The sequence below is a fragment of the Chlorocebus sabaeus genome, chromosome 12 (assembly GCF_047675955.1).
Source record: "Chlorocebus sabaeus isolate Y175 chromosome 12, mChlSab1.0.hap1, whole genome shotgun sequence".
Classification (NCBI taxonomy): domain Eukaryota; kingdom Metazoa; phylum Chordata; class Mammalia; order Primates; family Cercopithecidae; genus Chlorocebus; species Chlorocebus sabaeus.
Genome location: NC_132915.1, coordinates 23,197,145 through 23,269,233, shown reverse-complemented (window position 1 = coordinate 23,269,233; position 72,089 = coordinate 23,197,145). Strand labels below are relative to the sequence as shown.

At 36.1% G+C, this 72,089-nt stretch overlaps 1 long non-coding RNA gene across 1 annotated transcript; it reads left to right on the top strand.

Moving 5' to 3' along the window:
• Positions 1 to 45,667: 45,667 nt before the first annotated feature.
• On the top strand, positions 45,668 to 57,750 carry LOC119624238 (uncharacterized). The gene is made up of 3 exons (XR_005240248.2): positions 45,668 to 46,091; positions 46,486 to 46,801; positions 57,630 to 57,750. It is a non-coding gene; the product is annotated as an uncharacterized lncRNA (long non-coding RNA).
• Positions 57,751 to 72,089: the final 14,339 nt, after the last annotated feature.

The window sequence follows — 72,089 nt, the reverse complement described above, 5'->3', positions numbered from 1 at the left end:
TGCCTTTGAAATAAGAAAATGGTCCTTCTAGTGATGTTTCTATTTGTTTGCTTAATTAAGCCAATTATAAACTAATTGTACAATACAAAACACTTATATTTTAATTAGTTTCTCAGACAAGGAGGAGTCAATATTGCCCAATTTCACCAACAAAAAAAGTCTAAAAATGTAGTCCAAGTTTCTATTTAAACATCTTCTAGGCCGGGCGTGATGGCTCACGCCTGTAATCCCAGCACTTTGTGAGGCCGAGGCAGGCGGATCACGAGGTCAAGAGATTAAGACCATTCTGGCCAACATGGTGAAACCCCATCTCTACTAAAAATACAAAAATTAGCTAGGTGTAGTGACGTGCACCTGTAGTCCCAGCTACTCGGGAGCTGAAGAAGCAGAATCACTTGAACCTGGGAAGCAGAGGTTGTGATGAGCCAAGATTGAGCCACTGCATTCCAGCCTGGCAAAAGAGCAAGACTCCATAAAAAAAAAATAATAATAATTTAAAAAGTCTCCTGGTAAAATAGGAGAGAATTACCTTTTCTTTCTAGTACTAGTTCATAATCTTTCTGAGATATGACATACTTCCCCAGGTATTCTACATTTTTGTTGTTGAATCAATGTAAAGTATTCTTTCTTTCCACTTTTCTTGTTCCTTCATGTATTTACCAATATTCAATCATACTTTAGCTTGAGGTAGTCAAACTTTTTTACTGAAGGATTATATAAGATTTAGCATACAAAATTCACTGCTGGGTGTATTGTAGAGAAGGTATTGCAGGTATATATCTCTCTATTATAGAATGTCTTCTTTGCGTAAAAACCCATATCAGACACTACTCCAGGTCCCAAAGACAGTTATACTTCCTTGAAGCAACTCCAATAAATACCAATAAATGGTATTAAATATTGGTATTATTTAATACCAATAATATCATTGCCCTGAATGCTAGGAACTTAGAACTAAATTTTGGCTACATGAGTACAGAATCATATAGTCTGCATTTAGTATTGACCCTAACTTTGTCTTCCACACAGTATTGTGGAGAAAAGGAGAGTCAAAATTAGTGACTGGAATGAAAAATGCTGTTGAAAACCAGATAGTCCTCTAATCATTCCTAGTTGGCTATAATTTACTAATTATAAAAGTCTCACCAACTAGAGCAAAATACAATGATCCTCAACTCCTGGTGTTCATAATAAACCTTAATTAGGACAACAGAAATATATGAAAAAATGAGAACTAGATAAAATGTATTCTGATCATTTGAAAAACAGGACTAACGATTGTCCAGTTTTCTTATTGCCATTATCTCCTATTTCCTATGAATTGGTACCTTTTAGAATCTTCAGGCTCTCATTTTGCAGAAGCTCTCAAGAGAAAACACAAAAGCTATGATGTTCAATAGCTTCGGTTTGGTTTAATGAACCAAAGAGAAGGTTCAATAAATAATAGAGCTCAATGGGCCGACGTGTGTCTATACCTCCAGAGTCACTTCTCCATCAATTCTCTGCTCATTCTTTCTTCCTGTAACAGCACTGAGTTTTCCAAAATTTGACCCTTTTTCATCATCCAAACTGCCATTGGATTGGAAGACCGGTTTTCACCACCCTAAAACTTACTACAAAGTATGAATCAGTCTTCCAAATATTTCACCCTTTCCTCACAGCCACCAAAAGCAAGCACGCAGGCAAGCCCTTTTGGTTAAGCAATATAGTGTAGATACACAGACCCAGATAAGGTTACACAAATTATAATCACGGAGAGATCTTGTATAAGTTTTGTTTTTCATCTTTTATTTTCTATTTCTTTCCTTTTAAAATAGTACTGTGAAAACTGCACCATTAAAAAATAAAACTTGGGCAAAATACAAAAATTAAATCTTCTTAAATTGGTAGCCAACTCTACCTACAAGCTCTTGACTGTAAATAGCAAAAGTGTGCCAGGGAGAGTTGACTCTCTATGGTTGTCTGTGAATGGCCTTACTGCTCTTATTCCCATGAGATTAAATAAGGAGTTTTAATCAACTAAGGCAAGGGGAAGTTTTCACAAAGTCCTTCTCTCCTCATGTAAACAGAAGAACAGTACCCAACTTCTGCCCACCCGTAAAAGTTGTCAGGCCAAAGAAAATAATATACTTTTTTACTTTTCAGGGATCCTTTCTTCTATTCAATTTCTACTGCATGACAAAGAGAAGACAATTCGAAATGGAATTTATCTTGGTTTTTTCCCAAGGCTTTCAACAATATCAAAAGTTCTAGCCTGCTGTTACACAATAAAGTGATGCAAAGCCCAGAATCCTGTGTTACTGAATAAACCACAGGCAAAACCAAGGCATTTTAAAAGAAACTAGTAATCCTGGTAGACATCTGCCAACAGCTTAATGATGGTGTTCTCTTGGGAGCTATCTTAATCCACTTCTTGCTGCTAATAAAAGAATACTTGAGATCAGATAATTTATAAAGAAAAGAAATCTTTTTGGCTCATGGGTTTGGAAGTTAGGAAGTCCAAGATCAAGAGGCTTCATCTAGTGAGGGTGTCTTTGCTCTGTCATCTCATGGAAGAAATTAAGAGGTCAATAGAACATGAAAGAGCAAGAGATTGAAGTCCATTCATGAGGGTGGAGCCTTTGTAACCTAACACTTCCCATTAGGTTTCACCTTCCAATACCATTGCACTGGGGATTAGGTTTCCAACACAGGCTTTCTTGGGAGACACATTCAAACCATAGCAGGAGTTTTGATCTGTAGTTATTTTCAGAGCCTCTTCAGTATTTGGCTGACAAAGAGTTTCTTCTATGAGGACAGACTCGATATTAGTCACAGATGTTTAATGTCCAAATTAAAGTGGAAAATTCTTACTTCCCTGTATTTAATCCTTCAAACCAAACAATTCTCTATCTAGGCTTCTTGTTAGAGCCCAAGAGATGAGATTCAAACAATCACACTTCTCTGTGGAGTTCTTCCTACAATTCCATTTAGATATTATTCTTCATGCTTTCATTCCTTCAGCAAATACTATGGAGTATCTACTATGCATCAGGCAATGGACCTATTACTAAATGAAATCAACAAAGTTCCTGTCTTATAGAGCTTATATCTCAGAAAGGAATCCAAACAATCAATTCATAAATCCAAAATCATATACAGGTAATCATACATTGAAATCAGTGCTAGGATGAAAGTAAAATAAATGCTGTAAGAGGAAAATGAGAGGACCTAAGTAAGACAATAAAGGTAAACATTTTTTGATCAGTTATGAAGGATGAGAAAATGACAGAATTTCCTGGAGGGAGGGAGCTCCCAAAAGAGAAGACAGGGTGAGAAAAGATCCTAAAGCAAAGAACAAGTTGATGTATTTGGAAAACCAAAAGGAGTCCAAGGGTGCTTGAAGAGTAAATGAGGAGATGAATAAGACTGGAGATGAAGTTAAAGTTGTAGACCAAGGTCAGGGTCATGCACTGCATTGAAAACATTGGCCAGAGGATGGCTTTTTAGCGTAACCGGAAGAAGATGGAGCCTTGCACAAGTTGGGCAGCAGTGAAGATGAAGAGACATAATTTCCTATTAAATCCACAGGTCATACTGTTTAAATGAATGAGGAAGATTCATTGCATAGAGGACAAAAGAAAGAATAAATGAGGATGATTCTCAAATAATCTGGTTTTGTTAAGTGGATAGGACAATTTTCTAAGATGAGGAATGCACTCAAAAAAATAGATTTGAAAAAGAAAACTACAGGCTAAATTTTAGAGATTTGGGGTTTGAGGTGCCTGAGAGATATTTAAGTTATGTTGTGATGAATTTAGTCATGTATTCAAGACTGAAGCTCAGAGGCATTCTCTTAGCTGGAGATGGGGATTTTAGAGTCATCAAGAATTCTGGCAATTAATGAAAACTTTTAGGAAGACTATACAGAAAGAGAACATCCCCCTAAAATATGGTCCTGAAGATTGTCAACAAGTAGAAGTACTTTTTCCAAAAGGAGCTATATTAAGAAACAACAAGAAAATAAGAGTAAATTTTCAGAAGAAAGTATCAGCTGTGCCAAGGAAAATGAGCAGGGAAGTGTCTGTCCATATCGCTTCTCGGCCTTTTGGCTAAGATCAAGTGTGGAAGTGTCTGTCCATTTGATTTCCTTAAATGGAGTTTATTGGTTACTTGACATAAGCAGTCTCAGTGGCGAGTTGGTGGAAGAAGCCAAACTGGGGCACAGGAAAGAATAAGTGGGAAATGAGGAAGCAGAGGCAACCTCTGAAATGGACCAGAGAAATAAAGTGGCTAAAAGATAATGACAAAACATCGAGAGTTGTTTTGCTTTTTTTGTTATTTAAAATTTGTGATCATGTTCATCTGGTGACAGGAGTAGTGCAGAGGCAGAGATTGTCAGTGATGGTGTGAATTTTTTCTTGAAACAAAAGCAGAAATCTTGAGGAAGTGAGAGACATTGCACTCCAGTGTAAGTGTATTACTAGTAATAGAAACTTTATTTGAAGGAACAAGTGTAATACACCAGAAGGCATTGGCCTTTAAGAGAATGAAGAACAGCAGCACAAGGATAGAAGGGAGGTCAGGTGCAGATGTGGATTCGTATAAGACTCTCTTGGGAAGATGGTAGATCTCAGAGCTGTTGGTTTCTTTTTTCCCAGTACTATTGAATGAATGTGAGGAAGCAAGCAGGGGTTTTGAAATAACCATTGAACAGAGTAGAGGACAAACTTAGTAGAGAAGAGCTGGGTAATACAGAATGCTCACTTGAGGCTAGTAATTTTAACTTATTCTGATACAAGTCTGCTGGTTTACATAGTTTTCCCCAGTAACACTTACCTGCAAAGGGACCAGATATAGAAGAAATTAGCTGATTGAGGTTAATCTGGGACTGAGGTTTGTCAGGGAAAATAGAGAAAGACTAGGAAGTGGAGAAAATTTGTAAGGCAATGACTCTAACTACGAACCTTAGGATATAAGCTACGTAAAGAAGTGCAGGTCAGCAGAGGCTTTTACACAGAGGATCCATACAGTGGACAGTTTTATAAAGTCAATAAATTTTACCAATGGTTTAATCACCTGTCTCTATTTATAAAAAGTGATAGTACACCTTGTTAAGGAGAGATCCATGCCTCTTATTCTTCTATCAAAGCTTAAGTATGAATACAAAGGTGCTTATGGATGCCGAGTACCTTAAAAAGTGGACTGCATTCAAGGGTGTCTGCTGCTTTAATCTCTATACTTGCCTTTCTATAATCTCCTGTGTACACCAGGGCTGGAGACTTGCATGCCACATTTGTAAAACCCCCTTGCCAATTGACCTCCTAATGAGTTCTTTCAATGGGAGACAATAGCAGAAGGTTTGAAATAAGGGAGAAGGGAAATGACATTTATCTTTCCTTTTGGCCAACTCATTGACAGTACCAGCCACAGGCAACTAAAGGCAACCACGGGTAACTGAGCTCTAGCTGTGTGGGTGGTCATTTCAGCAGCATCAGTGAGATTCCAACCTCCTGGATGAGTCCAACTCAGTGGCATCAGTGTGGTTCCAATTACAGCAGAGGCAGCAGCAGCACCTCCAGCAACTCAGTATGAAGAGCAAGGTGGCTCTAGCCTAGAAGCTTTAAGAACATGAATTTAGAAAACACAACCAAAAATGTCCTTTGGTTTGTTCCAGTCCCTCTCTACCTTCTCCTATTTGCTTTCCGACTTTCCAATACCTTTTACACAATTCCATGAATCAAATCTCTGCTTAAAATATCTTGAGATGTTTCCGATTGCCTAATTGAACACTGCCTGAAAAAAGGAAGGAAACCAAGAGGATGAGTGGGAAATATTACTGCTGTGGCCAGAAGCCAGATGTCAAATAACATCCAGAAAAATTAGAAACACATGTAGATCAGACCTCAGGACAAGCAGAGATCTCAGATATACACCATACCCACAGAAACCTATGAATTCACAAAGTGTGGCCCAATCAGGACTGCACAATTCAATTACCATTTAATAATCCAGCAATTTCCTATGGTCTTATAAGACCAACAGTCCGTGGGGATGCTTTACAAATTAGAAGTTTTCTAGAAAATAAATTGGAGAAATGATCAAATTGATTTCTGTTTCTTATTCCTTTTCAAAGTATGTTGGTGAATTAAAGGTTCTGAAAGATGATCTTGAAGGAATAAATCTGTTTACCTTCATTTAATTCAAATGTTTCTCATATATGTATATGATATGAGTATGTAAATCTCATGCTCTGCTTTTATCTCTATCTCTGTTTCTTTTCTCATAACACCTAGTAACATCCCATTTAACACCCCTCGAAACAAGTATTCTGCTGAATGCACTTTGGGAAACTCTACTGTGAGGGAAGCTGCCCATCTGGTCCGTCTATTCTGGACTCTCAAATCTCAACTGCAGTTGGCAGTGCAGCACACTTTGACCAGATATCTATATATAAAAATGTTCCAAAAACTTTGAAGGCAACAAAAAGATTAGTGGAAATGATTAAACCGACATTGTAAAACAAATAATTTTCCGTTTAATAGCTGTTCTCATTCTATATATACATGTGCAGATTTACATGCACGCATACATACACAAACGACAAACTCCGCAGGGCAAGCAATCACTTCCGGTGTTATCAACCTCTTCTGTGAAATCATTAATGAAAATGTTGCCTAATGAATGACCGAATAAATAAATGACCTAGAAATCAAGGAAGTTCTTGACCTAACCAGATAGACTGTTTGTTAATTCATACTTTACTGAACTTTTTTACTCAGTTCATCGTTTTGACTCAATAAACACCTAACTGTGTCCTTCCTATGTACGAGATCCAGCAACATTTTAGGAATATAAATATAAATAGGACAGAGCCCCTGTCCTCAAGGAGGACAGGCTCAGGAAGTAGGAAAGACAAACACATAAAGAAATGACTCTGAAAGTAGTGTGCTTAGGGAACAACATTTTGTACAGTGGCAGGTAATAATGGTAACAGCAAAACCAGATGCCTAACACATCTTTACGTGTAAGTTTGTGTGTGTGCGTGTGTATAGAAGTGTGAAAGAAGAGAGAGAGAGAGGCGGAGGGTGTAAGTGCAAGTAGGAGCATGGGAGTAAGGGAAGGCTCTCTTGCAATGTTTTTTGTGGTGGCAAAAGGAAAACCAGGTAGGAGCAGGAAAATCATCTCAGGGAGCTGCTGTGTTCACTTACCATATTGAAATAGAAACTAGGAAGTTACAATAAGAATAAAGCCTGAGGGTTATACAAAGGTGAGTCAGAGTTATGAAAAAGGGCACACTTCCTGTGCAATCCTCACCTTTAATAAAGGACACAGTTTAATTCAAAGATATGAATACTTTATGAAAGAATTTCAGATCCCTACTACCTGCCTCCACCCCACTCAAGACACACCAGGTAAGCCCTGACTTACATCTTGTGCTTCTGGCTGAACACGAGTGTCACACTCAGGACTCCCAGATAAGAACAGAGCACTAAAAGGATGAGGATCCCATGAGAAGGAAAGAAGAGCAGCACATAAATTATTCTCTGAGAGCCATAGCCTTCCTTTGCATTTTTCTTGTAAAGCTTCCCCCTTTCTTTACCCCTAGACCCCAGCCAGGTAGTTCAGATATTTCTGGCGTCATCTGACAATTCCCTCGCATTTCTTGCTCATGCAGCAGGAGGCATTTCCTATTCTACTTAATGAATCCAAAAGGAAAGTGAGATGTTCATAAAAATTCATTTTAACAGACAATTTAATATGAATATGAATATTAAATAGCACAGTAAGTAAATACTGGCAAAAGTTCTCATCAATGGATAAAGGTTTCTTAAATCCTTTTCACTAGAAACTAGCAATCCTGATCTGTAGAATCATGTCTCCAGAAACTGATTTGTCTGCAGGCGAGCAGAGGCAGGTGCTCAAAAGTTTCGCTTGTATGTCTATTACCAGTGTAACGTCTCAGATATCAAACCTCTTGCAGACAAAGATCACAGGCATATGATGAATAAATAAACAGATTTCATAAAAGTAACCCAACAAGACTTTTGTTGACCATGGCGACCTTCACTAATAGCAACTGAACGAGTCTGTCAAGTGAAGAATTGCTCAAAAAGGAAACAATTATGTATAATATGGCACCTATAAAAATGTCAGTAATTAACCATAAGCAGCCAGGAGTATGGGTTGTGATTTGTAGTATGTAAAATATAAATGTAAATTCTATGTAAATTTGGGAAGAGGTTTTAGGGATTACCTAATTCAACTTCTTTTTTATTTGACATATGTACTGCTGAAGGCCAGAGAGTTGAGTCCTCTGCTGAAGGTCATTGGCAGTATACAAATTAGAACTCATGTTTGAGTCTCTTTATGGATTAGATTGGGCTGCCTTATATATTCTTCAGAGGTGTCTTACTGTTGATATGACATATCACTTCTCAGTACAAAGCAACAATCAGACACTCTAATCCCACTTCTCTTTTACACAGATATTACCATTTCAATGTGTGGCTTCTCATTTTGCTGAGAGGTTTTTCTTCCTCACCCACCCCCTCCTTAAATCAGGCAAAGAGACAAGTAACTGACTTCGGTTTCAAAAATGTAACCCGCAAGTGCATAATTCTTCCTGTCAGATTTCCTTTTCTGTAAGTTGGTGAGTTTATTGTGGTAGCACTCAAAAGGCTGAGCCTGAAAAGTTCTATAACATATGGCATACATTTAACATGGCTTGTGAATTAAAAATAACAGCCTGCCATCTGCCTCTGCAAGTTGATTTTATCAAAGTCTAAATGAGAAGCTCAGAGACGTGAATGTTGTCAATTAAAATAAGAAATACTCAAGTTCAATACAGAGTGACCAGTCCATGCTTTTTTTTTCTTCCGCACTGGACTAAAGTTACCCATCCCCTTCACTCCTGCCAATTGAAAGAGCTGCCTAATTTTCAATCTACAGAACTATTTGTAACCATACATCTAATTTCTTTCCTATCTTCCCCAAAAAAAACTTTGTCACAAATTTAGCTTCCAAAGTTACCTTCCTCTAGGAATATGTTATGTGTATTTCTTTTTGAGGTTAGTAGACTCCTAAACAATTGATTACAGTTTATAAAATCTTTTCTCTGTATAATATTAAAGTTATTTTCTTCTAAACTTGACAGCCAATTAAATAATAGATGTCAGAGGGAGGGGTTTGATGATTTTTTCATCATCATACATTCTCACATCCTGTAGAAATTTCTGGAAATGATCTAAAATGCTGAAGTGTGACTCGGAAGCCCACACATCAATTTAGTCGGATTAGCATTTATCAAGCAACTATATCAGAGACATCCCTGGAGAGGCGATGGTCATGTGAAGGGTTTAAGGCAATTGTTGCTTTCAGAAAGCTGGTGCCAATAGTTGAGGAGATAAGATTTATGCCTAAGAAATGATTTGAGATGAAGCCTATCTTTGTATAGCCAAGTGCTTACCTGAGTATACTGACAATAAATACAATAATAGTTCTGAGAAAGGAGAGTTCCCTTTCTGAGTCCCTGTCATTTTTAGTCTAAGAGCAGGAGGCTTAACCTGTTTATTTTCCAATTTTATTACTGCATAAATATTTTGTGTGCAGAACAATAAAAAAATATGATCATATAAAGTGCTAAATTTGTAAGCATTTTACAAAAGCCAGAGGGATAACCATAGAGAATATAAAGCATGCTTATTAAGTAATCTACGTAAAGTGTCCAAGTCCACAAGAGTATCTTGATTGAAATTTGCCTAGGAAAGCTTAATAGGAACACAGAATTTCTTGACTAAGATTAAAAAACAAGTAATTCAAAGTACAGTACAGAAATTTCATGAATATCAACAGTGGGGAGTAAATTTTGCAAAGGACAACTGGATGTGTTCTAAACATGAAGATCTGGGCTATCTGATCATGCAGGTGTCATGTGGCACAAATCTAGGGGGGGCACTTCATGTGGACGACAGTATGTACATTGTATTAATTTCCCAAGGCTGCTACAACAAATTACCAAAAATGTGGTGGCTTATCACGCAGAAATTTATTCTCTCTCAGTTACGGAAGTCAGAAGTCCAAATTCAAGGTATAAGTAGAGTAATGCTTCCTGGGAAGGCTCTAGGGAAAAATTCTTCCTTGCCTCTTCCAGCTTCTGGTAGCGGGCATTTTGGCTCCTCACTCCAAGCCTCCTGGCTGTGGCAGTGTAACTCAATCTCTGCCTCCATCTACACATTGCCTTTGTCCCGGTGTGTGTCAAATCTCTGTCTCCTCTCTTATAAGGAAAACAACCATTGGATTCAGGTCCATTCCTAAATCCAGAATGAAATCAACTCTGGATCCTTAATTTAATTATATCTGCAACAGCCCTGTGTCCCAAATAAAGTCATAGTCACAGGTACTTAAATAAGACATGGACATATCTTTTGAGGGATACAATACAAGCTACTGTAAGTGTGTAAGTGTCATTTGTTTCCAAATTACGGATTCTAGAAATTTGTACTAGGCAGTGGGAATCTTATTTACCAAAACTTTTTCTCTAGAACTTTCAGTAAGTGTATCTGGTTGACTATATTCCTCTCTCTCTCTCTGTACCAAATCACCCACATTATATATGTAATATATTATATATACAAATTTATAAATTTATATATAAATATATACATATATTTTATATATAATATATACATATTATTTATATACAAAATATACTTATATACATACACAAAATATATACTTATATACAAAATATATACATATACAAACTATATTATATACATATATGTATATATTTTATATAAAATATATGTATATATTTAAACTATATTTTAATATAAAACATATGTAGTATATAACCTGTATATATTCATATGTGTGGATGCATACTTGTTTCCTGAGTCAGATTTTCTAATAAGCAGCAATGCACTCAGTACAGTGTCTCCACAGAATCATAGTTCAAAAGGAGTTTTAAAATGTAATCCAGCACTTAGGAAGAACTAGTGTGAGTTGTTTCTACTCCTTTTAGTGTTTAAAGTTGAATATCCCTTTGATTATAAATCTGCTTCCAACTCTCGTTATAGGGGTCTGAAGAAACTGGCAATCACTGATATCAAGTAGAAGAAACATCTAAATGTTAAGAATAGTAATGTTCATTAAGTACCCCCACAAAATCCGGAAAAACATTCGATGATTCCTATCTTATTCCTTCAAGGATAATAAATGTTTACCTAATCAAGGGAACGATTTTGGAAGAATGCATGTTTAAAATCCCATTAATGGCAATCCAAGAGAAGAGTCCAAATGATGAACTGTGTACATTTTAAAGTGAAAATTCACACCACAGGAATGCCTACATATCAAATAAATCAATGTAAGCAATCAATCATCTTAATGAAAGCCTATGGTTAGCAGGTATAAATGCCACTGTGATCTCTCACACTTACAAGAAGAAAACTCTGATTGTGGATATAAATAATTCACTGTGGTTACATATAAATCAACCTCAATAGCAAGAACTAAAAGGAAACATAATTGAACTTCGTTAAACATCTACAGTCTCCTCATTTATCTTTCAAAAATAGAGCACCCATTGTTGTGCCTCATGCCTGTAATCCCAGCACTTCGGGAGGGAGGCCAAGGTGAGCAGGTTACCTGAGGTCAGGAGTTCGAGACCAGCCTGGCCAACATTGCAAAACCTGATCTCTACTAAAAGTACAAAAATTAGCCAGACATGGTGGTGCACACCTGTAATCCTAGCTACTCGGGAGGCTGAAGCAGGAAAATTGCTTGAATCCGGAAGGTAGAGACTGCAGTGAGCCAAGACTGTGGCACTGAGCTCTAACTTGGGCAACAGAGCAAGACTGTCTCAAAAAAAAAAAAAATAGAGGAGAGCTAGAAGGATTTTATGGCCAGTAATTAGATACTTTTCTTCTAAAAACCCATCGATGGCTGTTTCAAGCAAAACACTGCACTCCATTTGAATCACTGAAGTTGAAGGGAAAGGGAAATTAGAATGTAAGTGTGGCAAAATGGTTCTTGAGATAGCCAAGAGTCCAAGTTTGAGCCCAATTTCTAAATCTTTCACATCTAATAGGACAATAATGTATTGAGTGGTTAAGAAGGAATTATCAGTTGCATGAATTGCATGACTTCTACTAACTCTGATGGGTCGTATCTAATACTTCTATTGATGTAGACATTGGGTTGTGGCTTGGGCTACACTGGACTAACAGTGTGATCTTCATTACGTAAGTGTTCAGCTCTTTACTTGGGATAGGTGTGAAATATCATTATCAAATTTAGTTGGGATAAATTGTGATCATCAATAAACTCTTTCAGTTACCCTAAATCTGCCGTTTTGGAAAACTTACTACAAATACCAGGGCAATATCATCAATTAAAATTTCAGCTGGTGAATGATACCTGAGGTTTTCTAGTTTTTCAGCAATGCTACCTGATGAGTTCACCCACACACAAAAAAAAATCAGGAGATTTACCCATAACCCCCTATATATGTGGAAGATTCACATGGAATTGACAAAATCATTTTAGCAGCACATTATAATTTAAGCAATCAACCTGGCTAAAGAGTGGGGGAATCTATCACACTCTAGTTTGATGCTATGCTAATGAAACAAATCATAGACAAATAACTTTTATTTTTATCCAGTTACCTCAGATGTGTTATCTCACTCACCCGACAAGAACTTCTACTTTAAAAATGAATTTTTTACCTTTGGTTTCTAGTGCTCCACCCATTCATATATTTTTATGTCATTTGAATAACTTTAAGTAAGGTAAAAAACACGGATTGAAACATGAAAGCAATTTGTGCTGCATCTATTTAAGTGTGGCATTAACACTTAAATACAGAAATATATTCTATAAATCTACCCTCTGCATTTCCAAGACTATTTTTTGCCTCTTCAATCTCAGTCCACAGACTTTCCATTTATTCCAAGAATAATGAAACTGTCAACCAATTATCTTCTGTTAATGGATATTCAATTACTTACATAAAGAGCCAAAATAAGCACCAGTTACTACAAAACACTTGTGTGTAATTCAAATCAGAGACAGAGGGACTCTCTTAATACGGCAGGGGCAGGAAGTGCTACACAGACTGAAGGCGCCCCATAAAAATCAGAGGGGAGGCAAAGAAGATGCAACCAGAAAGGAAAGAGTAAGATTTCAAAACGCAGTCTTCATTGAGAAAGCTAAGCTGACAAATACATGAAGATTACAGTTGGCTGCTTTGAGCCCTCCCTTTCTCTTGGGAATACTTCACTTGGCCCAATACTCCCTAAGGGTTGGTCCTTGAGAAGTAAAATGCCTCAAGGGATGTCTCGAGGCATGAAAGTGATTGTTCTTCCCCATTGAGCCTTCTGGCTCCAAAATTGGCAACAGTTCAAAATGCTTTTTTACGCAGTCATAATCTCAGCTAGATAAATTTTGTCCAGATAAGAAAAGACACAACAAATGACACAAAAACTTTGCATAGGAGTTAGAAGGCCATGTCAGTTGCAAACAAAAAATTAAGGTTGTAGGTTCAGCTTAAGCAAGAGTAACTGAAGATGGCAATCACAGAAATGAAGTCATCAGACCTGAACCTGTTAGCAGTGGAAGAGATCCGAGTTACCCTGAGTTATAGGCAGCGAATCTGTACATGACTGCAGCATCTTCAGCCCTTGCCTACTCAGAAGAAAGAATTTGACTGAGGGGCGTAAGGCGGAAAAAGAGACCCAGGCAAGTTCCAGAGCAGGAATGGGAAGTTCATAATAAAGGCCTTAGAACAGGAAAGAAAGGAAAGATCTCTTGGAAGAGACCCAAGTGGGCATCTGAATGTCAAAGAGAGAAAAAGACGTCTTCTTACCTTGGACTTTATAGGCTCACCTCTTTCCCATGATTCTTTCCTTAGGGTGGGATTTCCTCAAGCACGGTGCCCTCCTTACCTTGGGAAACTGAGCACAGGCAGTGTGTTTGCGGAGTTATACATACGCCCATCTGAGGTGCTTTTCTTTTCTGGAAGATCATGCTTCACCATTTTTGTCTCTTAACGTGCATGCCCAGGAAGTTGCTTCTGCCTGGGGCCTACATTCAATTAACATTTTGATGTGGACCATCAGGAAACGGCCTCTCCCTGGCAACAGCTGCCAATTTATCACTTTTAGAGAGGCAAATGTGATCATTGCCAAACCATCACTGAACATTTCTAGTGAGTAGGGGGAAGACCCCTCTCCTGCCCCACTCATGCCTAACTACCTATAACAACCCCAGCGAGGACAAACAGTTGTTAAAGAGCCACAAAAGTAAGAAGTGGTTTCAGTCTTATGGATCTTTTGAAATTAACCATCAACCAAAAAAATAAAATAAAATAAAATGATGGCCCAAAACAATGCTAAAACTAGAAAAGGTGTTTGCAAGTAATTCCTGATCTCAATACTTCAATAAATACAAATTTGGCTTTGCAGGCCATACAATCTCTGTTGCAACAACTTTGTTTTTATAGCAATATATACAGGAATAATTATGGTCATGTTCCAGTAAAAAAAAAAAAAAAAAAAAAAAAAAAAAAAAAAACTTTATTCACCAAAATAGAATGTGGACCAGATTTACCACATTTTCGTTTACCACACTTAGAGTTTTACCACAGTTATAGTTTACCAACTCTTGAACTAGAATGTAAACTTACTTTTTTGTGTATATCTGTTCTCTAATAATTAAGTACATTGGGTTTTTGTTTTCTTAAAATTATAAGCTTTATCAAATAAAAGACTATATTTTGCCTTTTATTATCAGTATTATAAGTAATTATTATAATTACTGTATCTAAAGCATAGTTCAACTCTTTATTCATTAAAAGCACTCTATAAATATTTTATTTTACTTTAATTTCCCATCAGTAAAATATTACCATTTTTAACTTCTAGTGACTTTCTTCATTAATTGAGTCTTGCAGCCAAAGATTTAATATGATATTAATTTTGAAGTGGGGAGAGGGACTTTATCCCCAGATGAAATACAGTAGCTTTTGGCAAACCAATATGTACATTAAAAATATTTTCTAAATCTATATAAAAATAAAAACAAAACCTGTTTTTAAGCATCAGATAGCTGTCCAGGATGCCAGTACTGAAGGGGCAGACATTTCAAAGAGAAGGAAATAACAGAGAGGTGAGCTGATATGTCCTATGAGCTACTTTTCTGCTCAAGGCATTTTTGTATTTTTGGTGCAGATGAGAGGCTGAAAATCTGGGAAGGAAGACATTGCTAAGAGGCAGAAAAACCAGAAGAGCTTTTGAAATTCTCATGGTCTGAGGAGATAAAGTTCAGGTCTTTCAGGCAGCTAGATGTAAGGAGCAAAAATTTTTTTAAAAGAGGGTGGTGCAGTGAATTGAGCCTAGCATTCAATAGTGTTTCACTTGAGTATTTCTTGAACTTTTCAACTGCGTAAGGAAAGAAGCTAAGAAGCCAAATGGAAACGCTCTGAAAAGCAGATACTTTTCAGCAGTCTCATCGTGATGAGAAAAAGAAAACTAGAGTTGAAAATAGAAACAATATTAAACATGCCAGTCCCAAAGTTTAGAATTCAAGAATAAGAGACAATGCAGAAGGAGAGACAATGCAGAGGTAGATCAAAGCGTATAAGGACTATAGCTTGGTCTCTACTCAGCTCAGTTTCTGAATGAAATAAGTTGATGTGGCCTCATTCAAGCTCTCTATGATAGGACAGGGTGAATGCTCTGCAGTAGAAAAATCATCATCTAGAACTTCTATAATTTTATTTAAGATATCTAGTAATAAATTAAAAGCTACTAGACATGTCACAACAAAGGCCCAAGAGAAAAACTAGACAATAGAAACAGACCCATATACAATTCAAATATTAGAGTTAACAAACATGGACCTTAAATGTGATTAATATGTCTAAGAACCTAAACAACAAAATGCAAAAATTAGAAACAACTATAAACTATACAAAGCAATCAAAGATAAACCCAGTGACTGAATTTAACAAATAAACAGTGGGATTAATACAGAAGGGATACATCAGGAAACAATGTTTTTAATACAGAAGATGGAATAATAGAAAATAATCTGGGTAAAGCATAGAGAACAAAAGATATAGAAAATATGTAAAAAGAATATAAATTACATATGGAATAGGATGAAATGGTCTAAGATACGTTTAATTGCAAATACAGAATATGAGGAGAGAAAATAAGAAGCAGAAGCAATACTTGAAGAAATAATGAACAAGAATAATCCAGATTTATAGGAGAATCAGAGCACAGATTTGAAAAACAAAATTCTAAGCAGGATAAAGGAAAAGAAAATCACAACTCTGAATGACATAATAAAACTCCTAAAGATAAGAAAAAATGTTGCCAAAGTAAAAAGACACATTACGTCAAAGAAAAAATAGTAATAAAAGTGACAGCTGACCTCTCAACAAAAACAGTGGAAACAGAACATAAGTGAATGGTACACTTCAAATGTTGAGAGAAAATAACTGCAAGCCTAGAGTACTACACTCTGCAAAAATACCATTTGGATGTGAAGTGAGTTTAAAAAATTGTGTGATGTATAACAAGGAAGCAAATAGTAAGATATTTGATATAATCATATCTAAATTGTATTTGTATAATTATTCTTATAAATTAGACACTCCAATTAGAAGATTTAGGTTGTAAGACAGAGGTAGAAAGCAAAACTTAATTATTTGCAGTTTGAAATAGACAACCCTAAAATATATGACCACAGAAAAATTGAAACACTGGAAAAATATGCCATGTAAACACTTCACAAGAGAAAGTTGGTATAACTGTACTAACACAGGTTAAAGTTGACTTTAATGCAACAATCATTACTAGAGAAAAAGAATTTTTTTTCATAATACAAAGGTCAACTTTGAAGAAGATTTAAAAATGCTAAATTTCTTGAGGAATATAATTAATAATAATGTACACTGAAAATTTGATAAGAGAAATTTTAGATGCTCTTAACACACACGCACACACACACATAAAAGTCAACCAAAGAAAGTGTTGAATTTATAAATTTGTTTGACTATAGTAATTGTTTTACTGTGTATATGTGTATAGCAAAACATCATGTTCTACAGTGTAAATATATACAATGAAATAAATTTTAAAATGCTAAATTTATATGCATGAAAAATATAGCTACAAACATAAAGCAAAAAACTGACAGAACTAAAAGGAGAAATAGACAAACAGAGTCAGAGTAAAAAGCTTCAATTCATCTTTCTTGATAACCGATAAACCAAGCTGACATGAAATCAGTCAGTATATAAACTCAGCTAATTGACATCTGTGGACACATATGAAGCACTTCACACAACTGCAGATTTCTTTTCATGAAGCAAATTGAACAACATGTTGGGCCATAAAACTAGTCTAATCAAATTACAAAAGATTCAAATCATGTATATTATATTCTCTGACCACATTGAAATTAAGCTTGAAATGAAAAAAAAGATGACAAGAAAACCCACATATTTAAAAATAAAGCAATACACTTCTAAATAATCTATAGGTCAAAGAAAAACTTGCAACAAAAGTTAGAAAACATTTTTAACTGAATGAAAATGAAAAGTATAACATATGAAAACCTGTTGAATACAGCAAAAGAAAGTCCCAGAAGGGAGTTTATAGTGTTAAATTCATATATAGAAAAGCTAAAAATAAATTATATAAATAGCAGTCTCCAAAACTAGGAAAATAACTAAATTAAATCCAAATAAAGTTGAAGGAATACATTAATGATAAGAGTAAAAATTAATGAAATAGAAAACGAAGTTATAATTAAGAAAAATGAATGAAGCCAAAAATTAGCTCTCTAAAAAGACTAACAAAATTGATAAATCTCTAGCAGACTGGTAAGAAAAAAAGGCAAAAGTTACCGATATCATAAATGAATGAACCTACAGATGTTTGCAGCAATAAATTCTTCTAAATAGAGAAAATAGAAAAAACTTTCAATCTTATAGAATTCTTCTAGCAAAGAAAAAAATAATGGTCACTTCCCAGCTCAGTCTACTCATTCTATGAAGCTAATCTTTAAATAAATAAATAAAATAAAACCTGATAAGGACATAGTAACAATAGATAATTATAGGCACCTTTTAAGAATAAATACAAGTGGCTGGGCCCAGTGGCTCACACCTGTAATTCCAGCACTTTGGGAGGCTGAGGCGGGTGGATCACCTGAAGTCAGGAGTACCAGACCAGCCTGACCAATATGGTGAAACCCATCTCTACTAAAAATAGAAAAATTAGCCGAAAGTGGTGGCGGGCACCTGTAATCCCAGCACCTGGGGAGGCTAAGACAGGAGAATCGCTTGAACCCCGTAGGTGGAGGTTGCAGTGAGTCAAGATAGCACCATTGCACTCCAGCCTAGGCAACAAGTGTGAAACTCTGTCACAAAAAAAAGAAGAAGAAGAAGAAGAAGAAGAAGAAGAAGAAGAAGAAGAAGAAGAAGAAGAAGCAGAAGAAGAAGAAGAAGAAGAAGAAGAAGAAGAAGAAGAAGAAGAAGAAGAAGAAGAAGAAGAAGAAGAAGAAGAAGAAGAAGAAGAAACCAATGTATTTCATAAATCAATATGCAAAATGAATTTTGGATATCACAATAAATGCAAAAAACAATATGTGACAAAATCAATACCCATTCATAATTTAAAACTTAGTGGAGTAAAAATAAAAAGGAGATTTGTATTTATTTTAAAAGTTTTATGTCTAATGTAAACGTTATACATAAAGGAATATTAAAATATTCTCCAAGATTAGGAAAGAGGCAAGGACAGCCTCCATTACTGCTTTCATCAACATTTTACTGCAGAAGGTCCTTAACCTGCATTCTACTATCTGAGATCCAGATGGCTGGAGCTCTGGAAGCTATTTTAGGCAAAGGCCACACTGTAACAATAGCAGAGCCAACACACTGAGGCCACTGAGCTGCACAACTCAAGGGACTTGTTTTCCATAAGAAACATTAAATGTCTATCTCATTTAAGCCATTGGTACTTGGGGTTTCCTATTATTTGTGGCAACTCATTTTCCTAGCTGATGCATCACCTGTTTGTGAAAATACAGTTCTGAACTTCTAGGGCCAAAGCTTTAAAAGAATGTTCTCTAACCAAGGTTCGTTGGCAGCACAAGTTGCTTATTACATGTTTGTTTGTTTGTTTGTTTATAATACTAAACCCCACAGAAGAGATAGGAAATTTGTCCCATAGATTTTTTCCTAAATATTAAGCCACCAGGTTAAGATAATCAAGAGTAGAACTAAAATTATTTCACTTACATGAATGTATCTATCTTTAAAAGTTTTCCCTCAGAAGCAATCCTCTTTTTTTTTTTTTTTTTTTTTTTTTCAGAGGCTCCAGATGGGACCCTTCCCTGGCATTCAAGTCCCATGAGAGATTAGCTCTGCCACAGGGTATGTAAAATAAATAAAGGTTAAAAGATCATAAAAATGAGACCATATGTCCAAACATACTGCATACGTGTTGGCAGGAAGAATATAAGTGTTAAGACAGATCATTTTCTGCTTGCCAGGAAATTATATAAAAATCAGAATAAAATAACTCTTATCATTTTAGTTGGGCAGCTTGACAGCAGTTCCCCCTAAAACTTAAAAAGCAAGTTTGGCCAATACATGAAAATACCTTCTTATTCCTACATGTAACCTTTTACACCCCAATGGCCAGAAACAGAAAGTCCAAAACCTTGAAAACAAAAAACTTATATTTGTTTACAAGCATAGATTCTAAAATCCCTAAAAATATGTAAAATAACTTTTTTTCTTTGATCCTGATGAGCCATTTTTCTAAAATAATACTTGGTCACTGTGGAGCGTGATCTAAGGATTCTATCAGATTTAAAAATCTGCTTCCATGGCTCTTACTGCCTCATGACTTGGGGCTGTTCTTTCCCATTGTGTGGTGTACCCCAATATTCCAGGTCAAATGGGCCAAAATAGAACTTAACCAACAAGTTCGTCCTAATAGAAAATGAGTTTACCTAAACTTCTTAAGCCTTCCTAAACCAAGGCATTAGCAGTGGAACTATAAGTGAGAAAAGGTGTAATTCTCAAGGATTTTTAGTAAAAGAAAGAGGAGTCAACAAATGACTAGATCAAGATTTGGGAGATAATGTCACTTTGTGGTCTTATGTTTCAATGAGTAAAGGGCCAAAGAATAAATTACTTTTTAAAATAGGTGTGTGTACAGCCAGACTTCTCAATCGGGCAACAGTGTTTCTAAGGAAGTAATTTATTTTCAGTAATAACTGATAGAGGATCAAACAAGAGGAAATTGGCATAATATCAAGAGAATTATCAACGTGGCCTTGAAGCTCAACAACTCACCCTTCTGACACTCTAGTCATCCTAAGAGTGGCACATAGATGACAGACAAAAGACACTAATGGATCAATCTTGACATTCCCATGATGTCTTTCTTGGGAGACATAAGACTGATTTGAAAGGAGAACCACCTCTTTAATAAAAACCCAGTCTTCTAAGAAAGCCGAATATTCTAAGCAAAAAATAAAACAATTTAAAATTAAGACTAGCCCCTTTAAAAACCAAAAGTTATTAGATAAATCTCTTCTTGAACCTCTAGTTCATTCTCTAGAGATAATTACTATTAACAAATTCTATTTCTAAACATTCTGATAGTTACCAGTGTAACTATATCTTGACATAGCCACTTTGAATAGTATGAATTGACAGTCCTTTATTTTTATTTTTTTTTTTTATTTCCTTAGGTTTTTGGGGAACATGTGCTATTTGGTTACATGAGTAAGTTCTTTAGTGGCGATTTCTGAGATCTTGGTGCACCCTCACCTGAGCAGTATACACCGAACTCAATTTGTAGCCTTTTATCCCTCACCCCCCTCCCAGTCTTCCCCTCCAGTCCCCAAAGACCACTGTATCATTCTTACGCCTTTGCATCCTCATTGCCTAGCTACCACTTATGAGTGAGAACATACAATGTTTGGTTTTCCATTCCTGAGTTACTTCACTTAGAATAATAGTCTCCAGTTCCATTCAGGTTACTGTGTATGCCATTAATCCATTTCTTTTTATGGCTGAGTAGTATTCCATCATATGTACACACACACATATATATGTTCCATCATATATATACACACATATATATCTTCCATCATATATAGACACATATATATGTTCCATCGTATATATACACATATATATGTACCATCATATATATATATTCCATGATATATATATACACATATATCACAATTTATTCATCCACTTGTTGATTGATGGGCATTTGGGCTGCCTCCATATATCTGCAATTGCGAATTGTACTGCTATAAATATGCGTGTGCAAGTTGACAGTCCTTTAAAAGATAAAACACTTAGTATATATACATCACTCCTCCACTTCTTCCTCTAATCCTCCATTGTTTGTTTATAATTGTAATTGTTTGTTTATATCTTAAAGTAATACATTTAGACTTCCATTACTTGATTAAATAAGTTTAGGAAAAATCTACTGGCCCCTTACTTAGAAAAATAAGTATTGTGTAACACCATTAAACTTCTTCCACCAGTCTTCCTTTTCTCCAAAACTGTTACTTATAATATTATTTTTAAGTTGTCAAGATTCATGTTTATACTCTCTCCTACAACAATAATTATCTTTCTATTCTGTGTATTATAAATCTTAAAATTAAAAACTGACAATTTATAATATTATGACTATATGAGTTTTTCAAATGTATATGTACACTTAAACATAAATATAATAAATCTATGATAATTATATAAAAGCTAAAATAATTGAAATAATGTGGCAATGTAATGGAACTCAAGATATAGATCAATGGAACAGAAGTGAAAGTCAAGAAACATGCCTAATATTTTAAACATATTTGAAATATAATTAAACATATATATATATGCTTAAGTATAGTAAAATATAAAATGGCACAACTTCAAAACTATAAGAAAAATGAAGATTGTATTATACACATGATTTTTGAACAACCAGCTAACCATTTTAAACAGTACAGTAAATTACATTCCTACATCATACTGTATAGTAAACTAAAATCCAGATAGGTTAGAGACATAAACATGAAAAATAACAGTGTAAAATTACTTACAAATACACAAACATAGATACATTTCAACCATATTATTATAGTCACTAAGAATTGCTTGTTGTATAACAATGCATATGGTGTTCTATTTACATAAATTTAAAATACTTAAAATATATAGTACCACTTTACTACATGGACAAGAAAAATACACATAAATTTCTGTGAGGTGATGTTAGGTTGGGGAGCATCAACCTATGTATAATAAAAGACAAGCATCAAAAAGTGCCAAGAGGGATTCAATTCTAACCATAGTTCTTAAAGTTAAGACATTCTAAACAAATTTGGTAGAACATTAAATTAAGATTTGACCAAATGGAGTAGTGGCTACACAGGTCTCATTATAATTTCTAGACTTCTCTTAACATGTGTAACAATTCAAATAAAAAATACTCTAAGAAAATATGATAATAAAAAATTTTGTGTTAAGTTTTCCAATGTATCCATTAGTACTCTAATTACTTTGCCTGCATTTTGTCACATTCTGTCATTAAGGTAGAAGCTGTAATCATGCACAGATTTATACACGAAGAAATTACAGAAGAGATAGATTAAGTAACGTGCTCAAGTGTAAACAATCTCTTGATGGCCTCTGATGCCAGAAGATGCATATTATAAAACACTCCCTTAAATGGCCTTTGTATGCAACGTGCAGGGAAAGCTTTTCTAGATATGACACAAAACTCGAAAGCTGTGAATGAAAGATTGATATATTTTGACTGTGTAGAAATTTGAATTTCTGTATGTCAAAATTACTGCAAACAAATGATTAAAGGAAAAGATTATCCTTTTTTTAAAAAAAAAAAAATCAGCTTTAGTGAGGTATAAGCTACACACTTTCAAATGCTCCAATTTTAAGTGTGTGTAGTCCAGTGGGTTTTGTCAAGCTATGAATATTGCAACCACAATTATATTCTAGACTTAGTTCTATCCTCCAAATTGTTCCCTTATGCCCATTACCAGTTAATCATCTCCCCATCCTGGTGTCATTCCTCGACCCTGGTCCCAAGCAACTACTAATCTGCTTTTTGATACCGTAAATCAGATGAATCTTTTTTAGATGTTCATATATGGAATCACATAGTATATACTCTCTTATGCCTGGTTTCTAAAATTTTGAGATTCATCCATGTTGCATTTATCAGTAGTTAATTTCTTTTTACTGCAGATAATATTTTACCACTATATCATATTTTGTTTACCCACTTACCTAATGATGGACATTAGGGTTGTTTGAAGTTTTCAGAAATTGTAAGTAAAACTTAGAAACATTCCCGTATAAGTCTTTGTGTGGACATATATTTTTATTTATTTCAGGTAAACATCTGGGGAGAAGAATGGCTAGGTCATATATTAGGAATATGATCAATTTTATGAGAAATAGCTAAACGATTTAAGTTATTATACAACTGGACATTTTCATCATCAATATATGAGAGTTCTAGTTATTATACAAACTAGCCAAAACTTGGTATTGCTAGTCTTTCTAATTTTAGTCAGGTTAATGTATAGGTACTAATATCTCATCGTCTTGTCATTTTATTTTGCACCATTTTGGTAGCTAATAATGTTGAACATTCATGTACTTATTGTCCATTAGTATATTTCTTTTGTGAAGTGCCTGTTTTAAGATGTTTGATAATTTTTCTACTGAGTGATTTCTCTTCTTGTTATTGAGTGGCAAGAGTTCTCTATACGTCTGGATATAACACCTTTGTCAGTACATGTATAGTGAATATACTCTCACGGTCTAGGGCTTGCGTTTTCATTTTCTTAACGATGTCTGTCAAAGGACAGAAGGTTTTTTTTTTTTTTTTTTTTTTTGAGATGAAGTCTTGCTCTGCCATCCAGGCTAGAGTACAGTGGTGTGATCTGGCCTCACTGCAACCTCCACCTCCCAGGTTCAAGCAATTACCCTGTCTTAGACTCCCAAGTAGCTGCAATTACAGGCACCTGCCACCATGCCCGGCTAATTTTTGTATTTTTAGTAGAAACGGGGTTTCACTATGTTGGCCAGGCTGGTCTCAAACTCCTGACCTCAGGTGATCCGCCTGCCTCAGGCTCCCAAAGTTCCGCGATTACAGGCGTGAGCCACTGCACCCGGCCCAGAAGTTTTTAATTGTGATGAATTTCAATCAACTTTTGTTTTAAATTTTAGAGTTCTCATAAGATATTTGTGTACCATAAAAGTGTACCTACCACTGAGTTGCAACGTGTTCTCTCCTATGTTATTCTCTAAAATTTTTATAGTTTGGGCTTTTAAATTTAGATCTATTTTGAGTTCGTGTTTGTGGGTGACATAAGGTAAAGTCTCCATTCTTTTTTCCCCCCACATGGATAACCAGTTTTTCCAGCACAAATTTTGAAAGACTCTTCATTCCCCCATTGAACTATCTTGGCATTTTGTTGAATATCACTTAACCGTATATGTATGGGTCTGTTTGCGGACTATATTCTGTTCCATTGATATATATGACTATTTGTATGCCATTACCACGCTGTATTGATACTGCAGCTTTACGGTAAGTCTTGAAAGCCAAATTTGCTATTTTTCAAAATTCAGTGGTCTCGTCTGGATCCTTTGCTTTTACACATAAATTTTACAATTCATTTTACGTTTGTTTTAAAAGCCGGTTGAGATTTTATTTAAGACTGATTGAATCTATAGATCAATTACGGCATATCAGCATTTAACAGTATGGAGCTTTCTGATCCATTAGCAAAACGTATCACTCTATTTACTTAAGCCTTCTTTAATTTTACTCAGTAATAATTTGTAGTTTTCACTGTATAGATGTTGAACATACTCTGTTAAATTTATTCTCAGGAATTTTATGTTTTACATCGTAAATTACATTTTTTGAATTTGATTTTCCACTTGTTTGTTGATATTATGCAACTTATTTTATTTTATTTTATTTTATTTATTTTTTTGAGACGGAGTTTCCCTCTTGCTGCCCCGGCTGGAGAGCAATGGCGCGATCTCAGCTCTTCACAACCTCCGCCTCCGGGTTCAAGCAATTCTCCTGCCGCAGCCTCCCGAGTAGCTGGGATTACAGGCATACGTCACCACGCCCTGCTAATTTCGCATTTTTAGTAGAAACGGGGTTTCCCCATGTTATTCAGGCTGGTCTCCAACTCCCGACCTCAGGTGATCCACCCACCTCGGCCTCCCAAAAGTCCTGGGATTACAGGCGTGAGCCACCGCGCCCGGCCCACATTGATCCTGTGTCTATGAACCTGCCCATTCACTTATTCGTTTCAGTAACTTTTGGAAGATTTCTTAGAATCATTGGGCTCTTCTAGATCCTTTGCCTTTACACATAAATTTAAGAATTTAGAAATAGGTTAGAATTCGGTTTCTGGTAGAAAGTTTTGGAAAATAGTGGGTGTTCTCGTCTTGTTCCCAGTCTTGGGGAGAAAGTATTCAATATCTCACCCTTAAGTACAATGTTAACTGTTTTTATAGATGCCTTTAATAAAATTGAGGACGCTTACTTCTAATATTGGTTTGCAGAGAGTTTTTATCATTATTGGGTGTTAAGTTTTGCCAGATGCTTTTCTTTCATCTCTTGGAGTAAATACATGGTTTTTATCCCTTCTTAATTATTATAATATGATAAATTAAATTTATTCTTGAATGTTAAAACAATCCTACATTCCTGGGACAAACCCTACCTAGTCATAATGTGTTAAGCAGTAAATAACCTTAAAAATATTTTAAAATGAGAATAAAAATCTTTGTTTTATGTTTGCCCATTTATTTCCATGTATGATATTCTTCATTCCGTTATACAGACTCCAATTTCAATCTGGTGTCATTTAACATTTAATCCAGCTTGGCTACTAGCAATAAATCTGCCCAGCTCTCATTTTTCTGAAAAGTCTTTTTATTGCTATCATTTTAAATAATAATTTCCCTGGATATAGAATTCTAGATTGACAAGTTTTTCTTTAACAACTTTAAAATTGTCATTTTATATTCTGGAATTCAGAGTTTCTGAAAAAAAAAAATTGCAGTCAATCTTTTGTTTCTTTCTCTGTACACAATGTTTTCATTTTTGTTTTTTCCTGGATGATTTTCTTTTCATCATTGGCTCTTGGCAATTTGATTTTGATGTGCCTTAGTATGTGTCTTCTTTTTATTTATCATGCCTGGGATTTGTCGGGTTCTTAGATTTATTGTTTGTATCAAATTTGAAATGTTTTTAAGCCATTATTTATTCAGGCATTGTTTTCTGCCTTTCTCTCTCTCTTTTCCCTAGGTCTACATTTGCAACTGTGTGTTCCACATATTGTCCAGCAGGTTACTGAATATTTGCCAATACTCATTAGCTGTCAAGTATTTTTAATCATTTTCTGTATGTACTTTAGTTAGCATAGAGTCTATTGCTATTTTCTCAAATATGTTGATATTTGTTCTGTAGTTTCTAACCTGTTGTTATTCTCATATGGTAAAATTGTCACTTCAATTTTTTTTTGTAATTTCTACAGGTTTCATTGAGTTCTTTTTGATGTATCCATTATATTCATGTTTTCCTTTAAATGCTTAAACATATAAGCATATTTTTAATAAGTGTTTTAGGTCTTTACTAATTCCATCATTTTTGTCATTTATAGGCCTTTTTCTATTGACTGATTTTTCTACTATCTAATAGACATATGTTTGTATAGCTCATATTTCTGCTCAGATGCTGAAATTTGCAGTCATATGCTGTTGTGGGTTTGGATTTTGTTGTCTTTCTGTAAATGTTGTTGAAATTCATTTTGGAAGGCAGATAAACCACTTACAGTTCAGTTCGCTCTTTTCAAGCCTTATTTTTAAGCTTTGTTAGCATGCTCTGAAGTAGCCTTTATTCTAGGGATAACTCAGCCTTACTACTAATGTGTCACTCTACCAGGGTCACTACTTAATTCTCTTGGTATAGAATGAGGATTCTCTACTCTGGGTGACTGGAGATTAATCATTTAGCCACTCTGTGTGAGTTCTGGGAATTGCACAGCTTATAGTTCCTCAGTCATCCTTTGCTCAGCTTCACAAAGCTTACTACTAAGCAAAGACTGAAAAAGAAATCCCTATCCAAATTATGAAAGCTTTTTCTCGGTAGCTTTTTCCTTCCTTCCAAAACAACTTCGAATGTCCCAGTCATCCTTAGTTACAAACTCTGCTTCTAAACTTCAGCAAGCCTGCCATGCTCTGTTGAGTGACTCTTCTTTAGGAGAAAAGATACAGAATGTGTCACTGGACTGAAAGAAGGGGTGATCATAGGCTTACCTCACTTGTTTCTCTTCTCCTAATGATCACAACTATTTGATATCTGAAAATAGTTGTTTCATATACTTTGTCCAATTTTCTGATTGTTTATAGGGGGAGTATATCGATACCCTGTTATTCTACCATGGCCAGAAACTGATGTCTTTTTTCTACCAATCAACAATAAAAAGATGACTGTCTCAAAAAGACAAGAAGTCAAGTAGATGAATAAGCAACAGACTTATTATTTTTCAAAAAAAAAGCAAATAGTCAATAGATGTATTTCATTAGTAATTTAGGAAATTAAATAATATGCAACATAATCTGTCTGCTTATAAGGTTACCAAAGATTTTAAATGTAATACCTACTGTTGTGCAAGCATCAAAAAACTAAGTATTTAAAGTCTTCTTAGCTTGCAATAAGGAAAGCTTTTCTCTTCTCTTTGAAAGTCATTTTGCCACTAGACACAAATCTTTCAAATTCCGATTCTCTGCTACTTGCAAAGATTAAAATTTGATTCCAGTGAAAATAAAATATTGCAAGATATTTTATGGTTGTCTATTTCTTTTAATTTAGGAATCCCATCATTATTGAAAGTTAGCAAGTATGAAGAATTACCATTCAAACTAGGATAGCCATACTAATCTGGATTTTGTCTTTATTCATGAAAACCACAAGTACAAACACAGTTAAGGACTGAAGGGGTAAGAAAGAATGTCTCCTTCAGCATTTAACCTCTGAAGGACGTTTTATGTTCTGCTGAACATACAGAGACCAGATTTCAAGTGTTACTTCTTTCTTTTCTTCTCCTCTATCCTTCAGACAACAAATAGGTTGAAATCACTTATATCACTGAAATATAATTTACCATGGTTTGTCCACTGGCTTACTCTCTTGAACAAGTCTATGAAGAAAAAGTGCCATAATGGAATTAAGACTGGGACTGTAGAGCAATACAATCCATAATGCAATTGTTCCAACCTGGAGCTTTGACAATAAACAGGTCTCTTTGTTCTTATCTGAGCCTTCTTTTTCTTCCCTACATCATCTGCAAGCATTTCTATTTCCCCTGTAAAGAAACTCTAAGTTTCTTTAAGTCTGGAAACGGTATCTTAGGGATTTTCATACTCCTAAGGTATATAACCTCCTCTAAAAGGATATATGAGAAATAGGAATCTGTGAACAAGCTTATCCTGCCAATGATGTTTAAACAAAGTTCATAACATTTACAGGAAGTCAAGATTATTTTTAATCTATAAATAATACATGCTGGAAAATCCAGATGCAATTTTACTTGTAAAATTTCAAGTCACAATAAGATTTGCAAAACTAACCAACAATATTTCAGATTAAAATAAATATAAATTTCCAAATACAAAGAGTAAGAAAGGATAGTTTAATTTGAATATCCCATAAAAGTCATGTATTCACAGATATAAAATATATTCATGTCAAGTGTTTTTTTAACTACATCTAGTTTTATAGATGCTAAAGTTAATCAAATTTTGCTTCTAATTTAGTTTGTGAAAATAATTTACAAATAACAATAATTCCATTTTTCTTTAAGTCTTATGTAGTATCACTTGATTGGATAATATATCATAACTGTTTTTGGACCAGGGATACTTGCTGAAGTGTTAGATCAGTCTAAATACCATATTCCTATGTTCATATCAATTATAGCCAAAGCATAATATTTTTCTCACAATCAACACCCTACAAACTCGAGGTGATTATAACAGATTCCTGTATGATGAATACCAGATTGTTTCTATGTCTTCACATTCTCTCATTCCTCACAGGAGTTCCAGTGATATTGAGAATCTGAATCTGGCAGAATACACCAAAAATCATTTTCATCTTATCAAAGAGGTATTCAAACACTTACTATATGTTCCCTGATCGCACCCTGTCTTTGGAGGATACTAAGAATAAGAATTACCTACCCTTTATTTTTATAGGAAAGAGCCTGATTAAATGAATCTAAGTCTATTTCTAAGTATTTCAATGAAATCCAACTGTGCATTAAAAAGCTGAGTCAGCTTGGTTAACTGTATTGTCCTAAAATCCCATTAAACCTGTTGATATCCCATTTCAATTGAGAAGTATTCCCAGGACAATGAGCAATCACTGGCTTCAGAGGACAGAGCTTATGTTCTGTATAGCTATATAATGAGCCAGAGAAGGTTTTATGACTCCCATAATATATGGCACCGAGATGTTCTCATAAAGGAGGATGGTGGTAAGACAAGGAAGGTCCATAAAAAGGTCCATAAAAACACTAACTTTATGCAAGTTCTTAGAAATTTTGTTTCTGATTCTGAGACTCTGTTGTATCATTGTAAAGATAATTATGACCTCATTTCTAAAGAGTTTAAAGGATAAACGTTTCTAAAAGAGAAATTATGAGGTTGAAAACAATACATATCAATACAGATCCGAGCTAAGTATAAGAGCAAGAGTAGAATGTGAAGATCAACAAAGGCCTGGGAAAAAAGTCTAAGGCAACAGCTATGATGAAAGCAGAAGGTAGGTCCACAAAGACGTGATATTAATTGAATAACAGAATTACTGAACTCCTGTTTTTATTCTGCCTTCCCCATCAAGAACACCTTCAAACTGAAAAGCATAGTGCACATTTCATTTCTTGACCAGTGCTTCTGCTGAAAATGACGTTTGTTGAATAAGACATGGAAAACACACACACACACACACACACACACACACCTGTGTTAAAAACTAAGAGCAAACAGGAATGCAGAGAGATGAGCAAAGCCCACAGAAGTCCACTTGCTGACTAAAATGAAGGGATTTGCTGAACTCTAATGAACTTTTCACAGTCCCCAAGGAATAGAGAAAAGGTATGTAAAGGTGGAAGTCAAATAGGAAACAGACGTACACTTACATTCGAATTTCCCAAAGCTCAAAGCTCTAGCATAATGGTAAATAAAAAGTACGACTGCTGGCACTGCATTCATAGGGAAATATATAGAAAATTGCATATCTTGATGCTGGGTAACGAGGGGACACAGCTTAAGTGAGAAGCTGTAGAACAAACAGAATAATATCTTCAAGGAAGGAGGAGTTAGTATGGCAGTATTTTTCTAAGGGGCAGGGAAGGAGGTGAAATTGGCAAGGGTACCCAAAGGACTTCATGGTTAATGGAAATGTTCTCATGCTCAACGTGCACTTATATACCTGGATATTTCTATGTGATTGTCTCTATAACTAACACATATTTTATAAGGGTTCCTTTTTATTTACTTCGTATTTAATTTTTTAAAAATTCTGTAAATGTCAGGGCATACATCAATAAAAGGAAATCAAGAATTAGTTTGTAACAGAGCACAAACAACTTTAAATACATTCAGAATTAAGTCCATTACATTTATATGCCAAGCTACTAAGCATTTGCACATATCATCTCCAAAATACTACCATATTTGAGAATTCATGAACAGGTGAGGTCCAGGAAATGTCCTGATTTTCAAAAACATTCAAAAAGAAGAATTATCAATGATTTATGAATTTTTATCAATTCTGGGCAAAATTCTAGACTAAGTTACTAAACAAAAGATTAGTGAGTTCATAGGAAATATTTATTTCCTTTACTAAGGAATTTACTAAGGATATATCATTTCACAATAGTCTCCTTTTCCTTTTCTATGGAGTTACTAGATTTTAAACCATGTCTTAATTCCAGTAAGGCATCTGCAAAAGGGCCTTCATAAAATGTTTTTGGGCAAGGAGGAAAGCATAATATGTGTGAATACACAATCAATTATAAACATGCATGATTCAACAACAGTTCCAACATATCTTGGTTAATTAATTTTCAATCTAAAACGAGATCCAATAGAATGCAGGTTTGTTCTCTGGTTTTTGGCTTCATTTTGGTTTTGGTCCTGTCCTGTTGAATACTTTTAACAATAATCTGAACAAGGACATAGTAAGCATTCTGAGAATTAACAGTTGCATGAGTCAAAAAGCAATAGACAATGTATTGATGAAATGAAAGAATTAGGACTCAAAAATATCCTGAGAAGTTTGTACCCTGGCTAAACTACACAAGATAAATAAGAGAAAATATAATAGAAAATATAAGACCTAGTTTAACTACAGTTTATATAAATAATATAAAACAGCCAAATAGTATGGTTGTTAATAGAGCAAAATGCATTCAATCCCCAGCTCTGGGCTGATCAGATAACCTCTGAAGCATTTTATCTAGTTAATAAGCAATTCAGTCTAGAAAAAAGTGAAAAGTGCATTGTTCTGGGAGAGACGAGACTATTTGTGTGACAAAGAACAGTTTGCATTGCTTCTCTGGACCCCATTTCTATTTTGTAAAATGTGGATGTTCCTTTCATTTCTAAAGTTCTTTGTATCTATCAGCTCTGCTATGTTCTGCTCTCCTTGTAATACACATTAAAATACACATAGATGTCCTAGGTTGTGTGCGCAGAAAGCAAGCCAGGACAGAGAGGGATCTGGAAACCTTATCAAAGAAGAAATCTGTACTTTATAGTCCTGAAAAGGTGACTCGGTGTGGGAAGGATGCGATAGTTAAATGTTTTTTCTTGTTTTGTTTTGTGTTCTCCATGTATCTGAAGAGATGTTCTGTAGAACAGAGATTCACAAAAAAAATAAAAATTACTGTAGAAACTAACTAGAGGCAAATTTTTGCTTTTCACTACTGTCACTACAGAAAAGCTTATACACAATGCCTAGAAATATACAAGCAAGAATGGCGATTTTCTTTCAAGAATGTTATAAAAAGGAGATTAGGATGGACTCGATACTCTAAGGTCCCTTCAAATTCTTTGATTCTACACTAGATTTCGATAACGTAAAATATCCTGAGATATTGGATCAAGAGATATAGTTCCCAAGTTAGCCATGAGTATCAACAGAAAGGTATTTTTACGTTGTTGCTTTACCTTAAATGGCAACAGACTGAGAATAAAGCGAACCACTGTGGATCACAGCAAACAGAATAGCATAAAGTCTCCAACTATATGACATATAAGTCATATTCTATCAGCTCAATGTCCTGAGACAGAGATTTAAAGGTAAGGACCTTTGGCCTGTAAAGGATGGCTATTCCCTGCCCCTATGTCCTTCTTCCCACAGACATTATGGTCAGGGAGCTGGTGTCTACCATCCTATAATCAAAACAAACAGCTGGTACAGTCACAGTAAAGATGGACTTAGTGGAGAGAGGAAAGAGATGATTCCCTCAAATTGACAAATCTAAGCTGAAATAAAGGCATGCCAGAGCATTACTCTTCCAGAGCGGATGCCAAACAAATCAGATCGCCTTCATCTCGCTTGATTGATCTGATCCTCTTCCCTGTTCCGTGTGTTCCTTTTACCTTGTCTTAGCAAACTGCATTTAAAACAAAGAGGTAAAAGATAATTTTGGCATTCAGTCTGTGTGATACTGTTGAAAGGGGCTTCTCGAAGAAAACTCGTGTTGTTCCAACAGCCTGCAGTCATTTTGATGTGAATAGCTCATGATTAAGAGGTCAGTTCTTACCAACAGCAGCAGATGTTGTTGGCGTTATCTGGGTAGACTGTTCAGTGTCTGCAAACAAAGTTCCCATTAAGAGAAAAATTCTAAGTGTATCTTCCTAGAGGATTACACTCATTTAAATTTGTCTCCTGGCTTGTTTCCATGAGATTTGGGGTTGTTGCAAAGATGTGCTATGGAAATTTTCCCCTCCCAGCAGATGCCATCGTTAAGTTGGATAAGAATTTCTAGATTTAAGGAGAGATTGGTTCATGGCACACAATCGAGTCTTGTTACTTGGCTCTGTAAACAATCAGACTTCTTTATTATTTAATCAAGAGAAGTTTTTTCCTTTCGTGTAAATGAAGATGAAACTTAGAATAACACATTGCATCTCTAATAAGATTGAAAATGTTACACTTTTATCCTTTGTAAAATTTAACTAAAATAAACCTTAACACAACCTCTTCAGCATAAACAGCAGGAACCAGAATATTAAAATGTTGTGGTTTTGTAACACATGGGCCTTAATGAAAGTGTGTACTGCATGCTTGATTACTTACTAGTCTCTGTCCCCTGATTATGCTCTCTGACCTCTCCTGGAAATAAATACCTCCCTCTGCTCCTTCAGTTTTCCATATGACATGAATGTCAAGATAGCTAGAAAAATTAAAAACAATTAATGCGATGTGAGGGAAAATGGAATAGTCTCATTAAGGGTCACATATTCGGAAAAACCCTTTTTTTCTCTTTCCCTCGCTCTCTTTCCTAAAACGCACCAAAAGGATAAAGTAAGGATAAAATCAAATTGTCAGGCCTAGAAGTTTAAGGTCTCTCCCTCTCTGATGATTTCTTGGCAATGTTTTACCTCATCTAGAACCAATACAGCAGCAAAGCCATTGCAATGATTGCACTTAGGATGAGAGTGAGGATAGGAAACCAGCCTGGGGTCAAATGGAAAGAACAAAAAAATTCTTAAAGGTATTATTTTGTAATATGATAGTGAGGAAATGAAAGATTACAATTCAGCCAGGGGCAGTGGCTCAATCCTGTAATCCCAGCACTTTGCGAGACTGAGGTGGGCGGATCACCTGAGGTCAGGAGATCGAGACCAGCCTGGCCAACATGGTGAAACCCCGTCTCTACTAAAAATACAAAAATTAGCCGGGTTTGCGGGCAGTAATCCCAGTTATTTGGGAGGCTGAGGCAGGAGAATCACTTGAACTCAGGGGGCAGAGTTTGCAGGGAGCCAAGATCGCACCACTGCACTCCAGCCTAAGTGACGAAGCAAGACTGTCTCAAAAAAGAAAAACAAAACAAAGGCAAACACAATTATCCTTTTGTGACAATTGATTAGGTAAGAACTGCACTCCAGCATGGGTGACAGACCAAGACTCTGTCTCAAAAATAAATAAATAAATAAATAAATAAATAAATAAATAAATAAAACGGAAAAATTACTATTCGGTAAGTAGTTTTGTGACAGGTTCCCTCATGCCCTCTCTTCACCTGTAAGAGATAATGAAAATAAAATCAGGTTTTACAGGAAAAGCAAATGGGTCCATTTTTTAGCCCTTAGTCAAGATGAGTGCTAGAATTTGAATTTGGAAATAAACTGGGACAACGCCTGATTTATACAAGGAAACTGAGACACCTACAAAAGTTAAATGGTTTCCTTGACTCACACAATTGAGATAATCAATAGTCTGGAGCAAGTAATTCAAATATAATTTAAGTTATTTAGCAAGAAGACATGTTCTTAATGATCAAAACACATGTATTGGCAATTACTTACATGTGGCATTGACCAACACAAGTTAAACTGAACCTTGTCTTCCCTATCAAAAGTATTTTCTGCTTTCTCACCCAGAACAGAAAAGACTCACTCTGATAAAGACTTAGATGCTTCAAAGCTGTTTTTTAAAACAAAAATGAAACAGTGAAGTGCCTATCATTTAATTTTAGTAGATCAATATCTTTTTAGCCTGAGTTCACCATTCTGCAGTTCTGAAAGCTTATGCCACTACATTGATGCATTTTACCTTATATTTAGAGCATATGAATTATATATTGTTTTCAAAACAATAAAAATTCTATATTGTTTTCAAAAGTTTTTACATAAGATCTTAATCAGGAAGGATAAGCTTATTCTTAAACATTTATATAATCCAGCTCTTACTGCACTCTCTGCTGAAGCCATTAATATTTTTCACTGCCTTTGCCTAGGTTATAAATTAGGTTGCTGATTTCTTATTTTAAAATTTTTGCTATTAAGGAGCCCAGTTCTGATGGTGAAGAGGCTCCGATCTGATACTAATTAGCTATATGACTTTAAGCAAATTATTTAATGGCTAGGTGCCTTGATTTCCTCATCTTTAAAATGAACCATAGTAATATCTATCTGCTTATCTATGAGAATCAAGGATATCATTAGTATAAAATGGCTTTGTAGAGTTAATAGCGCTTTTTGACTGTAAAATGGTGGTGATGATGATACTGATTACTGTAGCATAGGCAGGTCTTGAAATTATGCCATTTCTCTAGTAAGAGAGTGACTTGCCCTTATCATTACCTGAGTCACATTTGACTCACACCTAGGATTTATATGTTGCTTCCTGATTGTTAAGGGCTAGAACCTTCCTTAACTATTAGATTTCTGTCATCACTGAGCATTAGCTTCCCATGCCCCCTCAAAAACATTTTTAAAACGTGTGAACCCTGTCACCTGCTTTAGCCTAAGCAAAATCTAAGAAAGGTAGTCTAGAAGGTTTCCATGGATACAGTCAAATGTCTTATACTACTCCAGTTATGTTTATCTGTTGGGCAAACAATCACATAAGATTTACTTCTCTTCCTAACTGTTCCTCCACAAAGGATGCTGAGGTAAGAGATGGCATACAGGTGGCTTGTGTTCCACAGGACTCCCAAATATTTCTTTTGCAGAGACTGAGTCACCTATTTATATTTGCGGAAGTAATTAAAATTATAAACAAAAGTATCTGTCACATACAAGCTAGTAATATTTGTAGGAGTAAAAGCTCTGGAAGGCAGGAACGATCTGTAACATGAAACACCTCACAAACAAAAAAGAATTTTAGGTCATGAGTCGGTAGATTAAAGGCAAAAGAAAATTTATCAAACCTTGACCTTAAAAATATGTTTTCCATTTCCCTCATTCTTAACTTTACACCCACATAATGTGGCAATAACCATTTATTCAAATTCTTAATATGGTCATTAAGTATAAGACAATGACACCCTGGATAGGTCAAATGGCATTTGAATAAATATATAAGCTTCTTTCCCAAAATCACTAGTGAGTTCCTGGTTGAATTTGCCTAAATAATTAGCCTCTTTTCCTTCATAAACAAGTTCTCCACTTCAAAGTTCAAAGAGATTTGAAGAGCTGGTCTTTTCTCCAACAATCCGCAGATTAAGAGCATTAGCCTAGAGTGAGCTAGGGGTGCTGTCCAGCACAGATGTCAAATCAGCGTGTCCACAACTTGGTTTCATTTTCACTTTGCCCTGTAAAATCTGATGACTGTGGAAGATAAAACTGCTCTTCCAAGGCTTCTGCTCTATCACTCGGGACTTTGAGAGGCCATATTTTCGTAGATTTTTGATTGACACAATGTACGAAGCTCAGCAACTCTGCCTGGAGGCCACCATTCTCCTTCAGGTAATTTCTAGGATCTCAAGGCCCCTGAGTCATTTGTAAATACTGTCACAACAACTAGCTCCTTACAGATTATGGTACTACCTCTGAAGCAAGACAAGTTTTTCAGTTTGCTACTTTGCTCCTACCCACTGAAAAATATCTTCCTCGTATATTTTCTCCCAAATGCACTGAGCATGGCTTAAATTTACATTATCCTTCTAAATTAATTTAACCAAACACAAATTATCTTCTATTTAAACAATGAGTTCCGCACTGTCATCTATTATTTTCTAATTCTATATCGAGTGTTTATTTTTTCAACTTGCTTCTCCCCATCCCAGCCTTGATTCCCAACCTCTCTGAGAGCAAATTGTTCCCCATCTCCTCTGCTTCCCTCCTGTACTTACTACTTCCTACTATCAAGGATTAAAAACTCATCAACAATTGATCAGGAAAGTAAATCCTACTTGAAGGTCTCCAAGTGGTTTTTCTTCAGAAGTACAATGAATTTCCAACATTAGTCACACTGCAGAGACTAATATAAATATTTATGCAGTGGCTTCACTTATAAATGGAGGGTCATGCTCATATTGGTCCTGAGTTTTCTTACCAATAATTAACTGTATCATTGTCTCATTAACTAAATGTACTGTATCAACTAATACTACCCACTCCAGGAACTAAATAAAATGCTTCGTGGATATGAACTTCGCCATATAAGAAAAGCACGCAATACTGGGTAAATTAAAATTTTGACCAAACAGAGAAAAATTAAAATAAAAAAGAAATGTGTAGAAAGTAAAAGAATACAGCACGCTATTATAGCCCTTGTGGTTAAAAACAGTTCATAAAAGTACTACATAAAATAGATTTAATTTTATATTAGTGAAATAGCTCAAGCCTGTGGGTGGAGAAGTAGGTGGATAATAAAGTTTTTTAAAAATCATTCTTTACATCAACAAAGGGTGAAGTCTGTTCATCATTGTGCGTGACAACTTTTGTGTGTCTATTTAATTAGATATAAATGAATCACCCTCTTGAGTAACTATTTATTATTTGCACTCAATTAAGTGAATTTTGACCAAATGGGTTATAATTACAACAGCCATGTTGAATATAATAGCAAACATTTCCCTTTACTTATTTTCAGAGAAACATAGTGATTTCCTTATGTGAGTATAAATTTTTGTTTCCTCTAGTATACAAACTGTGAAAGATACCAGTGTCACTGATAGCCAGATCCTCACTGATCCTGTAGAATATTTTATAATTCTATCAACCAAGTCACTTGAAAGGGACTAAAAGATCTTCCCGTTTTTGTTTGTTTTTTTTTTTTTTTTTTTGTCTCAATCATAAATGTACCAGGAACAAGATTTCTTAATACATTAATGTTCTCAGTCTTCCTTCATCCTGTAAACCATGTCCACTAAAGACAATGTTACTAACAAAGGGCCCTTCCCTTACTGTCACTCATGTGAATTGCGGTCTTTGCACAATGCTATAAATATACTACTTACCACCCTGGCTTGTCTGTGGAATTATTAGGAATCCTTTTGCCCAACGTTGTCCTTTCAAGCTATCTGACTCCTTCTGTATTAGATGTGTCTTCTTTAAACTGCATAGAGTTGAATTTTTAAAAAAACAATATACAATTGGAGCGCCTCATCTATTTACAGTTTGTTGTATTCTAGACTTAATCAAGTCTAACAGGTAGTTATGTGACCCTCTATGTGGGCAGTGCAAGCACTTCTGTCTTCTTTAATTCCTTTGCAGAATGAAATGTATTTGTGTGTGTGTATTTACATTTTACTTATATATATATGATACAATAAATATGACATTGATATTATTATTTATGTAGGCTATGTTCATTTAGATTAACCCAAGGATGTACATTTTGCCTTGCCCTGTATTTCTACCAACATCACTTTATTTCCTTCTGGAATAATTTTTCTCCTACCTAAAAATACCCTATTGTATTTTTTTCAGTGGAGGACTGCAGGTGATAAATCTACTTCAATCTACTCCAACAAATATAATATTTAAAATGTCCTTATTTCACCTTCATATTTTATTTTAAGTTCCAGGGTATATGTGTAGGATGTGCAGGTTTGTTACATAGGTAAACATGTGCCATGATGGTTTGCTGCACCTATCAACCCATTGCTTACGAATGAGACCAGCATGCATTGGCCATTTTTCCTGATGCTCTCCCTCCCCCTTCCCACCTCCGACAGGCCCCAGTGTGTGTTGTTCTTCTCCCTGTGTCTATGTGTTCAGATGGTTCAGTTCCGACTTATAAGTGAGAAGGTGCAATATTTGGTTTTCTGTTCCTGTGTTAGCTTGCTGAGAAATGACTTTCAGTTCCATCCATGTCTCTGCAAAGAACATGATCTCATTCCTTTTTATGACAGTATAGTATTCCATGCTATATACATACCACATTTCCTTTATCCAGTCTATCACTGATGGGCATTTGGGTTGATTTCATGTCTTGGCTATTGTGAATAGTGCTGTAATGAACATACGTGTGCATGTATCTTTATGGTAGAATGATTTCTATTCCTTTGGACATATACCCAGTAATGGAATTGCTGGATCAAATGGTATTCCTTTTTCAAGGTCTTTGAGGAACTGCCACACTGTCTTCCACAATGGTTATTTCACCTTCATTTTGAAGAATATTTTTAGTGAATGTAGAATTCTCTATTGGAAATCATTTTCTTTCTGTTTTATAAAAGCATCATTTAATTTTCTTCTGTGGAAAAGTCAGCTACTGTCTAAGAATTGCTCCTTTAAAGTCTGTCTCTTGGTTTCTGGTTGCTTTTAAGGTTTTTTTCTTCTTTATCTTTGATTTTTAGCAATTTTATTATTATAACAAGCCTAATCATGAACTTCTGTATCCACCTCAGTTTCATATAGTTTCTGGAATCTGTGTCTAGATATCTGTGATTAGTCCTGAAAAAAAGTCTTGGTCATTAACTCTTCCAAAAATGCATCTGGCTCATTTTTTTCTGTCTTATTCTTTGACTCCAAGTAATAAATGTTATACCTTCTCTTTATATCACCTTTTATTTTGTATCTTAATTCTTGGTGATCTCATTGCTTCCACTGGGATTTTTTTCTCACCTGTTGTTTAGATTACTAATTCTTCTGTTCAACTGTGTCTAATTTGCTATTAAATCTATTCATTGGGGTCTAAATTTTGATCACTTTTTCCATTCAAGAATTTTCATTTGATTCTCTGCCAAAATGTTGAATCTTTACTTTTTAACTTAATAATCCCTGTTATTTTAGTGTTTATGTATAAATAACTCTCAGGAATTGTTTAGACTTTATCTTAATTTGATTTCATGGGTTATTTATTTCATCTGCTGTATATTCTGGCTTTTCTTCACATGAATTTGTCTTCTTAAATGCCTGATTATTTTTATTTTGTACCAAATATTTCATTTATAAATCATTCGTAAAAATAGTTTGAGAGTTGGAACGTTATCTTTCTCCAGAGAGGATTTATCTTTGCTTTTGCCAAGTACTAATGGGCATTAACTCTCTGGGAAAATCTTTGCACAAGTCCTCTGGCAGCATAATAGTTTGTCTTTACTCCTATGATGCAGCCCATTTGGGTTACTAGGCTAAGATGAGTTTTTCTGCCTTTTGGTTCTGGGCTTCAATAATTGCCCATTTAGTGCTGTTCAGCCCCTCGTCCTCTCAACCATACCTTCTAGAATTGACAAGTACCTATTTCAACTTGCTTTTCCAAGAGGAATACAAACCCAAATGCCATGGTTACTTCTTTGGATCTTTACCTTCTCCTGGCTTCTACTTGATAAGTCTTCATAGTTTTGTTAATAGTCTGATTCATTTAAAAATGCCTTTTTTAGCACATGACCAACAAGTGTACGAAAAAAACACTCAATATCACTAATCCTTAGGGAATGCAAATCGAAACCACAATGAGAAACCATCTCATACCAGTCAGAATGGCTATTACTAGCAAGTCAAAAAATAACAGATACTGGCAAGGTTGCAGATAATAGAGAACACTTACACACTGCTGGTAGGAATGTAAATTAGTTCAACCACTGTGAAACGCAGTCAGAAATTTCTCAAAGAACTTAACACAGTAGTACCATTCAACCCAGTAATCCCATTACTGGATATACACCAGAAGAATATAAATTGTTCTACCATAAAGACACATGAACGCATATGTTCATTACAGCACTATTCACAACAGCAACAACATAGAATCAGTCTAGATGCCCATCAATGGTAGATTTGGAAAAAAAAAAAAAAAAAAAAGTGGTACACATATGCTATGGAATACTACACAGCCCTAAAAAAGAATGAGATCATGTCCTTTGCAGCAACATGGATAAAGCTGGAGGGCATTTTTCTAAGCAAATTAATGCAGGAACAGAAAACCAAATACTGCATGTTCACACTTACACGTAGGAGCTAAATGTTGAATACACATGGATACAAGGAAAAGAATAATAGACACCAGGTCTACTTAAGGGTGGAGAGTGTGAGGACACTGAGGATTTAAAAACTACTTATCAAGTATTGTGCTGATTACCCGAGTGACAAACTTATCTGTACACCAAACCCCTGCAACATGCAATTTTCCCATGTAACAAGCCTGCACATGTACTCCTTGACACTAAAATAAAAGTTCGATTAAAAAACACATAAATACACATATACATCACACACATATATAGACACATTTGTTTGAGTATATAAGACAAAATAAGATTTTGCGGTTAGTCAGACTAAAATTTCCTGAGATGAAATAAATATCCTTGGCCATCTCTTAATCTATCTAAATAATTGGGTCTAAATATAAACATAATCACATATAATAAATTAAAAACTATGATTTCTAATAAATATATAAACTACTTTTTAAAGATTTAAGCAGTTTTTAAAGTTGTCCTTATGAGAAAGTTTGGTTCAAATTACTTAGTTCACCATCATTAGATGGAAATCCTAATTCTAACCATCTTCTAAGGTCCAGTTCAAATTTAATCTCCTCCACAAAGCTCCTTCTGCCACTCTGTCTTCCAGGCAGAACTAAATCCTATTTCGTCTCTGTGCCCATACCTGCCATTTTAAGCCAGAGATTAGAGAACTTCTATCTGTCATTATGGTTATCTATGTGTCCCTTTATGAGAAGGGGTGATATATTTTTTGATATCTTTGTCAAGAAACCAAAACAATGAACAATGTACTTAATTTTTTAGCTATTGCCACACTTTTGCACTGACTTTGTACTATTTTAGCACTCTATCAACAAACTGCCCTGAAAATCCAAATAAAATAATTTAAAATAGAAAAATTATTGAGAAAAATGTTGTTATTCTCATTTTTGGTAACAGTTTTCAAAATCAAATTTATACCATATACAAAGTATCATGTAGTATTCTATATTGGATAGAAATAATTATGCTGCTGCAATTTAGCTTCAAGACAATCACCACTGTCTGCTAAATTCTTGGAAGTACAACTTTCATCAACAAAGTGAAAACTCATTCAGTAAATTCTGGGGAATATAAAGGTAAATCTTTCAAGATAAGGAGAAAACACAGCTTCAATTCAAATACATGAGACATAATCTGAAGGTAAACAGATACACATACACATATATATACACACATATACATATACACATATATATACAGAGAGAATATATGATGGAATATATAGATATACATATCTGAGATAGCTATATATCTGAGATATTCTTTGCCTTTTTAACTTGAATCTTTTCTAATCCATTCTATCTTGGGTTCTATTGTTCTTCAATTCTTTTTTTCCCCACATATAGTATTGATGTCTTCCATTCTTGTCATCTAAAATTCAGGATGTACTTTCACAAAAGTTCCTAAATTGTAAATGTTGATGCTTATCACCTATTTGGAAAAAAACAAATCTGATATGGGTAGAAGTGAATGAGTCTTTGTTTGGTTAGTCTAGGTTAGATACAAGACACTTCTAGGATGTTATGGGCAAAATACTAAAAACCAGGAAAACCTTACCATGGACCACAACTGTCCCTTGGACTACATTGCCCATAATGTGCCCAAGAGAGCACATATTGACACAGGTAGGCCTGTGTCTCTGATACTCTGAATTCATGAATGACTTGACAAACTTTAGATATCTCTAGGCATTGCTATGATGGCTTTCCATGTTTCTCTTTTAATTATGTTATTCAACATCAGAAGGCTGCAGCTCCAAGAGTACAAAGCGCCATGTTTTGTGCCCTCTTGTCTGCTCAGTTATGTGTGACTACTGCAAGGTATAAAAAAAAGAAAGCAGGTATATGTGAATGTGTGTGATGGTGTGGTATGCATGGTATATGAGTGTGTGTGTGTGTGTGTGTGTGTGTATGTGTGTGTGTATTCTGGGCTTGTACTATATGTGGAATGTGTATGGGTGGGGGAGGAGCAGGGTACTGAAAGTTATAATGCATAAAACTAGAATATCAGCCTTAAAAGATAGAATTAAGAATTGAGAAATAGGAGAAAAAGTAAATAATCATATATGAATACACTTTAAAATTCCATGAAACAAGACTTTCCATTTAAAATTGCCTTTAATTAGTAATAGTTGACATACTCTCTATCCAAGTTATCATTGGTGTGGGGAAAAGAGAGATCAGCCTGTTACCGTGTCTATATAGAAAGAAGTAGACATAAGAGACTCCATTTTGTTCTGTATTTGAGATGCTGTTAATCTGTGACCCTACCCCCAACCTTGTCCTTGCAAGAGACATGTGCTGTGGTGACTCAAGGTTTAATGGATTTTGGGCTGTGCAGGATGTGTCTTTGTTAAACAAGTGCCTGAAGGCAGCTTGCTGGTTAAAGGTCATCACCATTCTCTTAATCTCAAGTACCCAGGGACACGTACACGACCAAAGGTCGCAGGGACCTTTGCCTAGGAAAGCTAGGTATTGTCAAAGGTTTCTCCCCATGTGATAGTCTGAAATAGGGCCTCGTGGGAAGAGAAGGACCTGATAGTCCCCCAGCCCGACACCCGCGAAGGGTCTGTGCTGAGGAGGACTAGTACAAGAGGAAAGAAGGCCTTTTGGCGGATGTTGGCAGTTGGGATAGACAAAAGCATCTGTCTCCTGCCCGTCCCTGGGCAATGGAACATCTGGGTGTAAAACCCGATTGTATGCTCTGTTTACTGAGATAGGAGAAAACTGCCTTATGGCATAAAGTGGGACTTGCTGGTGGGACTTGCTGGTGCAATGCTGCTAAAAGGTTTATGGAGATGTTTGCATATGCATATCAAGGCACAGCATTTTCCTTTGAACTTATTCATGTCACAGAGATCTTTATCCATATGTCTTACTGCTAATTTTCTCCCTACAATGATCCTATTGTCCTGCCACTCCCTTATCTTTAAGATGGTAAAGATAATTATCAATAAATACTAAGGAAACTCAGAGATCGGTGCCGGCGTGGGTCCTCTGTATGCTGAGCGCTGGTCCCCTGGGCCCACTTTTTCTTTCTCTATACTTTGTCTCTGTGTCTGTCTCATTTCTTTTCCCAAGTCTCTCGTTCCACCTAACGAGAAACCCCCACAGGTGTGGAGGAGCAGGCCACCCCTTCAATTGCGGCACAGATGAAAACAGAGATGAGGGTGAAAGCTAACACCACCACCAGCAGCCCAACGCTAGAATATGAGTGGGATTTTCAGTTACCATGAAGCAAGTGGAGATGGATTATGAAAAAAATGTGTGAAGTCTTCACCTTATGACATTGATAGGCTTTGTCTCATGAAATAAACACAGCCTGAGAAAAAGGTAAACAGATACTTTGTACCTCCCTCATATATGACCTTGAACTCAGAGATCCTGAGTCTGTGCTAAGCAGAAATTCTGGGCAGTTCTCTTTCTTGTTTCCTAATAATTCTAATCCACTTTTAGATTCACAAAATGCAGGCCTCCTCGTTATCCCAGATCTACCACTTACAACTGCATAACTTGGACAAACCCCTTAAGTTTTCTGAGTCACTTAACATTTTGAAGATAGTGTCTATGTCATTGATATCAAGAGATTTAAGTAAGTATGGGGCTTAATAAATATTAACTTATTTTACTCTTAAGAAAAGAGGCAAAACTGGCACAAAAAAGGCAAATATTTTATTATATAAAGACAGCATAGTTTTATTATGTCATACTACTAGTGGCCTGAATCATCAATTCTATTTGCTGATTATTGCCAAAAGGGAGTGCAGAGGAACTATTCTAAAACTAAAGTAGTTATTTCTGGAAGCCATTCTGTTATTTTCAATTGGTATATAAATAACAACAGCATACAATAAATTACCTTGTTTACTTATTTTGGTGCATATTCACTCACAGTTTATTTTGGAGGGTACACCAGAAAATAGCACTCCTGAAAGTTTAGCATTTTACTTTTGTCCAGGCAAGCGTGTGATTTTACTTGCCTTAAATTCTTCAGGTATAATTATTTGTGTGATATAATATGGAGTATATCTTGGGGGCCTTTATTGCCCATTTGTGCAGGCACTGAAGCCAATATGAAGCAATCTTCTGAACAGAATCCTGGCCCCCTGGCATGATTACATCCAAGCAGAGATAGCATGCATTCGTACTAGATTTCTTAGTTATCTCCCCCAAATCAGGCAACTTTATTTCTTACTTATCTCCTAGTAATTGTGGATCTATATAGAAATGACAAAATCAAAGAGTCATACTCAAGCATCACCATGAAGTGTAATCTGGAGCTATGTAACATGTACATTAGCCTTACAAATCTGGATTCAGGGACAGGATTTTAGAACACACAGACCAAATTGTCCCATGTTCTAAAATATGCAAGTTAGGTCAGTTGCCTACACACCCAGACTGCAACCATTTCTACCCTACCTATTCCCACTATGAGGAATTATTTCTACTGCATCATATGGTGGTATAATGTCATCAGCATGTATGGAAAGCACTTATGTACAACTATAGGATATGTCACATATCTACTGTAACATGTTACCTAGGATATTAGTCAGTATATCACTGGTAATTCTCATTATGAGAACTATAAAAAACACACACACACACACAAAAACCCCACTACCAGTTGTGTCTCCATCTGCCTTTTCTCAACCCTCTTCTCCTTGTGAGTTTCTTACACTCAAAAAGGCCAGTGTTTAAACTCCCAGCCTCTCTTACAGGTTTGAATGGCCATGATGACCCAGTTCTGGCCAATGTGACATAAACAGAAGTTGAAGTAGGGGAATTCCGGGAAAGGCCTTCCCCCATCCCATGAAAGACATTAGAGCAAAAATTCTCTCCTGCCCTGTACTTCCTTCCCCATTTCCTACCTTTGATAGTTGGAACACCGGCAGACATCTCACCACCAAGAGAAGACAAACTAAAGGATCAAAAATAATGTATTGAAGATGGGAGAGCAAAAGATGAAAATCACATGGATCCTCAGTGATCCTAAAGGGAAATAAACCTTTGGATGCTTACCTCTACACTTCCTATTGAGTGAGATAATCAAATGTCTTCATTATGAAGTCACTGTTGGTCGTACATTGTGTTATTTATTTCTGGTAGTATTCATAAGTGATATGGGATTCAGAAAGAAAATTTAATTGAAATTTATACAAAGAATTTGGATTTTTCCTAAAGATTTGGGTTTCTGGGTTTTTTTTTCTACTCGTTGTATCTTGAACACAAAAATAAACAATATTTTCTTTTTTGTGGTGGCTTCTCTAAAAGTTAAATTGAGTTTTTTATCTACTTGGTGTAAATAATTATGTTACACATTTTATTTTGTTTTGGTTTTTTTGGTCTCATTCCTGACTTTATTTTCTTCTTCTTTGGCAAAAATGTCTCACTATTTCCAAAATTCCATGATTTTCTTATTTGTCTTATTCAGCAAAACACTTGTGTACTTCAAGTTTTATCACGGACCAGGACTGATCAACTAAATGTGAATAGATATGTTCTATATCAGCTTCCCTAGAACACAAAGTCTGAATCAAGGATGAAAGGAAGATGCTTTTTGGCAAGGCATACATTCAGAGGATCCAGGATGAGGACAAAGGCAACTGAGCTATGCAAGATGTAAAATGATGTTTCAACAACACAAAGCTGATTGTTTGGCAGTTGCATGTATTTCATGCATAGAACTTCTCCAGATAGACTACCAAGAAACACTGTGCTTCAAAGAATTTGATAAGGACTATGAAAGGGTACATATGATAAAGAAGAAAGAAACTGGGTTTCCTCCATTCTTCTATTTTGGCCCAAGTTACCCCATGGAGAATTACCTGCACGCCTAGATTGTATTTGACCCATTGGCAGGCACTCAGAGCCCCAACACCATGCGCTCTGGCATTCACGTAAGTTCAGATAGGATGAAACAGCCAAACAATTTAGGTATGAAGCCTGGCTGATCAGTAGAGGCCAAGTAGAGAGCTTTCTGAGGACAAAAGGCTGAATCTCCCCTAGGTGTCCAACTGCCAGAACTTACAGACAGGAAAAGTGAATCAAATACCTGGAAGTCACAGAAGGGTCCAACACCCAGGGACTCCGAGGAGCTACAGAAGAGAGGCGTATAATGTCTCAGCCACTTCCTTAAGGGGAAGCTGCTTGCTCCCCACACGGTAATTTGAGTTTCCTACAGACTAAAATTTAAATATGGTGTGGTGCTGATCAAAGCAAAAAGTAAGAACAATGCCCTCGTGGAGCAGAGCTGCCCTTAGACTATCCACCTATCTCTGAACGATTGTATTAGAGATAAATAATTTTCCATCTAGTGTGAGCAATTGTATAAATCAGTCTTTTAGTTTCAATGGCGTCAGTTCTTTTTATTTATTTTCTTTTTTTCTTTCATAGTATTTTAATGTATGTCATTTTCTGACATTCTATATAGTCTTGTAAGAGTGCTTGGCTTCTTTTTGGAAGAGTGTACCTTGTGCCATTTGTTTGCAACTCCAAATCCTTACCTACACCTTTCCACCTGCCTTCTTCCCCATTGGCAGATGACATTAATGGGTTCTTCCTTGCTTTCTGACTTCCAGTTAGAATTAACAATGGGGATATCAGCAAGAAATCAGAGATGAGTAGAAAACATTACAGGATATTTTTTCTGCTGGGATCCCCTGTCTCAACCTGGCTGTGTCTCTCCAATGAAGGTCACTACTCCTCTCAAGACAGCCTTCTCAAGAAAATTTTCCCTTCTGGGTCCTAGTAATCACTCTCTCTCTCCTCATTCCCCTGGGCCTAGAGGTGGTACCAGCTCCATGGTTATTAATCCAGTGTTACTGTACTATTTCTTGTGGTTTCTATCAAGTCCACACTTCTGTAGTTGGTTCTTATGTAAATACATTTTCTTGGAATATTCTTAATTTATGCTTGACATCTGTTTTCTGTTGAGACCCTGATTGCAACAAAACAAAACATTGTGTAAGTACATAAAATTTCCAGATATCTCTCTCCCTTTTCCTTCCCTTTACCATCACTGCATCTCTCATCTTTATTTGCCCTTAATGTATGTCAAGCTTTGTGGTTACTAGAAAAAGCAGTATCTAACAGAGAAGAGAAACTTCTGCTTTTCTGACTCTTCTCTGATTTTGTATAATTTTTCTCTTCCTCCCACATTTATTTAAAGAAGAGCTACATTCAACATCACCATAGGATCTGCAAGGGTAACGTTAGTTGGTTTCCATTACATTTCTTCACAAAAGATATTTTTCAAAAAATAATGAATGCCTATATACCAGATTTTAGTCTTTACTCTGCCTTAGCATCTGTGTAATCCTTGAAATTCTTTTAACCTCCCCAGGCCTCAGTTTACTCATTTGTAAAGTAAGGGAACTAAATAAAAAATACTTTCAAGTTTCTTTCAACCCAAAATATCTATAAATGTATTATTATAATTAGGTCCTGAATGATAAATTGATAGTTTTAAAAGACCAGTGTTTTACACAGACTTTACAGACACAAGATACATATGTGTGCAGGTGTATTGATGCATTTTTGTTTATGAAGAAATGTATAGGTGTGTAATGCAATGCCTCTCTAATCTTGAAGTCATTATCCCAACAAACTAAGCACTCTAAAATATAGGTTTTACCCGGAGAACAGTATACAAGGGTCAAGCTGCAAAAGCCCTGAACATCTTCCCATAGGAAGGGCATTCATTCAAAGACCATCATCAGCCTTTAATTTTCACAAATTATGCTTCTATTAATCATCCACAGACTATCTGATCTAGAGCCCAACAATTGCACAAAAGACATACAAACTTACCATACTAATTTGTGAATTAGGAGAAAAGCAAAATCAAATAAAAAAGGATCCCCCCATTTTATTATTCATTCCATCAGTGAAAGTAGTGAGAAATGACAACTGTCTATTTTCAACTTGATATGGCACATATTAGAAAATAACCTGAGAGTTAAGCGAAAACTGCATATTTTGAAGTTATCAAGCAAGACACTAACAAATTTCTGGTCGCTACATGCAACTAAACATAGTGTTAATCTCCATGTCCGGAGGCAGGACTATTTGTTTATCATTATAACTTTAGCATCCAGAGCAGCAGCTGACCCACAGTAGGCATTCAGAATATATTTGTCAAATTAACAAATGAATGGATGAAAGAATGTACTCCTCCCTCACAATGTAGACCATATGAAATACTGATCTTTCTGTCTAAAAACATTCTGGTAGTTTAAGTTCTAAGTCTTACAAAAATGAACATAAAATTAGTGATCTAATTTTCTGACGTAAACACTTAATTGTTCCACAAAATGTATAGCCAGATGCAAGCAAGTAATTGCATATGCAAAACAATAATTTGCAAGTAAAATGACTCACTCACATGTGTGAGGACATATTTTACAGGTGCAATTTAGGTGCAAATTTCTGAAATTTTGAACCCAGGCATTTAGCCCATCTAACAGTTTTACTGTGATGTGAAGAATAAAATAGAAAAGCTATCTTGGTTCTGAAAATGAGCACCTAGACTGCTATATCAAGCAGCTTAAGTCCTTAGGGTATTTGGGCAGAGGGAGTTAAAAATAATAACGAACTTATTTCATTTGGGAATATAGTTCTTAACCCAAAAGTTACTGTAGGTTTAAATTTCAAATACGTTTTCTCACCAGTTCATCCACTCTCACACGGAACTGCCTGCAGGCAAAATCAGGAAGGAGAGGAAATTTGTCTCAGGTCTCAGGAATTCATCTGTTGTTCTTCTGTTTTCTTCTTTTTTCCCAATATTAAGGTCATTCCTCCATATCCAAAATTTTCAGTAGTTAGATAGCGTGATGAACCAATTCAAAGCCTTAGCACCTTGTATTTCAACTATTTCTCACTCTCCTTACGAAGATCAAAATAAACTTGTCTACATATGTTAAAGAAATAATCTAAATTTGACATGAATAGTAATTATTAGGTGAGTTTATTAATAATACTTATTTCATTGCCCAATAGTAATAATGATTCTGTAGGGCTATAATTGGGCCTAAGAATAAATATTTTAACAATTAGTCCAGGTAATTCTGATGTAGACCACCATATTTTGAGAAACATGCCTTTAAAACTCCCGTTTTTACTTTCCAAGGTGACATTTAACTAAAAATAAGAGTGAAACTATTAAAAGTTAGTACTAAACGATAGGTTTTAGCATGAGAATTAAAAAGACCTGAGACTTTAACTGAAATCATTGAGGCAGTCCAGCATGATGGGGGAAACTAGAATCATGAATTTAGTTGGACTTTGCTCTGAAAGTGTACTCCTCCACTTGTGAAATATATGACGGTGGACAAGTTCCTGAACTTCTCTGAGCCTCAGTTTCCTTGCAAAAGGATTTAATTAACCCTTTGCTTCCAGGTTTGGGAGAATTGAATGGCAGTAAAGGAAAGAGCCCAGGAAGCTGAGAAGCACATGGAAGCAGAGCGCTGTCTCTGGAGTTGTAAAGAAACAGCTGAACATGTCCTGAGAGCCTGGAAGAGTCAGGACTTGGACTCAGACTGAGAGGTTTTGCAGGGAGTAATGAAGGCAGTCTAGGTGGTGAGCTGCCTGGACCAAACTCTCAGAATCAGACCTGTATAATAGTATTTCAGTGGACATCAGCACTGATAGATGAAGTTACCAGAAATTAGGTCCAAATCCTAGCACTTTCTAAGACTCCTGAATGAAAATGCAAAGCATGAAATTAAAAAAAAAAAAAGAGAGACTCAATTTGATTAAGTGGTGTCAACTGATGAATGAAAAGGTTCATACATTTGTGAAGTGGAGCTTTCTCATAAAGGATTGCAGCCTGCAGGGTGGCCATTCTGACAGGCTGGGAAACATAGCCTCCTTCCAGACTCCAGAAACAGACATTTCAAGGGTGGGAAGAATAAGACAGAGATGTATGCAGAATGAGGTGGACGAATATACATATTCAATAAGCTATAGGAGGAGTCATGAATATTTATGAAAGGAGAAACATGCGCAGGTGTAATTGAATTCATGCCTCTCGATGGGACCCCGTGTTCAAAAATGGTGGCATTGGCATGATCTGAGAGTGAAGTTGTCAGCCCTCTGTAACAGAAGACACAAAAACCTTCACTGCTTGTTCTTTGAAGACTGGCCAGAACCACTTTGTGGTCAGTGGTTTCTTACCGGGAAGGAATGCTGATTGGTTGTGCAGAAACCGCAAAAGGGAGTGGCAGTAGTCAGGCAGTTGGGTTAGATCAGCAGTAAGATTTCTCCAAAGGGCTTGTTTCTGTTTAACCCTTAGGGAAGAAAGCCTAAGAGTGGTTAGCAAGGGAAGGGATATAATGGGACATAACCATCCTCACATCCTGTCATGGCCAGGGGCTCAGCTTCCAAGTTTTCTTTGGTGTCCCCTTGGCCAAGAAATGGTCCATTCAGTTAGTTGGGGGCTTAGAATTTTATTTTTATTTCTTCATGGGTATAACTCAGTGAGCTATAGGGAATTCAAAGTAGAGAGAAATTTTAATTCCTGAAAACTTAAGAAAGTTTTATGTATTACCCACCTGATGAACACCTGAGGTGTTCCCCCTTCATGCATAATATGCTGAACAGGATGCTTTACACAGAGTAATGTGTTCAAAATGTGCTGACTTTCTCACTAGTCACCTAGGGCAAGCAGGTCAATGAATAAAAGTAAAAAAGAACTAGGGTATCAGGCTGATTTTTCAATGCCCTGGCTGACAAGCTTGCATTAAAATAAATTATGTCATTAGGAAAAAGTAAAATACATGATTGTGTGCTGCCTACTATGAAATTTTATAAAACATGGCCCCTGCCCTCTGAATATGAATAAGGAAGGCAGATAAGGCTAGACCTCATGGAAGCTAGCTATGGATCAACAGAGATTTCAAAGGCAAATGAAAGCTTAGAAGGAGTGACTTTTCAAAACTGGAGAAAGACTAGTAGGAGACAGGCCTCGCGCAGCAGTTTACGGGCCACTACCATACTTTACCTAAAGTCTGCCAGCCACTATGAAGTAAAGTCATGATGCAAAGCTACCATTTCCTGTCCTCTCCTAAATAGAAATAAAAGGAGATGATTTTTTAATGAATTGTCCTACCTTATTAGTTGCCATCTAGTGAGCATCTGCAGTAAGTCTTGTCTGGCCCTGAACTAGAAATGTCATGGATGTTTCTTATTCTTTCAATGAGGCTGATATTACTATGCCCACTTTTTGCAAAGAATCCAGGAATCAGTGAAGGAACTTGTCCAGTGTCACAGACTAAGCTGGGTTCCACTCAGCTCTATCTGATACCAAAGCCTGTTAGGTTCCACTGTGTCTGACCCATGGTTTTCCATGAAGTCAATGAGCCTAACTTAAGGTAAGAATCAAGCTCCAATCCTTCTTCTGTAGTTTCTACCTCTTTTCTTCTTCATTTATCCCAAAATAATCTCACTACCATTTCTACAAAGTAATGCACCCTGGCATATCAGTTATATGTCTGTTTTAAAAGAATAAAAAATTAATAAACAAAAAAGGAAATATTAATTTTAATGCAATTTCAAATTGTTTTGTTATTGGTTGCTCTAAAATCTACTGAAAAGTAGCCTGTGGAGAATATTACCAATTTTACTCTCTTTAGCTTCCTTCTCTTCCAGCCTAAAATCCTCAAAAAAAAGCTTATGTTGTATTTTTTTCCAAAAACATTTACTTTCTTACGTGAAGAACACAATTTTGAATCTTTGTCTCAAACTGTTGTAAATAGAAGTTTAAAAATAAATCTGCATCTACTATACCCATAGCCTCTATAGTGTGGCACTTTCCTATGGAAAATGTGCTGAATTTCAGTCAAAACGCATTTTTTTTTCCTTTTAGTATGTGACTTAAATTGATCTTTTCTCCTACGAGTTTTGCTGAGCGTGAGATTATAATCAAATGTTACATAACAATAGTCAAATATTACAGCACACCATGCCTTTCATCACTATAGCCTATCCAAGTGTTTGTCCCAAGGTGAATCTGCCTTTTAGTATTGAAAAATTGATGCTGGAGACAGTTATACATCTTGCCTGAGGCCATGCAAAGCCAACGGTAGAAACACAAAGTTAAGCATGGAATCAAGTATCCCTTTTTCCCTTGTGTTTACTCTTAGATATCTGTACTCCAAAAACTTATATTTTTTAAGAAAAGAATTTTTATTTAGTGCACATTTTATAGTAAGTCCATTATTTGGTTGTAAACTTCTTGAGGGAAGGAGCAATTCTATTGATTCTTGGTGTTTAGCAATGTACACCCAATGGAAATTTGTTATAATTACATAATTAATTATATGTCTTCCTTTCCTTATTTCAGAAAGTATTTAGAGGACCTTTCCGGAGCATATAAACTTAGGTTATAAGCATATAAACTTAGGATATGCTCTTTCCAGAGCACATAAACATATACAATTTAACAAATTAAAAGCAAAAGTGAAATATAATGTAAAATATTATGTGAGATGTAGAAGCAAGATGAAAGATAAAGCCAGGGGATGTGGCTAAAATGTGTTTACAATCTTGCAAAATGTTATACTGACTACAAATGGCTCCCATATTTACTTCTAAACTTACTAATAGCAAGTAAGAAAAGGGGAATCAGATCAGTTATCCCATTCACAGAAACTGACCCCTCAAAAAACCACCTACTGCCAAAGAGAAGCAATCTTCTTGATACAACAAGCAGATACATACCCTCCAATTGACTATTACATATGTGTTAAGTAACTTGTAGTGATTGATTTTGTTTTGGTTTAGTTTGGTTGGTTGGTTTTCTACACATTTCTCTGCCTTTAGGAACTTGGCAACTTACTAATAAATTTACAAGCTAGTAATACCCTAAGCTAAACAATGTCTCTTGTTCATAAATTTGAGTTTAACAATATCAAGTCATGTCCCTTGATGGCTTGCGAAATGCTAAAAATTGTCAGAGTGCCGCGAGTACAGTCATTCCTAGGATTTGATCAATAAGAAACATTCTGATCTCTGTATTGTCTACCCATTTCTCTCTTGACCCATATAGGTTCTTAATCTTCTAGCCTTTCCTACAAAATCTAGGTTTCTGGAATTCCCCTGACACAGGTAGGCAGCAGCCAAGAGAGAAAGCAGTAGTGCCACCTGGTGCTCAAAGAGATCAGAGCTTGTACATACCTACTCTCCCACTTCCTGCTCCTCCCACCACTTCTAATAAGATTGCCTATAAACAGTACCCATCCCCTTCTTGGGCCTTCCACACTTAGCCCTCAGTATGCATTCTGCAATGCCTTCTCCCATTCATTCTCCCTCCCAGGCTGCCTTCGATGCTCATTTTATCAGTTTTCACTTGTAAACACATTGAATGGTAGGAGGAGAGTCACATGATGTGAGTAACCCCACAATCCTGGCTGGTACCAACTCCAGTGTTAAAATATAGATGTACCAAAGTAAAAATATTTATTGCATTTTTGGGCATTGAACATTGAAAGGATTCCAAATATCGAGGACCAGGGAGGAAATAAGCACAGATGCCGCCATTTGGTGGGTTGTTGTTGTTGTACATTTCAGAGACAAAATACAGTAAATGTTTTAAGACATAGTTGCATTACTATGCGTCCCCTGACATATTGTGCTTGTCACTTTATTATTTAGCATTTATGCGGTATTTTATCTATCCTGTATTATCTTTCACAAGCCTATCAAATAGACTATTTTTCTTCCTATGCAGAACCTTGTCACAAATGACCAGACATGTTAAACTTCCCTCTCATCATACTGAAAGTTCCTAGTGAAAGTGGAAGGAAATTTCAATGCCTTGTCCTTTGCCTTCTATTAACTGATTCATGAAATGACCACTAAAGTCCTAATAATGTATGAGGAAAGGAAATAGATATAAAAAATATAGGTCTGTATTCATGGAGCTTTCTACTGTGATGGCCTGGGGATTCCTGAGCATCAAATGAAAATTTGTATCACAATGTGAGTGCCCTACCTAGGTTAATAGACTAGAATTAAGTTATGCACCATAGAGTATAATCATTTAATCTGTTTGTACTAAACTCCTGAGTATGGCACAAGAGAGAGGGAGAGAGAAAAAAACAGAAAGAAACAGTTTAAATGTGCAGCGAATTCCCCACACTGTTCCTTTCAGCGAGCATATACCCTGCCGCATGCATGCGGCAGAAGATGGCGGTCAATGGCTCTCAGCCTTAGCTCCGCATGCGTGTACCTCTCAGTGTGGAGCACTGAATATGTGTCTAGTTTTAAAGACACTATGTGTCTTTATTATACATAATAAATATCTGAAGGAAGCATGCTCTATGTAGGATTCACAGAGCAATAGTATGTCAGTCTCAATGTGACATGAATGTAGACTTAATGTATTCTATTTGCTGGGCTATTTAAGGTATTTTCAAGGGTGATAGAACTATTTGTGATTTCCACTTTACATCTTAATTTCAGACCCTGACACCCAAGGAGATGTAACTCAAATGTTAAAATTGATCTGGGAGAAGGAGGAAGGAGTGACTTCTTGCTTATATGTGTCAGGGAAGGTCTGACAAAGGGGATGGCCTTTAAGTTGAGTCTTAAAGAATAACTGAGATTTGTCTAGGCTAGTTGGGAGGATAGAGTACTCCAAGCAGAGGAAACAGTAGTCTGCAGAGGCAGAACCCTCTAAGTGATGGCATTTTCTAAGTATTCTAAATAATTTGATATGGTCAAAGGTTAAGGTACATGTGATGCTGAAACTCTGTTTTTTATTTATTGGGACAACAAAGATAATTGTTAAACAGAAAAGTAGCATGATAACTGTGTCCAAAAAAGGGGCTGTCTGGTGCCTGTGTAAAGACAGCATTTGAAGTGACCAAAGGAGCAGAGATAAGTTTGGAAACTATTGCCTAGGTTCATGTGAGAAACAATAACAGATTAAACTAAGACATTGGCAACAGGAGGGAGTGGAATGTACAGTTTTTAAAGAATATTGGAGTCAGAAATGACAGAATTTGGTGACAGATTGGATGCAGGAGATGGCATTTTTCCAAATTCAAAGATATCTAAAAAGTTGATTTAGTCAAGCCCTGAAGAAGTAAAGCAGCTACATATTTATAAATTTGCTCCAACTCATGAGAGGGGTGTGGGAGTTAGAAATGTACCCAAAAGCAAATCACCAATTAAGGATCCTAGGAAGAATAACCTTCATTGATTTTTACAGAGAACTTTTCCCAGAAACAGCCATACCAAAATTGCTTCTCCATTAATTATAAAACAATAATTCTTAAAAGCCTTGCCTATGATATCGGTCAAGGTCCAAAATACAAAATTGTATATGAGAAACCATACCATATTTTGGAATCTAACATATGGAAAAATGGTCTCTACTAAGTAAATTGTCTTACTTAATAAAAGACTGCACAAATGATATATCTTTCTTTTTCTTCTAAGCTTACTAGGAAGCTCAAAATTAAATTTAAAATCAGTCTTAGGGTCATGTGTTGTGGCTCGCACCCATAATCCCAGCAATTTGGTAGGCCAAGGCAGGAGGATCGTTTGAGCCCAGAAGCTTGAGACCAGCCCTAGCAATGTAGTGAGACCCTGTCTCTATAAAAAATTTTAAAAATTAGCTGGGCCTGGTGGTATGCACCTGTAGTCCGGGCTATTCAGAAGACTCAGGTGGGAGTATCATGAGCCCGGGGGATCAAAATTGCAATGAGCTATGATTGTGCCCAGGCAACAGAGCAAGACCCTGTCTCTAAATAAATAAATAGATAATAAAATCAGTCTTAATGAGATGGCTAATTATATGTGTCAACTTGATTAGGCCGTGGTAGCCAGATATTGGATCAAACATTATTCTAGATGTTTCTGTGAAGATTTTGTTTAGTGGCAATGAACATTTAAAGCAGTAAACTTTGAATAAATAAAACAAATGACGCAAATTATTATCCACAATGTGGGTGGGCTTCATCCAATCAGCTAAAGCTCTTAATAGAACAAGACTGATCTTTTTCAAGGAAAAGAGAATTCTGCCAGCAGGCTGCATTTGAATCTGAACTGCGAGTCTGGGTCCCCAGCCTCCCACCTACCCTGCAGATATGTTTATTAATAAATATACATATATGTGTTTATATATATGTATAAAGAGAGAGAGCACATATATGTACAAATATATCTATATAGCAGATATATAAATATATATATATAGCAGATATATATAAATACAAATATCTACTATTGGTTCTATTTCTCTGGAGAACTCTGACTAATAGACTCAGCAATTATACTGGTCCTGACAATTTCTTTTCCTTCTTTTGCAAAATCTTAATTTTTTGTTTGTTTTGATGCTTGTTATATATATCTTATTGTAAATACATCATGTTTGGGGGATGTCTTTCAAAATTAGAAAATGTGTTTTGAAATTTAAACACATTAAAATCAGACAGACTGTGCTACGTACTTTTATTTTTCATGTCAATTCTTAAACAACACTGTATGATAAATGATATAGTCCTTCAATAAAGATGAGAAAATTGAGCCGGAGAAAATTTACATGACATTTTTAACTTCCAAGCCCTGCAGATAACAGAACTGTGATGGAACTCAAGATCCAAGTGATTCTAAGTGAACAGCTCCCCCCCTCCCCCAACACACAATGAAGCCTCTGCAAAGAAAAGCTTAAATTAAAATAGAATACAAACTCTGAAGGCCTTTACTAGATTTATTTTAAGTGAAATCTCTTGTGACTCAATTTACCTTTTTGCTTGGAAATGACAACTTCTAAATGAAGCAGAATGTCTTTGTCAGTATTCGTTCTTACAAAGGGCAGGAATCCATCAGACGACAAGTTAGGCCAAAAGAGGAGAGTGGCTTTTTCTTGAATCCTCAGGATTGAAATCAAAGTTTCTGGGCCTCAGAAACTACAGGAAGCAGAAACTCAAATACTTCCCAAACTTTTTCCCACCCTACATCTTCTTTCCACTGCTCTAAAAGTGGGCTTACTTCTTCTCTCCCTCTTCAGACGAGGTTGCTGGGTTTCCTGGGCCCCATGGCTGAAAATAGCCAATGACAAGAGCACCTGGGTTTATATTCCGTGAGTTTCAAGAGACAGGTAAAATAGTTTTTTGTTTTTTGCTTTTTTTTTCTGAAATCAACTTTCACGGAAAGACATTGGTTAGCCCAATTTGGATCAGGTATCTACACCTAGTAAAATTAGTAGAATCAGAGGCTTGGGTATGGAGTAGATAGCATGTGTCATGTGGTGAGCAGAATTACCAAAATGATCCTGAGAGTTCCTTTATAATTGCCTGAACAATGAACCAGCTAGGACCAGAGTTGGAGGAGGGCAGGACAGTGGCAGGAAAGGTGAAAGGACGATCCCCCCTTTCTTTTCTCAGTAGGGGCTGCTACACTCCCTTCTCTCTGTGGGTGATAACTCCCATTATCTCTCAAGTTCCCAAGTGTTAGACAGTTGGGATTACTAAATTCCTGATGTAAAGGGCTGGTGCTCAAATCCACATTGTCTAGCACCAAAGTACACTGGTTATCCTTCACTGATGGTTGCCCTCATAATTCTCTATAAGAGGAACACCCCCAGGAGCATGAAGTTCCCCTACTGGAACACAGGTAACTCCACATTGCCTGTCCAGTATGGTATCCTGGCCCTGGGAAGTCTCTTTGTGGGAAAAGGAGAGGAAAAAGACTAGACCTTCTCAGCTAATCCTGTCCTTGTCATTTTCTTTTTTTTATAAAGCCTATTCCTTAAACCAGTGATTCTGATTCCTCAAGTGTGATTCCTAGACCAGAAGCATTAGCACTAGCAGGGAATTTGTCAGAATTGCAGATACATGGACGTGACTCCACACCAACTCAAATCAGAAACTCTGGGAGTGGAGCTCGGAAATCTACTTTACCAAGCACTCTGTGTGATTCTGATGTTTGCTAAAATTTGAGAACCACTAAATTCATGCCATGTGATATTGTGGAATTAGACCTGACCCTTTGAACAAGAGTACAATTTTCCCCAAATGGGTCAGGTGCTCAACCCAAGATCAATCAATGTTCAGGTAAAAAGTTGTATTGTATTAACACAGTGGCTCCCACTGAAACCATATAAATGTAATGTCATCCTCAATCTTACTCCTTTTCTCTACTGGAGGGAGGTGAGAGAAATGTGAACTTAAAGTGGTCTTGTGTACCAGCATCTTCTGCAGTTCTCATGATATTCTTAGCCACAGTGTTGGCATCAAAGAGCTTCAAAGTAAATTTCTGTGTCCAACATCCTAACCAGAGATACCCCTCACAAATACACTACAATTACAAGGTATGTAATTGTGTGTAAAAATGGTGTGTATAAAACCACAGACATGAATTAAACACTCCATCACAAAAGTATCTATACAATTACCTGGCATTACATTTTGCTGTGCTATGTCCTACCCATGATTTCTTGCACCAGCAGCTGCTGAGTAAATCAAGATTGATCTTCTAGGACTGAACATCCTCCACTGCTTTAAGTTAAAAATATCAACTTGTTACCTTTTTTCCTTATTCTTATTACCTTTTAACCTTATTCTTATCCTTATGTCCTTTATTCCCTATTCCCATTTCACAGCCAAATCTCTTCTAAGGAATTAAAACTATTAGCCAACATACCAGGTTGGAGGAGGTTTGGGATGGAAGTTGATATCCAAATCTTAACACTCTTTCACGTCAAAATTCTGAGACAATACATAAAGAGCTGAGAAAGATGAAGCACAGTATTTATTTTATTGCTCAAAGTGCAGAACTCTCTGATAAACTGGATTGAAAAACCAGGCACAGATCTGAGGCTGAATTCTAGCTTCCCCATGAATGGAGGCTGGCCAAGTTCATAGAGCAAATCTCAAACTGAATAACTTAATGAAAGGCATAGCAGGACTAACTGAAGGCTAGGCTTGATCTCTTAAACTTGAGCATACATTAAAATCTCCTGAAGGATTTATTAAAACACAGATTTCTGGGCCCTGCCCACACAGTGTCTGATTCATCCCTCTGGGATAGGGCCCAAGCATTGGCATTTGTTAAAAGCTCCCAAGTGATGCAGCTGTTGCTTCTAAGAACCCAACTTTGAGAGGTAATGAGCTGTATGGTTTACAGTGTACTTACAGGGAGCAAAGAAAAAAGCTCACTGTATTTGAGTGCAGAAAGTTCCAAAAACAAGTTAGAATCAAGTCAGAAAGAAACTTACTATGATTTGGGGACACTGAGGGAAACCAGGATATATTACCCCAAAACATGCCTCTATGACACGAAAATTATTTGGGGCTGAAGAAATTAAGAAGCAAAAAATTCAAGAAAACCTCTCTCTGCCTACCCTGTTTTCTGCCTAAAGGAGGGATATAACTTCTCCTTTAGAGGAGATGACACTGGACTCTTAACCCAGAAACAGCACCAGAGGAGTTCCAAAACAAACTTTCCTCTACACTTTCCTCCCATATATTTCCTTTCCCACAGCTTCCCACTCTTAGAAACCTAAAAACCATTTTCCTTTGTTTTGTCATTTTTCTACAAATGTGTTGCTCTTTACTGTACTTGCTACAAAAGCCAGAGCTCTGAGCCGCCACTTTGAGTCACTTTTCCCTGAGCATTATCGTGTGTGATATCGTCTACGTGCATTAATAAACTCTTTTACTCTTGTTAATATTTTTGTTAAAAAGCCCCTGCTAAAACCTCTAAAACAGGTAGAGGTTACATTTTGTCTTCCCTCCAAAATCTAAAAGTAATTTGGATTATACATGAAATACAAGTGAGTCAGAGAGGAAAGGAAGTTAGAAGAGAAAAAGCATGAAAGAGTCTACCTTCTTTTGGCTAAAGTTGAAACGTGGGAAGAAAAAGAGGAGGGTTTCTTCAATATTTCAACAATTTTGGTCACTGTTATTTTCTTGGACCTGAAAGTCTATATTCCCTTTCCACATTTCCCTCTCCCCATGACATATGCTTCCAGGCTTCCCCTTTGGATCTTCTCCTACACCTCAAACACCTTCCCAGTATGCAGTCTTTTCAAGGCCTACTGTGATCTAACCACTTTCAGCAGACTTTAGGCAGCAGAGGTCCCTATTTGCTTCAAAGTATTTGTAAAATAAATTTACATGTGCTATGCGTACTTGAAGAAAAAAATACAATTTACAGCAAAAACAGCTGACTTTTTAATATTCCAACTTTCCAGGAGGAACATTTAAATTAATAGCAGGGAGCAAGACAAAGCTATTACCGCCACTTTTCACTTACATAGGTGGTGTGGGAGGAGGTCATATCTAAGAATAGGATTTCATGAAAGAAAAGAGATAGTCATTAAAAGATCGGGCAAGTGTTACATGTGATTAAAACACCTACATTTGAAGTGTAGAACCTTTGTTTAGTCAAGTAATGTTATGAGGTTTTGAATAAGCAAACATAGAACTGGGTGAAATGTAAGGAAGGGAAAGAAGGAGTTGAACTTCATGAAGAAGCATGAAAACTTAAACATGGAGGTTGAGGAAGAAGAGCTATGAACAGGTAAGAAGGAAGAGGAGAAAATGAGAGGAGAAGATCTTAGAAACCTAGATGACAGAGCAGTCCACTGGGGAACTGGGGACCTTTTTGGTAGAGGGAGGTCTAATATTCAATATTAAGCTACTGGTTCCTCTGTGATATAACCTCCCTGTATTTCTTCCAAGGCTTATGAAAAAATTTGATGCAACTGCCTCGCTAATGACGCAATGGAAAAAGAAAAGTTCTGCATTATCACATGGCAACAACTGACTAGCACTTGGTAGCAACTAAACCAACCCTATCCTGCCTTTAAGTGGCACCTGTCCTGATAGTTCCCACTGTTCCATCCCTATGTGGATTGACACAGGGCTAAGAGGAGCGACAGCCACTGCATGCAAGACCTGAGTCACAAAGCAAAAGAAGGTACTGAGGAAATAAGCCCTGAGGTTTGGTGGGGATTCGGGAGAAGGCACTGTATTCCCAGTGGAAAGGGAAATAGTGCCTCCCTTTTATTTAGACAGTAAAGAATTGTAAGTACTAAAGGACCCCACAAGAACGAAGAAATCAGGAAAATACGGGGCAGCTGATCCTTGAGTTGTACTAATCCAAATTGGTTGCCCTTGAATCCTCAGTCTTCATTCCTGAAGCACTATGCGGATTTAGAGAATCTATTTGAACTTTTTCCTTCCCATTCTATCTTTACCTAGTTTACTTGCAAGCTTTGACTGGGGAAACACCCAAAGTCTTGTATTATTTCTCTTTACAGATGTTGTTGGGACAGGCCATTCTTCTTCCTATGTGGTTATGCATATGCAAAGGTTAGTGTACCAGGTGGCTTTGCAGCATAAATTAATTGTAAATCCTGCTCATTCCTGAAGTTTGACCTGATCCTCCAACCTTTTAGTGTTTCCCCCTCCCATACACCCAGTTCTGTGATTGGCCTACAGACCACATGTCTACTAAGTATCAGAAATAGAGTTCAAAGATCAAACTAGATGATTTGTCTATGCTCAAACCAGATGGATCTTGTTTAGTCAGCCCACAGAGTTTGTAAAAAATAAATAAGCCAACATGTATATATCAAAACACTAACATAAAAATTCTGATTTCTTGTTTCTTTAGAAAAGTCAGATCTGGCAAACTTTCAATGGAACATACACTGCTCATTTGCCTCAACTGACCCACCTTGCCTCTTTAGTTTACCTGCCTGGCAAGCCATTTGAGTTTTGTGCACTGAGCTGATGTCTGTTCAAACAATTCTCATTATGGAAAATGGTGTGTCTTAAAAGGCAGCCAAAACTATTACGAGAGTGTTCAATTGCTAGAAAGTTTTTCCTTGTACTGAATAAAACTCTATTTCCATGAAACTTAAATTGAATTCACCAAATGTCCACCTTCTGGTCTTGGATTTACCTCCCAAATCTAAATGGCATTCCTTTAATTACTAACAGATAGTCATCAATTCCCCCAAGTCTTCTCCAATCCAGGCTAAACATCCTAATTATTTTAACCTTTCCACTCATGCCAGTGATTCTCAACCTTTTCTCCTTTCTGATCACTTTCCTCTGGATATTATCCAGACATTAGTAACAAAAAAGAATTGCCACCATCCTCTTTGTCATGATGAAATTAATATCCATATTAAATTATATGGAAAAGTCATCACTTCCCCTTTTTTATATTAATATCCATTTTTTATTATTTTGATACATTTGGCTATTACTTGATGCCCTGCCAGAGTCATGCAAATATGCCTCAAAAATTATGACTGTCAGGGACAGAAACTACATTATTTTCATTCTGTTCATTCTGTATCCATAATGGATTCATCATAATGTACTCTCTGAGTGTAATATATAAATAAGCAAGTAAGCACTATTTGTATACTCTTATTTAAAATGAGTTGACAGAGCTAACAATTGACATGAGTAAGGTAAGATAAAATAAGGAGGATTGTGTGCACACACACGTGTGTGTGTTTGTGTATAAGTGGAAAAGCATCTACCTACCTTCTTCTGTAATTTCTATAGACATATAGGAAAATTAAATGTTAGAGCCTTACACGAGCTTAGATGAATTAGGAAAATGACAGCTTGAAAGTATGAGTGACCTTCCCATGGTCACAGAGATAGTTACTAACAGAAGCAGACCTAGAATCCAGGTTTCTTGGCTCCTATTGCCTCTTTCCAACCTATAAATATTTGTTTCTAATATCCTTCTAGTAGTTTCTCAAGGTAAACATACATTTAATGCACCTTTTAGTATTTTATGGGTTCAGAGACTTAAAATCTGAAAGAAATTAAATTGAACCTCTGAAGAATTAGCTTCATACAAGTAAAGATTTAAATCAAAATCTAACAAATCATCCTCATCCATCCAATGTTCAAAAGCTCAAAAGAGTAGATGTCACTTTACTGTTAAAGGGTTGAGGTATGGGTGAAATTTTAAGTTTATGGTAATAATTTTTGTTGACTGGTGCCCCAATATGTGTATATTAAGCTTAATTCACTGTATCTCATGTGTCAGAAGGTCAAGACGTTGCCCACAGACTAGTGAGTTTTAAACCTCTTTTGAAATTTTGTTACTTTTTAAAATCCTACATAGAATTGCCTAACTTCTACCTAACTAAGGAAGTCATTTCCTAACTGGTGCATCTGAAATGAACATAAATCTTTATTCCAAGCATCTAATGGAGATTTACAGATACCTGGATGAAGAAAACTTCAAGTGACCAATTAAAATATACTTTGAGGTATACAAGTACAAGGCAACACCAAGGAAAAGTAAACTGAATTCCTTGAAAAAACTGATCTTTCAGCTATATATCAGCACCTGAAGCCAAAATAAGATCAATCACTACTACACTAAGTTACTGCATATAGCTTAAGGGCTACAACAGAGACTACAGAAGTTTTCCGTCAACAAGTTGAAAGGCATGATGGGTAGAAGTCAGTGCAATGGCCTCTGTGAGTTACAATAAGGATACCAGCACAGCATTTGATAGACACTGAACATTTTCACTAGGAGCTGGCACTGACTAACAAAATCCCAAAATCTGAAGAATATTTCTTTGCTCCTGAAAATATAAATTATATTAGTAAGGAATTTTACTTTGCTTACCTGATTTTCTCATCAAAACTATCCATCCTGCTAATCTTGAAATGAAGCCTGATTTAAAGTGAGAATAATTCTGGATTCAAGGTTAATTCCACTGTCATATTTACATTTTTGATGATACAGTTTCAAATCTTGATTTAGACTGAATTAATAATATATCAGGATATTTGCTTAAAAGCAACCGTTGCACAATCAACAGAGTAAAAAGGCAGCCCAAAGAATGGGATAAAGTATTTGCAAATTATATATCTTATAAGGAGTTCATATCCAGAATATATAAAGAATGTCTACAATTTAACACAAAACAATCAGATTTTAAAATGGGCAAAGAACTTGAATAGCCATTTCTCCAAAGAAGATAAACAAATGGACAATGAGCACATGAAAATATGCGGAACATCACTAAGCACTAGAGACTTGCAAGTCAAAACCACAAGATACACTTCATACCCATTAGGAAGGCTACTGTTAAAAAGAAAACACAGGAAATGGCAAATGTTGGTAAAGATGTGGCAAACCTAGAACCTTACGTACTGTTGGTGGGAAAGAAAAATATTACAGCCACTATAGAAAAAGTATGTTGATTCCTCAAAAAATTAAAAACATAATCACTATATGATCCAGCAGTTCCACTTCTTAATATATACCCAAAGAATTTGAAATCAGGTTGTCAAAGAGATGTTTATATACCCATGTTCATAGCAGCATTATTGACAATACCAAAAGGTACAAGCAACACACGCATTCATTAAAGGATGAATCGGTAAACAAAATATGGCATATAAATACAATGAAATAGTATCCAGCCTTAAAAAGGAAGGAAATTCTGGCACATGCTACAATGTGGATAAACCCTGAGGACATCATGCTAAGTGAAACCAGTCACCAAAAGACAAAAATTGTATCATTCCACTTATATGAGATACTTAGAGTAGCCAAATGTATAGAGACAGAAAATAGAAGTGTTACTGCCAGGAGTCAGAGGGAAGGGATAATGGCAGTTGTTGTTTAATGTCTATAAAGTTTCAGTTTTGCAAAATGAAAATAGTTCTGGAGATTGGTTGCACAACAATGTGAATATACTTAATACTATTGAACCACACACAAAAATAATGAAGATGATAAATTTTATATTGTGCGTATTTTACCACAAATTTTTAAAAAGCAATTATTAGGTTCACTAAAGGCAGAAAATGTTTTTTATTATTATTGCCTGTAATGGTAATGATAGTTACCATGAACTGAATTCCTCAGGCTCAATTACATGCATTCTCTCACTGAATTCTCAAAAAAGAAAAAAAAAGGCCAATAACAGAATTATCATTACTGTTCTCTGTTTACAGGTGAGGAAACTGAAAATTGGAAATTAAATAATCTCATTACATCTGACTTTGAGAGACACTGCAGTTAAAAAAAGAAAAATGCCCTAAAACTTAGTGGAGTAACATGAATCTATAGGTCAGAAAATTGAATAGGCTTTAGAGGGATGGCTTTATCTCTGCATCAAGATATCTAGTAATTCAGCTAGAAATACTTAAATGTCTAAAGCTAGAATAATCTAGAGACTTATTCATTCACATGCTTGGTATCTGATACGGAGCAGGGACTGACAATTGGAATGACCACATGTAGCCTTTTCACATAGCTTGAGCTTCCTCAAATCATGGCTTCCTCAGGATAGTCAGACTTACAGCATAGTAGCTAAGGACTCCAAGAGTAAGTATTCCAGCAAATAAGACAAAAGCCATCTAATTTTTTATGACCTAGCCTTTGCAGTCACATAAGGTCGTTTTTGCCATTCTTTGTTTGCCAAAATTCACAAGCCTACCTAGATTCAAGGAGAGAAGACCTAGAACCTATGCCTTGATGGCATAAGTGGAATCAAAATGTTTGTGGTCATGTTGTAAAATCATCACAGACTCCAAAGCCCTTATTACAGGTCAGCGTGTAATGTTTAGTCCTAGGGCTTCGTAGATCATTATCAATGGAGGAAGTAAGGAAGAGTGGGTAGTTGACACATACTTTTACTCTAACAAAGCAGAGTTTAAAAGTGAAATAATATATAACTCAAAGACATTTTCACTTGAACCACAATGCCAACCTAAGAATATTTTAAAACAGTGAATTCATACTAAAGCAAAAAATGTTTACATAATTTTTGTTCTTAATGATAAATGCACTTAAAATAGAGGGAAATCCACAGCAGAGACTGGTCCTGGATTGTTGGCATCTGAGTAACAAAAGGACAAAGAGATGATGGATGGCCATATGTATATTAGCAAGCACAGAACATCATTAATAGCCACTTGCCTGCTTTGAAGGACAACACTGGACTTACACCAAAATCTTGACAAGGAGGAGAGCAGCCGTGCAGGAGCAAGCAGAATCCTCCGGGTTCAGACTGGGCTAGGAGGGTTATAAATAGAGATGCCCCAGGCCTCTCAACAGGCAAAAGTACACCCATCAATAAAACTAAAGATGAGGAGAAGAAACGGTCTGAAAATCCCAGGGGAAGAAAAAAAACAGAAGCCTAGAATAAATGAAGAAAACTCTAAGTTATTCTTCCTCATGAAGAAAGTCATCAAAAGACTTCCTTTCAGTCATAGAAAAGGGAAGTGTAGAGGACATTGTTTTCATGGTCTGCTGATACTTTCTTTAGGACATTAAAAAATGCATACGAAGCCACATAAATAAAACGAGCCTTTTTTTCACTATCAAAGGAACAATAACACAAAATTAGAGAAGTTGTAATTAGTAATCGAACCCTCTTTAAAATAACAATATAATAATTTTTAAAGCAGGATTAGTTTTTGCCAGTGAAAATGACTAGAAAAATAATTATGGCTTATTTTAAAAATTGATAAATTCCAGATTATTTTACGGTTCAATTTTCCTAGTGGATGTGCCTTAACATTTGTGCTAAGTTGAACTTCTCATATAAAGAAATTAATTTGTTTTTAAGAACTACTCTAATTCAGCCAAGCAATAGGAAGGAGAGAAATGTGAATTGATATACAAAAAATATTGTTTTATCCAGATTTTATTATCTAAAAATCTGTACTGAGTAACTTCAGTAATCCAAGTCACAGTTAACAAAAACAGTACAGTTGTTTATTATAAGGCCTACAAAGTTCTAAAAGATACTAAGTGACTCCTGAGTCACCAAAGCAAAGGGAGAAAGGTCAGCTGGCGAAAGGTTATGCGGGGGCGGGGCATGAAATATCAGCCTAAGGCATTTAAGCTTTATTCAATGGGTAAAAGGGAGGCATTGGAAGTATTTGAACAAAATAGTGACGTTACCAAAAATGGCTTGTAGGAAAATTAATCTGGTGTTCAAAGGCAGTCTAGATTTTAATTTGGAATGACTGAAAAATCAATGATAAGTCTATTGAAATAAAATCCAGAGTGAAGGGGAAAAGTAAGAAGTAAGTACCTTAACTAGGCTTCGTGATCTTGAAAAGGGAAAATGAGGGATAGGTAAGATCATCTGGGGATGTAGGGGACCAACCATCCCAGTTTGCCTGAGACTGAGAAGCCAGGGGTGTTCGATGCTCAGTGCTTAATCCAGGACAGTCCTAAGCAAATCAGGATGGTTGGTAACTCTAGTTGGATGCTACAGGAAAAGAAAGAAGAATCATTTTTTGATTACAGGGAGTCAGGACTGGGACAATCATTTGAAACTGTCTAAGAGCTAGAACCTTATATTAACCAAATCCTATTTGCAGCCATACTAAATATTTGCCCTGCACCACAAATATGGAATGAAAGGTATGGGCAATGCAAATGAACAGATAACTTCACAGAAGTCTTTGTTATATTTTAGCTACAGAGTAGGGTCCAGCAGGGTAGAAGCCAGAAACATGAATAAGATAGATTACAAAAGAAGAGAGAGCAAATGTTAAACATAGCCTGAAAGGTAAGACAGTACATCAGGGAGTGAAGGCAATGTTGGCTCAAGGCACAAGGTGGAGAGTGCAAGAGCTGAGTATGAGATGGGGAGCTGAGTTAAAGATGAGTGAAGGTGATGAAGCATCAGGAAATGAGGCTCAGGAAGAAACACATGCAGGGGCCGTCAGGCTCCAAACCTCCACCAACTTCCTGGTGTTCAAAACAGTTTCGACTTTATTAAGGAAGCACTGGAAAGCACTCAGAAGGCTATCGAAATAATTCAGAGTGAGTGAGCATAATTATTATCCCTTATGTTACTTATTTTCACTAGTTCCTCTTTCCTGTTGGTCATTCCACCTTCAGTTAGAACACTGTTCTCCATTCACTGCCTCAATGAGGGATGACAAAACGGAAGAACCGAACGTGGGTAGGATGGAGTATCACTCCACATATTTTTGACTTTGTTATCTACATATCTGTGGGGAAGGAAAGACAGCAAGTTCAAGAGAATATACATGGGGGTGGATGGATGGAAAGGAAGGAAGGAAGGAGGGAGAAAGGGGAGGAGGAAAAGAAGAAAGCAAGAAAAATGAAGAGACCAATAGATTGATCTAGATCTATAGTCTATAATATACCCAGGGCCTAGGGTTGCAGTTGAGGGAGGAAAGACTGAGGAACTCAGGAGGAAGACAGGCCAGTGGATGACATTAGGGGCTCGGTCTCAGATGTGGAAATATCACAATCCCAAAGTCAGTGTCGTACCCAGAGACTTTCCAGCCTCCAATAACATGCACATTCTTTCAGGACATGATCTAGCACCACTATGCATGTCTTACTCTAGTCAGAAATCTGGAGCAAATCCTTGACTACATTTCTCCCTCCTGCTTTGTCCTAGTCCTGTTGTTCTCGGTCCTGAATAGCTCTTAAATTAGTTACCTTTCTATAATCCCCACTGCCATTACCCTGTTTTACTGTTCAGTCCATGCTGGCCTGTGACTTTTGGGGTTACAACAATCTACCAGCTGACTCACCAGTCTGCATAACCAATAGATTAGTCTTTCTAATAGGTGGTGCTGATGACTGGCACCCAAACCTTAGGTTAGATTGGCTTATTTCATATTTCAGTTTAGTTCACCCATCTGTAAATGACATTTGAAAATAATATCTAACTTACTAGATTGTTCAAAGAATTCTATAAGTTAATACCTGTAAAATGTGTTCACATGGCACTGTGTTAGCCCAGTAGGCGCTAAATGTGAACTATCATCACTGTTGTTATTATATTATTATTATAATTATAAAATGTAAATCTTCTCCCACTACTCACCTGTCAAAGGCTCAAGTTTGAAACTGACTTAAAAAGACATTTGGACTGAATCTAGCAAAAGGTGGGTTAATTCAAACCAAAGGGGACTCTCTAGGGGCTCAAGGCCAAAAGTGCCCCTGGTCTCACAGGCTCCCAGGATAAGAGTCTGAGAAGCATTATAACCAAGACAGATACCCTCCATTTTGTTTTTTGGGCTTTTGTTTCATTTTTTTTTCCTTTTCCCTGACACCACATTGGTTTTTGTCCCTACTTGTCACTATATCTGTGTCATGCCGTCTCAGAAGACTAACTTTGCTGACTTTTCAGGTTTAGGGCAGCAAATGGCTGTCCCAAGATTCCCTACCTGTGTGCTCAATTCAAGCTCCCAGTGGAAACAGTTTTCAACATTTTTGTGCGACTGAAAGTGGTTGGTCGTCTTGGTGGAACTGACAGAGAAGAGCTGTAGGAAAGGCAGACGGCCTAATGAATGCGTCTATTAATTCTGATTCCAAACTATGCTTCCAACTTTGTCTCCTACCACTTCCCTGCAAGATAGATACTCCAGCCTTCCTGGATTACTCATTTTCCACAATCGCTATCCCATCTGTATGTCTCTTTGCCCTTGCACACACTGCTCCTTCCATCAGAAATCTTCTTACTAACGATTCACAGAGCCAAATTCTTCCTGTCCTTCCAACTCAACCCAAACACTACCATACTGATGATACTTTCACGTCCCATGTACTACAAATGGTTTGCATATTTTGTACATTCTCCAATTACAGCTTCTAACATGTTGTATAAAATTATCAATTATATTTTTTCTCTGTGCTTCTTCAGGGTAGGCATTCTCATTTTAAATTCATCTTTTTATTTTCAGTGACTAGACAATGTTTGACTGAACACTTAAATGAAAATTAATTGTAGTTTTTTATTATAAAATTACATTAATCTAGTCTCCTTAGGAGAAACAATCCGAGCTTATAAAAAGTCTAAATTAATAAATATTTTCAAAGTAATGTTTTTAGGAAAACACTTCTCAGTATTCACAGTAATGAAACTAAGGCTCATAATTAATTAAAGAATGAGTACTCTGATATATCAGTTTTAATTAATTGAGTCATTAGACATAAGCACATCTGTTTTGTGTTAATGGGTATTGCCAAAACGGGTTTAACATTTTGTAGAAATAGTTTATTTCATGTAAACTAATCATTTTCTTGGCTTTCAATTTGTTATATATTTTATTACATGAACAATATATCTTTTCCAGAGATGGGGCAAGAATAACTAGTGTATGCCTGAATAAGTCTGAATATTGAATCCACATAGCCCATTTGAATAAGTGTACTCTGCCTGTCTCTACTTGTCATGACAGATAAATACACATGCCATTTTTAGAACTAACTGCTACTTTTAAAAGCATTTCCCTTTTGAGTGTCTGTCTCTTTAGCATTGTTGTATTTCAAAACTCAGAACTGCCTTGTCCTTTTCTTTCCTGTTTCTCCTTCCTTCTATTCCTCATCTCATTCAGTTTCTTCTGCAATATGACTAAAGTCTAGCAACACCCTGTTTTTGATTCTTCTATTCTGGTGGCCTAAACCACTTTCATTCTTGCCTTTACCCCCTATACTCCGAAATAATGGTGATACTTTGAGTGTGCTACAAATATCCACTTTCCTCTAAACCCATCGTGAGTATACTTTCCCATTTCACTTGAGCTTATCACTTGCTTTAGAGTGAAGAATTAGCAGATGTGCTTGCATGGTTTGGCAGGCTTCTTCCACCTGCCGATTTGCACAAGAAGCGTTCATCCCAAGTAGATGCTGGTCCTTCCAACTGGGCCCCAGATCAAAGACACATTTAACAGACTTGAACCCACTGAATGCACAGCCTGGAGCTGAGCCCAACTTACTTTGCCATCTAAAGCAGATGAACCTACTCTACATCAGATATACCCATGGACCTGCAGACTTCAGAGCATAATAATAAATTTCCATTGTTGCCAATCACAGCATTTTGAGGTGGTTTGTTACATAGCATTATTGTGTAAAGAGCTGACTGATACAAAGTTCTTTCTAACACCACAGGTTTCTGACTCTAAAGTACTAAGAAAAAAAAAAAATTATCATATTTATATTTCTCTCACATGGCAAGACATATAGATGTAATTAAAGGCTAAAAGAGCTGATTGTGGTTATGATTAAGCACCTAATATA